This window comes from Schistocerca serialis, chromosome 6 (assembly GCF_023864345.2).
Source record: "Schistocerca serialis cubense isolate TAMUIC-IGC-003099 chromosome 6, iqSchSeri2.2, whole genome shotgun sequence".
NCBI classification, from domain to species: Eukaryota; Metazoa; Arthropoda; class Insecta; order Orthoptera; family Acrididae; genus Schistocerca; species Schistocerca serialis.
The window spans coordinates 133,515,755-133,587,843 of record NC_064643.1 but is presented as its reverse complement, the minus strand read 5'-3'; the positions used below and the strand labels follow the sequence as shown (position 1 = coordinate 133,587,843).

At 41.1% G+C, this 72,089-nt stretch overlaps 2 protein-coding genes across 2 annotated transcripts; one reads left to right on the top strand and one right to left on the bottom strand.

Annotated features, from left to right (window-relative positions):
* Positions 1–47,770: 47,770 nt before the first annotated feature.
* LOC126484542 (uncharacterized) lies at positions 47,771–48,985 on the bottom strand. The gene is made up of 2 exons (XM_050108090.1): positions 48,792–48,985; positions 47,771–48,675 (listed from the first exon to the last, which is right to left on the bottom strand). Exons 1-2 carry the CDS (start codon positions 48,958–48,960, stop codon positions 48,098–48,100), a joined length of 747 nt encoding a protein of 248 aa, XP_049964047.1. The 5' UTR covers positions 48,961–48,985; the 3' UTR covers positions 47,771–48,097.
* A 14,754-nt stretch (positions 48,986–63,739) lies between these two features.
* LOC126484691 (uncharacterized) lies at positions 63,740–64,834 on the top strand. Its single transcript, XM_050108286.1, has one exon. It carries the CDS (start codon positions 63,740–63,742, stop codon positions 64,832–64,834), a length of 1,095 nt encoding a protein of 364 aa, XP_049964243.1.
* The last annotated feature ends 7,255 nt before the right edge of the window (positions 64,835–72,089 follow it).

The window sequence follows — 72,089 nt, the reverse complement described above, 5'->3', positions numbered from 1 at the left end:
TCTTGTGAAATCATAACAGGACTTCGGATGCCGTCTCAGCCGGCAGTTGAGGCCACACTCGCCAGCGGTACGACAGACTTGGGACCGGCAGCTCCACACATGTTCACTGTGCAGTCTTTGTGTTTAGGACGTTTCTGGGTGAATTGTGTTGCCCAATTCATGTGGACTTGGTTATATTGCACTGCAGCGTTTCTGACAATTTTTATCGAAGGCAGTATCGTGAACACCTCTCAAGTGACACTTAATCCACAGTGAACGACAGACCATGACAGTTTCCAGAGGTTACAGGTACGCAAGTGTCAACAGTGAGAAGGTTCAAAGAGTAGCTTTGATCAGTCTAACATACTAGATGAATGGATGCAGAGAAATTGCTCTGGAAAACCTTAACATGAAATAACATTCGTTTAACGTGTAACACTAAATCTGGCGAACGGAAATACCCACACGAGACCATATTTCAATGCTAAAAGATTCTGGCAGATAGGTATGAGGGAGAAACGTAGGTATCAGCAGTGAGAAGCATCAAAGAGTAATTTTGACCAGCCTAATGTTTTTCCTACACTGCTGTTGGCCATTCAGTTCTTCATCCATGATAAATAATCGGATATTTCGCCATTGTTCCAAGGGGCCAGTCTTTTCGAGAAATACGTTTAACAGCATGCAGGAAGCGACGTGTTCTTCAGTCCTTTTTCCATCTGTGACTGCTTTCTGCAACCAGAAACAGAAGCCTTCTGTTCGGCTATGAGGTGGTGTCACCAGTGACGTAACACTTCTTTGTCGGGGCTGTAGTGAGAAAAAACGTTACAAGTATCTCTCTCTTTCTATATATCTCTCTCTCCATCCAAAAGATCTGAGCGTTCCAGAAGCCACTTCTTCATTTCTGAGGTACACTGTCATTCTACAGATTTCCCATCTTAATCTGATGGAGAGAACATAAACTGCGACGTATTGTTTGGATCGAGATGGTGGAAGTAACATATGCTGGTTCTCTAAACGTAAAGAACAAATATGGTTATGAGTATTAAAACCTTAGTTGACTTTGTGAAGTATAATGATGCTCTGGAATCTGTTACGGCATTGATATCGGTATTTGTTAAAAAAAATGCGAATGGTTTCCTCTATTTTCGAGTTCTCACATAAAAATCTTCACAGACGAGGTAAGTTTCTACTTACTCAATGGTTTGCAGCACGTCCCACGCTGAAGTTTGGACTCTCTAAAGATACAGGGCTATTACAAATGATTGAAGCGATTTCATAAATTCACTGTAGCTCCATTCATTGACATATGGTCACGACACACTACAGATACGTAGAAAAACTCATAAAGTTTTGTTCGACTGAAGCCGCACTGAGAAAGTGTATGTCGTGCTTGAAATGCACTCACATCAGTCAGCCATAACAGTGCAACGACACTTCAGGACGAAGTTCAACAAAGATCCACCAACTGCTAACTCCATTCGGCCATGGTATGCGCAGTTTAAAGCTTCTGGATGCCTCTGTAAGGGGAAATCAACGGGTCGGCCTGCAGTGAGCGAAGAAACGGTTGAACGCGTGCGGGAAAGTTTCACGCGTAGCCCGCGGAAGTCGACGAATAAAGCAAGCAGGGAGCTAAACGTACCACAGCCGACGGTTAGGAAAATCTTACGGAAAAGGCTAAAGCAGAAGCCTTACCGTTTACAATTGCTACAAGTCCTGACACCCGATGACAAAGTCAAATGCTTGGAATTTTCGGCGCGGTTGCAACAGATCATGGAAGAGGATGCGTTCAGTGCGAAACTTGTTTTCAGTGATGAAGCAACATTTTTTCTTAATGGTGAAGTGAACAGACACAATGTGCGAATCTGGGCGGTAGAGAATCCTCACGCATTCGTGCAGCAAATTCGCAATTCACCAAAAGTTAACGTGTTTTGTGCAATCTCACGGTTTAAAGTTTACGGCCCCTTTTTCTTCTGCGAAAGAAACGTTACAGGACACGTGTATCTGGACATGTTGGAAAATTGGCTCATGCCACAACTGGAGACCGACAGCGCCGACTTCATCTTTCAACAGGGTGGTGCTCCACTGCACTTCCATCATGATGTTCGGCATTTCTTAAACAGGAGATTGGGAAACCGATGGATCGGTCGTGGTGGAGATCATGATCAGCAATTCATGTCATGGCCTCCACGCTCTCCCGACTTAACCCTGTGCGATTTCTTTCTGTGGGGTTATGTGAAAGATTCAGTGTTTAAACCTCCTCTACCAAGAAACGTGCCAGAACTGCGAGCTCGCATCAACGGTGCTTTCGAACTCATTGATGGGGACATGCTGCGCCGAGTGTGGGAGGAGCTTGATTATCGGCTTGATGTCTGCCGAATCACTAAAGGGGCACATATTGAATATTTGTGAATGCCTAAAAAAACTTTTTGAGTTTTTGTATGTGTGTGCAAAGCATTGTGAAAATATCTCAAATAATAAAGTTATTGTAGAGCTGTGAAATCGCTTCAATCATTTGTAATAACCCTGTATAATTTCCAGTCTTTATCTTCAGAATTATACTGTGCAGGTGATCGGTGGCATACTGCTACGTGGTTGATATCAAGAACAGTCACTTAAATGTTATGATATTTCGGAAAGCAATCTGAAAATACATGAAGTTCTGGAAATTTTCATTCGCTTCTCAATTATGTCAGCATAAAAATGGGGCAAATTTCGTCGTTTTTTGGCTTGTAAAATCCGATATTGAATCCGATTTCGGTTTCGACATCGTAAATTAACTCGCGATTTGCGAAGCATTTCTCGTATGCAGAGCTCAGAAAGTAAATATTCTTGTAATCCCAGAGTCTGGAGATGGTCGCAACTCATTGCAGAAACCGCAACAGCAAGTAGGCCACCGTAGGTACAGTGCTGTTCGCGGACTCCCTTGTGCCGGAGGAACCAGCACAGACATTGTTCACTAGTTCAGAGAGCGACCGCTGTCCGCGGAGGACGCCCCGATCTCGTATCAGATCAGCGCTAAAGTCGGCCGGGGTGGCCAAGCGGTTCTAGGTGCTACAGTTTGGAAAAGCGCGACCGCTACGGTCGCAGGTTCGAATCCTGCCTCGGGCGTGGATGTGTGTGCTGTCCTTAGGTTAGTTAGGTTTAAGTAGTTCTAAGTTCTAGGGGACTGATGACCTCACAGGTTAAGTCCCATAGTGCTCAGAGCCATTTTTTGAGATCAGTGCTAAAGGGGCGGGGGCAGTTGTCTCGTGACCGTTGGCCGTGGTGGTTGACCGACCGACCTCGCGTGGGATATATGGCGCATGTGCTTCTGTTTCTGGGATCTTTATGTCTTCGTAGAATGTGTAGAAGTGCCTGGTGGTCGATAGAGATCGACCTCACACCAAAAAATTCAAGCTTTCTTCGACAGTAGTAGATCAGAGTAATTGATTAAGTATCTTTAGCAATAGTTTCCGTATTCCGTGATCTCCAGACCGTTTTTTCAATGTTGAACTGTCAGTGCAATATGACTGCTCTAAGTTTTCCGCTAAAATTCCCATAATTTGGCCGTCTGTAGAAAGTGGCGGACAGTGCTCCCAAAGCAGCAGCAAGAATTTGGCGAGTACATTAAGTAAGAACTAATCAAGATGCTCCATTCGCAATAAGTTCCATGACGTCAAAGAGACACAAGACAGCTTCTGTGGGGAGGCACAGGTGTCCCCACAGACTGGTTCAAAGAAACAGAAGCAGAAAAAGTCATCTATGGAAAGTTCCGTGACGTATCCCTTCTTCAAGTGTTCGGAGACAAGCCCAGGCTGACCAGCCTCCTGTAGTTCGCACTAGGAGGATGCTGTCCCCTGCCTGCCATAGTGGCTTTAGAGCATCTCCAGATCAGCAGTTGTAGGACATCGAAAATTCGCCGAAAATTCCAGCCATTTCTTTCATGTGTAGGAAGGGCTTCGAACGCTAGGAGAATGTTTTAGACAGGGGCCTTTTGCGTGTCTGTGTTTTTTTCATGATCTGTTGTGCGTTTTGAAATACGTCATGAACTTTTAGATATGTAACTGTTCTGATTTTCCAGTCTGAGAATGTATTCGTCTTCTTCTTAGACTTCACCATTATCTTCGCCTTCCAACCCACATGCAGGGAGCTATGAACACAGTCCTCTGCTGCAGGATTACATATGATATAACCATTAAACTCCTGCTTGTGTGTCGCCAACAACATCTCTTCCATTGAACACATCACAAATACTTATGTCATCCTATCCAAGAGCTCAGTGCTGACTGAAGATTCCGCACAAGTAGAGTGTGGGGAAAGTAAGGGGAGGGGTGGAGGGAGGGGAGGAGGAGGAGGGAGGGGAGGCCAATAGCTCAGTCAGTCCCTAAACGTGAAGGTGAACACGCACAGCTCCGAGTTTGGTTAGTGGATGTAGCCCAAATGAGCTATAAATAAATAAAATACCCCACCTTCCTTTCCAGCATAGAATTAACGTTTCTCACCATTTCCGGGGGTGATCTCATAGGTGTGGTTATAGGAGTGGGGGGAGAGGTGGGAGAGTTAGGTTATGGAGGTACCCCAATTGCTGTATTTCTCGCCAAAATTTTCAGCCATTTCCAGTGGTGGAGGGAGTGTGGCATCATAGGGAGCTGGCAAAGCCAGCTGCTATTTTGAATAAATTATTTGTTCTCATATGAGCTTTGTTACACTGCTGCAGTCAAGTTAGTTATTTGTTTACAAACGGCCACTAAATGGCACTAGACCAGGTTCCTAACCTTCCCAACTGTTGTGCTAGCTCTGAGGCTACACTGTAGATCCAGTGAGGAGGTTGCACTCTACATGTGTTAGTCTCACACGTTGACGAATGAGGATAACACGGTTTTCATAGCCCAATGGGTGCCCTTGTTCCACCGATCGAGGATACCAAGTTCTTTAACAATGATCTTCCAGCGTTAAACCAAGCTCACTTAACACGGTGGATTGAGACAACATCACAAAGGCTTCATGATTATTCTTGTGTGTTAATGATCACTTGTCCTAGATCTCATAGCCGCGCGGGATTAGCCGAGCGGTCTAGGACGCTGCAGTCATGGGCTGTGCGGCTGGCCCCGGCGGAGGTTCGAGTCCTTCCTCAGGCATGGGTGTGTGTGTTTGTCCTTAGGATAATTTAAGTTAAGTAGTGTGTAAGCTTAGGGACTGATGACCTTAGCAGTTAAGTCCCATAAGATTTCACACACATTTGAACATTTTTTGAACCTAGATCTCATAGCAAATGTAAGGTTCCCTTTTGTACAGTTTGTTCTAATTGTTATTCGGAAACTAACAGGTATTGGGTGATTTATCACAAGGTCACTTTTTCTTCTTTAAGTAAGGTGAGATTCACTTCAGCCACTACCACAATTTGGTGAGGGGTGATCAACAGATTGTCCACCCATTCAAACAGAGTGCCAGAGGATGATGGATAGTTCTCAAATGGTGGCATGCCCACAACGCGCGGCGTGCCCACAACGCAGATAAATAGGGCATATAGGCTACAGCACCACATTTTAATAGCGAACACACAAGAGTTCAGTCATGAGATTGGTTGTTATGTTGTCACCGATTTGGTGGGACATCGGTAATGTCACTACCTGAGGCTCGACTACCTAAAGGTGAACCAGCACAGTACGCTAAAAATATCGAGGAAAATTCGCACAGCTAGTTAACGCTAAACAGTAGAATGGTGTGTTCTTCACAAGACATCTGGCAGTGAATGGGAACAATGGTAAATGAGAGATGATTATCTGTAGTGTGTGATGGCAAGTAGTATACCAGGTGTTTCACGAAGATATACAAATATATTCTACAAGTAAAACTAAAGAAAAAAGTTCATATAAACATAGGTTCGCAAATGTTTAGTTACGGAGTTATGGCTAATAAAAGATTTTGTCTGAAATTTTGCAACTTCGCTATTATGAAGCCATCGCAAAACTGTATGAGGTTAAAGAAAAGCACTATATCCATTTATTTTATTGTTATTGATCTGCTGAATCTAATAAAAAATGTCCCAGACGTGTATCAGCAGTAGTTTTCCATAACATCCAGAGAATCAAAGACGTAATTCTGTAAAAAATTTTAATTTAGTAACTACTTGGCCCAATTTGTTTTTTAAATTCCAGACAACTGCACAAAGTTTTCAACAGAAGTTGTAGAGAATTTAATTTGGAAAAATGATGGTAATAACGTTAACTCAAACTGTATGAATGTGTCGGATAATCTGCTTTTATTAATACCATATCACACGTCAATTCACGTTCAGCAGGAAAAAACAAAGCTCAGTGTTAAGGAAGTTGTACAGTGTACATACATTATGTGATCAAAAATATCCGGACACCTGGCTGAAAATGACTTACAAGTTCGTGGCGCCCTCCATCGGTAGTGTTGGAATTCAGTATAGTATTGGCCTACCCTTAGCCTTGATGACAGCCTCCACTCGGGAATACGTTTAATCAGATGCAGGAAGGTTTCTTGGGGAATGGCAGCCCATTCTTAACGGAGTGCTACAGTGAGGAGAGGTATCGACGTCGGTCGGTGATGCCTGGCACGAAGGTGTTCTATAGGATCCAGGTCAGGACTCTGTACAAGCCAGTCCATTACAGAGATGATATTGTCGTGTAACCACTGCGCCACAGGCCGTGCGTTATGAACGGGTGTTCCATCATGTTCAAAAATGGTTCAAATGGCTCTGAGCACTATGGGACTTAACATCAATGGTCATCAGTCCCCTAGAACTTAGAACTACTTAAATCTAACTAACCTAAGGACATCATACAACACCCAGTCATCACGAGGCAGAAGAAAATCCCTGACCCCGCCGGGAATCGAACCCGGGAACCCGGGCGCGGGAAGCGAGAACACTACCGCACGACCACGAGCTGCGGACGCTCCATCATGTTGAAGATGCAATCGCCACCCCGAATTGCTCTTCAACAGTGAGAAGCAAGAAGGTGCTTAAAACATCAATGTAGGCCTGTGCTGTGACAGTTCCACGCAAAACAAGGGGTGCAAGCCCCCTCCATGAAAAACACGACCACACCGTAACACCACCGCCTCCGGATTTTACTGTTGGCAGTACACACGCTGGCAGAGGACGTTCACCGGGCATTCGCCATACCCACACCCTGCCATCGGATCGCCACATTGTGTGCCATGATTCGACACTCCACTCAACGTTTCTCCACTGTTCAATCGTCCAATGTTTACGCTGCTTACACCAAGCAAGACGTTGTTTTGCATTTATCGGCGTGATGTGTGGCTTATGAACAGCCGCTCGACCATGAAATCCAAGTTTTCTGACCTCCCGTGTAACTGTCATAGTACTTGCAGTGGATCCTGATGCTGTTTGGAATTCCTGTGTGATGGTGTGGATAGATGTCTGCCTATTACACATTGCGACCCTCTTCAACTGTCGGCGGTCTCTGTCATTCAACAGACGAGGTCGGTCTGTACGCTTTTGTGCTGCACGTGTCCCTTCACGTTTGCACTTCACTATCACATCGGAAACGTGGACGTAGGAATCGTAGGAATGTTTAGCAGTGACACCCAATCGCCTGATCACGTTTGAAGTCCGTGAGTTCCGCAGAGCGCCCTATTTTGCTCTGTGACGATGTCTAATAACTCCTGAGGCCGCTGAATGGAGTACCCGGCGGTAGGTGGCAGCACAATGCACCTAATATGAATAACGTAATTTTTTGGGAGTGTCCCAATACTTTTGATCACATAGGGTACAATTTCACAATACATTCACAATAAACGTTCAAAAATGTCTCCACCGAGTTTAATGCATTTAGCTGCACGTGTATGAACAGATTTTGTTGTTCGTTTCAGTTTTACAGGGATGTTCTTGATTTCGTCTATTGCATTCATAATGCGAGCAAGTAATGCCTCACGTATATTGACTTCTTCTTAATGACTGTCTTTTATCCATCCCCAAACACAAAAATCGTGGCTTCATATTAGCAAAGTTGCTAACATTGAGGCAAAATCTTTTATTAACTGTTACTCCGGAACTAAACATTTGCCGACCTATGTTTATATGAACTTTTTTCTTTAGCTTTACTTGTAGAGTAACATATTAAAATATTTGCATATCCTCGTGAATTTCCCTGTAATTGTGCTACGACAGCCAAGTGTGGTCGCATAGGCAATGATTAGACTGGATGAACAGAGGTCGGACACATTTCGTCATAGAGGCGAAAGAAGCAAGTCAACACAGCGGAGAAGCCATTGTCACTGTGAATAGGCGTCTGCGTGGATCAGCACTCACGTGGTAGCGTGTTACACAATACCAAGATCCGATCGTTTCTTGACTTTGGAGAGATATCAGCTGAATTGGTGGTATTGTGGAGCGGTACAGAAATTTTGCTAGTAGCGGATGGTTCATGTTGGTTCATGGAGCTTGTTCAAAGTTCGCGTAAACTGACGAATATCTGATGGTTACTGCTTGTGTAGGGGAACATAATTGAGCGTAAGAGTTTATGAACGGGAATAACAAACCGAAAACTGAAATATGAATGTTTGTAGATACGCTAATGTGACAGTCGTTATCATCTTCTCGAGCTCGCCTCGACCTAGACAGTCCGTGCGTTGCACAACACATCAGATTATCCGTCACGCGATAAACCGGAGATGGATGATCACAACAGGAAGTTGTGTGGAAGCTGATCATTTCAGCGCTGACTAAATCAAATGAAGACACGCCCTGGCAGAACACAGCACTGAAGGTTTGGAAAAATGATGGACTCAAGAATATAAGAAATGACATTTTGTATGGAGATAACAGTGTGGCAGGAGGACAGCAGAGGAAGTTTGGCTTCCAGCGTGCTTTTAATTCACTGGAAAGAAGTGTGTATTGCGTTGTAGGTGTAAAACCCTGTTACCACGGAAATCAATATGGCAAATAATCTGGCCGAAGCCTGTAACGGCAGTGCCTCGTCATGTAATAAGTGACGCGCATGAACGAGATTCTGCGTCAGCCGGCCTTTGTGACCGAGCGGTTCTAGGCGCTTCAGTCCGGAACCGTGGTGCTGCTACGGTAGCAGGTTCGAATCTTGCATCGGGTATGGATGTGTGTGATGCCCTTAGGTTAGTTAGGTTTAAGAAGTTCTCAGTCTAGGGGACTGATGACCTCAGATGTTAAATCCCATAGTGCTTCGAGCTATTTGAACCACTTTTTAGATTCTGCGGTCCCTATCCACTGTTCTAGCAAAACCACTCCGTAGGAAACGTGCTTGGATGTATTAATGGAGAAAAGACACCCTGTTGAGTTTGATTCTGGTCTGGCGCTGTGAGGTGACATGAGAAGTGTAACATAAGTGATAGATGGCAGCAATGAAACTGTCCAAGGTCAAGGGATTCTTGGAAATATACTTGAAACTGTGACAGCAGTATGTTTCGACCATGAAATAGATCGTGGGCCATTGCAGGAGGCTCTGTAGTTGCTTCTCTGCACTTGTAACTGCTCCCGCCAAGGCATGAGGGAAAACACAGAGCATACCAAGGAGCCCGTGTATAGTCTCGGTGGTGTTATCGTTATAAAACAAATCCAAGGAGACAAAGGTGGTATTTCAGAAAATTAACAGTGAACAGGAGCGAAACCGCGCTTAATTGGGTCGAGAAACATTATACTGATATGTGTTATATCATGTGTAGTTTGGTAGCCTCGTGTAACTCACATAAAGTGACCTGATCACTTCCGTCTTGCCGACGGCCTGAATGGAAGTCAAGTACAAGAAGTGCTAAAGGCGTGTGTCGAAGGGAATGGGAGGAAGGGCGATAGACCCTTGCACGAGGTGCAGAATGTAATGCACACTGACAATAAAGGACGATGTTTGACGTAGAATTGTAAAAGGTGTAGTGTGTTACTGGGGTAAAAATGTTTGTGTTTACGATATGTACCGGTAATTTGTATCCCTATTTTCGTGGTAAAGTTCAGTGTACCTGTTTTCTGACTTTCAGGTTTTGCTTATTGAATGTAGCAAGGAAGTGCACCGCTGAGGATAGTAATGTGGACCCCTTTGGGGCATCCCAGGAAAGAGTGCAAAGATTATTAGAGAAAAACGCAGAACTGAAGGACGAAAATGAGGCAGCTACACTAGTTGCTATTAAGACCCATCTCGATGACGTCAGAGAGGCGGAACCTAGCGCAACCTTGAATCATATGATGAGGGTAAAAACTCGTATATTGTGTACCGTATATAATCAGCAGTCTGCGAGGTGGTAATAGTCGCTATAGCCAACGATAGACATGAATGTTGCCCGGGGCGGAGGCACGCGGAGCATTATTGCGTGTGTCCATACGAGAAATAGGCAGCAACAAAACAGAGAGCTTACAGGAAGAAAACATCTGGAAGGGTGATGGTTACAGGGGAGAACGGTGGAAGCGGACATTGACTCTCCCAGGTGCGGTGGCTTTTATGTCACAGAATTAAGTGGAAGCAATGTTCGTGTTGTTGCGCGGAAGAACACGAAACAGTCGAATTACCCGACAAAGAATAGGACGAATAAGCAGTGAATAAGATTATGTAATACGCTAGTGGAGGGAGGGTGACCGATAAACGGTATGGAGCGGGTTTTCCACACGCGCTTGTTAGCGGGGAGGGGAAAGGCACTGAAGCGAGGAAACACGCTGAGGTGATAACGTAGATGTTTGCGTTGTATGTGTATGGAGCCGCGGCATCCAATTGAGGCAAGAGAGCACTCAATATCCACGTGAGCCGTGTGTGTATCTTTATATAAACGAAATGTTGCGTGACAGATCGCGCCACAAAGACGAAAACGAAGTAATGCCACGAACAGCTAAGGCTATCTGTCGTCGCTATTCACATCGTGCTAGTGCACGCCCAAGGAGGAGGATTACGGCGAAAGTGAAAATAACATGTGATCAGTTTTCTTGGGATAACATAACTGAATGATCCGCACGTACTTGACATGACGTGCATTCAGTGACAGTGACCGATACGAACGGCCAAGCTTAGGTTAGTTCATGGTTAGCCCTAGCGTGGAGGGGAAGGCAACGGTTTTGCCCCTAATGTCATGCAACGCTGCCATACACTTACTGAGTGATAGTCGATACTGGCTGGAATAGAGAGATAGAACCGAGACTTTTGGAGCGACGTTGTCCATTCTCGCCTCTGCGATAGAAGAGGATAAATAGAGTAGAAGCAAAGACACAGCGGTAGGATAAGAAATAAAAGGGGCTGGGTTAAAAATCAGCTACGACGGCGTGCGTTTGCAAATATTATTTTAGTGTTATAAAAATCCAAACATGATGCTAGTACCAGTATCTGTGCGAATGAAGCCATATTTCTAAACTTCGACTTGAGACGGAGCTTACGTATTTAATACTTGAATCTTATCCAAGCTCATCAGTTTTCACATGACATGAGATGCATTGTGTTTATTTAGTCCTCAAAGGTTTCCAGTGACATGTGAATTATTGAAAAGTTATAACTGTTTATAAATGTGTAAATGTTTAGGCTAAGTGTTTTGCCAGATTATGTATCAATTTATTTTCCTTATTCATTTGGTTGACTTCCCGCTGTTTTACTCAAGACGCGGTCATTGTCGAGGTGAATCGAGTATCAGACACAATAAGATCCCTTCTCACGATATTTTCATTAGATATGTGGGTGATCGTAGACATGACTGAAGCTGCTAAGTCTCAGAAACAAAATGTTCAAATGTGTGTGAAATCTTATGGGACTTAACTGCTAAGATCATCAGTCCCTAAGCTTACACACTACTTAACCTAAATTATCCTACGGACAAACACACACACCCATGCCCGAGGGAGGACTCGAACCTCCGCCGGGACCAGCCGCACAGTCCATGACTACAGCGCCTCAGACCGCTCGGTTAATCCCACGCGGCGTCTCAGAAACCTTCGTCTCTATTACCAGTATGTCAGAATACAAAGCGAATATCACGTAAATGTTCGAACTGACTGCACATGGCGAACACATAATTGTTCTGTTCGTTTTACCTCTGCTGGCAGCAGCTTATTCTAACGACCTACCTCTACGGACGCCTGTGCTGGAAACTAATCTGTGACACTTGCGGAACGTTGGCATGTCTACCCATCTTCAGGAATGGATATGAGTACGATAGTGGAAATTAGTGTTAAGGAAGAGTTCCTACGACAGTAATAGTACAATGTACGTAGCACACCGTATCGAATTTATTATGAAGGTAGTTTCTTTTACAACCACTCCGTCTACAGGCCACAAGTGGCCCATCGGGACCATCCGACCGCCGTGTCATCCTCCGAGGAGGATGCTGATAGGAGGGGCATGGGGTCAGGACACCACTCTCCTGGTCGTTATGATGGCATTCTTGACCGAAGCCGCTACTATTCGGCCGAGTAGCTCCTCAATTGGCATCACGAGGCTGAGAGCACCCTGAAAAATGGCAACAGCGGACGGCGGCCTTGATGGTCACCCATCCAAGTGCCGACCACGCCCGACAGCGCTTAACTTCGGTGATCTCACGGGAACCGGTGTAGCATCTGCGGCAAGTCCGTTGCCAGTTTCTTTTATAACACGTAACAAAATGCCACATTTGCATTTTCTGTGTGGAATTTGGTACACAATTACCATGTTGTGGTATTGCATTGTTAGTACTTTGTCCAATCACTGTTCTTCCCAAACGCCTCAACAATTATCTTCAGCGTTGATTTTGTTATTGTTTGTAGTTCTTGCAGTGAAACTGTCGCCCACTCTTCTCGTATCGCGCTTTTCAGCTCACGTACAGCCTCAAATTGCTTCCCATTACTATAAACACGCCTTGTAAGTTTTCCCCAACGGTTTGCCACGGGGTTCATATCCGGCCTACGTGCAGGCCAGGGCCAAACACCCGTGTCTTTTACGATATTGCAGTGCCTGTGTTATTCTGAAGTACGATGCAAAGTTTCGAAGGAACAGCTACTGCGGCGAATGAAATACATTAGATGTATTCGCAACTGCGAATATGGACAACGATCAGCTGTAGAGTGGAATGACGACAATGAAAATTTGTGCTGGGCCGGGACTCGAACCCGTATTTCCCGCTTAGCGTGAGCGGTCGCCTTACTTTTTATTTTTTATTTTTTTCTTCATGTTATTGTTCGTTGTATTTGGTCGTAGTGGACGTCACGTGATTTCCATTGAAGTTCGTTGCTGATCCCTTCACTCAGTTTTTTTGGTACAGAGAGCCAGCCTCTGACCGAAACGCTGAGCTACCGTGCCGGCTACGCTTTGGCTATCCGTGTTGACCCAGGGCCCGACCCAAACTTACGTATGTCGTCAACCATCCGTCTACAAGCTGTACTCGTACATTCATTATGTATATCCCCGCACAGACGAGACTTTTAGTTGAAAATAGCTTGCCCGGTGTAGGCGGATAAATACGGAATTTCAGTGCCTGGGTTATTCCGAATTACGAAGTAAGTTCCTTCGTATGGGAATATACATAATGATGTGCGAGTATCAGTTGACACCATATGGAAGTTTGGGTGTGGTCGTGAATTGTGCTTTGATAGCCAAATAGTTAAGCGATTGCTCGCAAAAAGTGGGAAATCCAGGTCGAGCATAAATTTTCATTGACGTCATTCCATTCTATAGCAGATGCTTGTTCGTATTCACAACTGCGAATACATTTAATATATCGATATTTTTACCTTCAAGCCACTTTTTGCTTGTATCAGAAACATGCACAATTGGATTATTTTTTGAAACATTAGACTTTCGTTCCCTAGATCCTGCGAGCTAACATACCCAAAGATGTTCGGGCTCAAATGCGGTTACTCTTCGTCGAAATGTCTTGGCTCAAACTCGTCTTGGGGTTGAACCGCACGTGTCTCATTACACACCCTAAATTAGATACTTGTGACCCTTTGGTTAAATTGTCTGACTGATGGCAAGTTTGTGAAATACAAAGTAAATATCACATACAATAATAGTAATAATAATATCGGGTATTATACGTGAACACAAAATAAGCAGTCTTGCATATGCGCATGACTTAGTTGTGATGGCATACTCGATTGAAAGTCTGCAAAGTAATATTTCAGAGCTAGATCAGAAATTTAAGGGCTATGGTATGAAGATTAGCATCTCCAAAACGAAAGTAATGTCAGTGGGAAAGAGATATAAACGGATTGAGTGACAAATAGGAGGAACAAAGTTAGAACAGGTGGACAGTTTCAAGTACTTAGGATGCATATTCTCACAGGATGGCAACATAGTGAAAGAACTGGAAGCGAGGTGTAGCAAAGCTAATGCAGTGAGCGCTCAGCTACGATCTACTCTCTTCTGCAAGAAGGAAGTCAGTACCAAGGCTAAGTTATCTGTGCACCGTTCAATCTTTCGACCAACTTTGTTGTATGGGAGTGAAAGCTGGGTGGATTCAGGTTACCTTATCAACAAGGTTGAGGTTACGGATATGAAAGTAGCTAGGATGATTGCAGGTACTAGTAGATGGAAACAATGGCAGAAGGGTGTCAACAATGAGGAAATCAAAGAAAAACTGGGAATGAACTCTATAGATGTAGCAGTCAGGGCGAACAGGCTTAGATGGTGGGGTCATGTTACACGCGTGGGAGAAGCAAGGTTACCCAAGAGACTCATGGGTTCAGCAGTAGAGGGTAGGAGGAGTCGGGGCAGACCAAGGAGAAGGTACCTGGATTCGGTTAAGAATGATTTTGAAGTAATAGGTTTAACATCAGAAGAGGCACCAATGTTAGCACTGAATAGGGGATCACGGAGGAATTTTATAAAGGGGGCTATGCTCCAGACTGAACGCTGAAAGGCATAATCAGTCTTCAATGATGATGATGATGAATAATATCGGGGACTAAATTAACGACCCATAAATAATGTAGGCCACACAGTTGCGATTTTGATAGAATAATGTTTATTCAGTAAGCAAACTAATAGCGAAAGTGGCCGCATTTAGAGTTACTGTTACACTCCAGCGCATATCCATTTGACACAGTTAGATAGATCGTTCACAGTCTCATCGCAGATACTCCACCTCGTTAACCGTGCGAAAAGTTAAAGAGTTCACACCAGGCGCGCGGCTGCTCACCAGTCAGAGACTAAGTCCCGCGATACCACACAACGCCAAATTTTCTAAGTCGTTTCAGTTCCTAGCTGCCTAAAGACCTACTGTGGGCTTTCGTCTCTCAGTCCGAACTGTACCCTTTGGTGTCGTCATCCGAACTGTACTCTCTGGTGTCTAGACCAGAACTGTCCCTCTGCCCGTCTCCGACCGCGTTTCCCGCGCCCTGAACATCTTCGCTCAATTGACTAGCGCAGTTTCCTTTCCTGAAGCCGTCCATCTGATTGGCTACAGCTTATTCTGCATTACTTTACATTTTAACATATTTAAATAATCAAAGCTTGACCACTTTCACATTCTAAATAAAGTAACAATAACATCAATTACATAATAAACGTTAAATTCTTTTACATAAAACCAATACAATTTCCTTCTTAACTTTGAATGTCACGGCCAGTAGCCTTGCACCTATGTGCTTTCTGATAAGTAAATAAAGAACAAAAGTAACTATTAGACACTGAACTTTACAACAAATATTCTATTACCTAATTAATAAGGTGTCATGCTGTCATCGTTCACTGTGTTTTGCGCGGAGGAAATGATGATCTGATGCTTAACTGAAAGTACTGATAATTTAAATTTACTATATCACTTAAACAAATGAAGTTACAGAGTTGATATTTACAACGTTTGTCATTTCAATGATGCACTTCTATATGAAATGTTGATCGTTAAGATCGACCAAAGCGTTCAGTTTTTAGCATTCAGGTCTTTGCTACAAAACTTGTTAATTTCACTTTATCAGTAAATCCTGAACTATTACAGATATGATCAATATTCAAGTTTTATTGAGATCACCACAAAAATTTATGGAGGATGGCAGATTAAAATTACTGTGGCTTTATTCCCAGCATTACTACAGAATTAAATAGTTTTCATAAATGTTTGCCTTTATGGCCGATCTTAGGTCCGCCATATTTAACACTACTATGTCTCCTTGGCCACTAAAGCTTTCTACTGGGTTTCCCTATGGCGTAGGTTCTCGTCTGTCTCACTCGCACACTACAGCGCTTAGGCCTCAATAGAAAATAGACGCCTGTGAATTTCCCCGTCTCGTGGTAAATCTGCGTCTTAGTGGCAAGCGGTCCTGGACGACAGAGTTCGTTTCAAAATTCCTGTAGGCTGACTCTTTGGGCCATGTACTTTAATGAGAGCTCAATGCTGGTTAACTCACAATCCTCATATATTCTAATCAGTTCTGTCTCTAGCATCTCAGCGTACGTGCCAGTGTTCATTGTAGTGATCAGCCAAGTGATGCATGATTTACCTTTAGTGCAGGATACTGCCCAAATCACAACACTTCTACCGCCAAAATTTCTGCTCATTCTTGCCTGTTATTCTCATATTGTGCCAACTGAGCCGAAACAAGGCCCCGGGAGTAGACAACATTCCATTAGAACTACTGACGGCCTTGGGAGAGCCAGTCCTGACAAAACTCTACCATCTGGTGAGCAAGATGTATGAGACAGGTGAAATACCCTCAGACTTCAAGAAGAATATAATAATTCCAATCCCAAAGAAAGCAGGTGTTGACAGATGTGAAAATTACCGAACTATCAGTTTAATAAGTCACAGCTGCAAAATACTAACGCGAATTCTTTACAGACGAATGGAAAAACTGGTAGAAGCGGACCTCGGCGAAGATCAGTTTGGATTCCGTAGAAATGTTGGAACACGTGAGGCAATACTAACCTTACGACTTATCTTAGAAGAAAGATTAAGAAAAAGCAAACCTACGTTTCTAGCATTTGTAGACTTAGAGAAAGCTTTTGACAATGTTGACTGGAATACTCTCCTTCACATTCTAAAGATGGCAGGGGTAAAATACAGGGAGCGAAAGGCTATTTACAATTTGTACAGAAACCAGATGGCAGTTATAAGAGTCGAGGGGCATGAAAGGGAAGCAGCGGTTGGGAAGGGAGTGAGACAGGGTTGTAGTCTGTCCCCGATGTTATTCAATCTGTATATTGAGCAAGCAGTAAAGGAAACAAAAGAAAAATTCGGAGTAGGTATTAAAATTCATGGAGAAGAAGTAAAAACTTTGAGGTTCGCCGATGACATTGTAATTCTGTCAGAGACAGCAAAGGACTTGGAAGAGCAGTTGAACGGAATGGACAGTGTCTTGAAAGGAGGATATAAGATGAACATCAACAAAAGCAAAACGAGGATAATGGAATGTAGTCAAATTAAATCGGGCGATGCTGAGGGAATTAGATTAGGAAATGAGACACTTAAAGTAGTAAAGGAGTTTTGCTATTTGGGGAGCAAAATAACTGATGATGGTCGAAGTAGAGAGGATATAAAATGTAGACTGGCAAGGAAAGCGTTTCTGAAGAAGAGAAATTTGTTAACATCGAGTATAGATGTGTCAGGAAGTCGTTTCTGAAAGTATTTGTATGGAGTGTAGCCATGTATGGAAGTGAAACATGGACGATAAATAGTTTGGACAAGAAGAGAATAGAAGCTTTCGAAATGTGGTGCTACAGAAGAATGCTGAAGATAAGGTGGGTAGATCACGTAACTAATGAGGAGGTATTGAATAGGATTGGGGAGAAGAGAAGTTTGTGGCACAACTTGACTAGAAGAAGGGATCGGTTGGTAGGACATGTTCTGAGGCATCAAGGGATCACAAATTTAGCATTGGAGGGCAGCGTGGAGGGTAAAAATCGTAGAGGGAGACCAAGAGATGAATACACTAAGCAGATTCAGAAGGATGTAGGTTGCAGTAGGTACTGGGAGATGAAGAAGATTGCACAGGATAGAGTAGCATGGAGAGCTGCATCAAACCAGTCTCAGGACTGAAGACCACAACAACAACAACAACAATACTGAAATCCATCTGGCCCATCTAAATTAAACTTCCTCTCATCACTGAAGATCACTTTATCTCATTCTAAAGTCCATGACACATGTATTTCAGGAAACTTCATCTAGCGAATTTATTGTTAGGCCATTAGAGCAGGCTTCTGTAGTCGCTTCTTGAAGCACGATGATTATCATTTGACAAAATTTGTCGTACATATCTGGCAGTTTCTGGCGTCTCTAGGTCAGCAACACGTTGAGAAGAATGGTTTGTGGCCCATGTTTTGCGCGGACGGACCCGTTTCGATGCCTCAAATAATTTTCTACTTTTGCACAAATTTTCCGTTCTGTCCATATAGTACCCCCAATCTCACTAAATTATCAATCACTGTACTTGAACAGTTCAACTTCTTGGTTGTTTGACAGTTAGAGAGTCCTATTTCCTTGTATGCCCCAATTTTTACTTTTTAATCTCATGTTAACTGTTTTCCGCGTGGCACTGTCACCATCGTGGTTTATGAAGTTTCACCCTCTGCCATCTGAATCGTTGATGGCTTAATAAATGAAAAGCACCAGTTGGCTTTTGTTCTACATTATTACTTTTATTGCTAACCGGTTTTCGGCTCACAAGGCCATCTTCAGACATTTACTGAGTATTATCACCAAAGAAGTTAAATGTTAGCAGACAACATTGGAACAGAAGTAACACATCTAGACTGAAGTAGAAACATACAGTAAGTAACATCTTTGCGATGAAGTAGTAAAAACTGAACAGTACATAAATAACAATGGAGTTGACAGGAAAGCTTTAGCACAAAATAGGAATAGCATGCCTACATAACAGTTTCTATTAATAAACAAAACTAATAAAATAAGATAAAATTAGTACTAGACAAGGCTGCATCAAGAGGTATGAAACATGGAGAGTGATACACAACCAATTAAAAAAGAAGAGACAGTTGTCAATGTAAATACAGAATACATAAGGAACTTAAGCAATATCAATAAGATAAACAGAAATTAATAAATGCAAGAAAATGGAGGTGTTTGAGGGAACCTACAGTTTGAGAGTGTGGTGGTATTGCATTTTAACATTAACATTATAATCAAAGCAGTGGCTGTGTACCAGTTTTCATTAAATAAATGAGCAAAGTAAAATATGAACAATATTTGATGAGACAACTACAAAGGGAGTTAAACACGGACAGTAATACAAGTTAAAAGGAAACCCTTAACTATTGAAACTACAGCCTATGTGGAATACAGAGACAACTGCAACAAATAAAACAACTTAATGAATACAGGAAAATGGGAATATGTACGAAGAGAGAGTGTGGGAAGTAATGAACAACAAAGATGATTATATGAAGTTTAGGAGAGGGGAAGTGTTGAGTTGTGTCTGGTCATTTAGGATGAGATCTGGACTGTGAGCAAGATGTTTGTTAATTTCCAGGGCTTCCAGCAGATTGAGTTTATGGCCTTTGTTTGCTAAGTGAAGTACATGGGACACTGGCTGGTAGCTGTGACCCTCACTCAGTACATGCTCAGCAAATGCAGAGTCTGAATTCTGCAACCCCCAGCTGCGTCCATGTTCAGCCAGCCTAGTTGATATGTCTCTGCCTGACTGACCAATGTAAAATTTGTCACAATCAGAACAGGTGATTTTGTATACCCCACTGTTGGCTAATAACTGGATCTTGTCTTTGCTATTAAAAACACACTGGGCTGTCGTGTTCCTGACATAGTAGGAAACCCTATACTTGCAGGATTTCAGTGCTTTGGCTACAATCTGTAATACCTGACCTAGAAATGGTAGTGTACACCATTTCTTGCAGACAGTGGATGGGGAAGCAGGTGGGGCATAGAGGATGGGTATAATTTTCCGTTTTTGTTTCCTGTGCAAGATGTGGTCAATAAGAACTGGATTGTAGCCATTGGCTGTGCCAATAAATTTTATTGTATCTAACTCTGCTTTAAAATCAGCTCTGGACATGGGGATAGATATGAGACGGTGTACCATTAAGTGGAAAGCTGCATGTTTGTGAGCTATGGGGTGTTGTGAGCAAGAAGGTATTACTGTGTCTGTAGTTGTTGTTTTTCCGTAAATTTTGAAACAATGTGTGTGTGTACTAATGTCAATGGTGAGATCTATGAAGTTTATGGATTTGTTGCCAATTTCCATAGTGAACTGGATTTTTTTATGTTGACTGTTTAGGTTTTTCAACAATGTGTTGAGTTGTCTTGTAGTACCAGTCCACATACACTGGACATCATCTGCATATCTAAACCAGTATTCGATGTTTGCACTCAAAGGTTCTGTTTTCAGAAAATTTTGTTCAAAATGGTCCACAAATATTTCAGCCAACAGTGGACTAAGAGGGGAACCCATAGCTAAGCCATCTAATTGTTTATAAAGAGTCCCTTGGAACTGGAAATAGTTCTGTGCGAGGCATGTCTGTGTGGCCAGTCTCAAGTCATTCAATTCCACAGGACTGACATTAGACTTGTGCGTCAGCTCTGTCAGAATATCAATGGATTCTACTACTGGTATGTTAGAAAACAAACTGCTGACATCAAAGGATACTAATTTATCACTGTGTGAGACAGATTGTTTACTAGGTCCACAGAGTTTGGAATACCATGCTTTGATTTGAATTTAGTCTTGCTCTTAATTAGAACATCAAGTTTACTGGCTAGTTTGTAAGATGGAGCAGTGAATGATGATACAACTGGAAGAATAGGAACATCTTGTTTATGCAGTTTAGGAAGCCCATACAATCTAGGAGGCACTGGGTTCATATTAGTTAACAGTTTTGCTTCAAATTCGGAGAGTATGCTTTTGCATGAAGTGATTGCATATTTAACACCCTCTTTGAACAATTTAGTAGGGTCTTTAGGAAGGACTTGGAAGCCTGTGGTATTCAGAAAATCATTAACTTTATCCACATAAGCACATTTGTTCAAAGGCACAATACTGTTGCCTTTATCAGATTTTGTGGCAACGATACCTTGGTGTTGTAATTTCAGTTTTAAGGACTTGAGGGTGTGAAAGTCAATAGACCGTGGGATGTTACACACGAATTTGGTTTCATTCTTTAGTGCATTGGCAACTATGTATTTTGCAGTGGTGTCTTTCGTTAAGGCATATTCAATATCAACTTTCATAACATCCAGTTGTTTTTCTGATGGAGGGTGGGGAGGAGCATATTTAAAACCTTTCTCAAGCACTTTTTGTTCCTTTGGAGAACCAAGATCGATAAGTTAATTACACGTTGCGAAAAATTTTGTTTACAGTTTGAAGTTAGAGGTTCAAATGGTTCAAATGGCTCTGAGCACTATGGGACTCAACTTCTGAGGTCATTAGTCCCCTAGAACTTAGAACTAGTTAAACCTAACTAACCTAAGGACACCACACATCCATGCCCAAGGCAGGATTCGAACCTGCGACCGTAGTGGTCTCGCGGTTCCAGACTGCAGCGCCTAGAACCGCACGGCCACTTCGACCGGCGTTAGAGGTTCACTCACCTTCCTAATCATAGATAATTTCTTGTTCTGCCGCAAAAATACGTCGTGAATAAGATCACTTACACTTTGACGAAATTCTCGATCGAAAACATCGAACTAACACGGGTGTAACTTAGATGTGATTGCCATATGTACCACTTTTAGATGTGTACACACGTTGTCACGAACACGATACCATTTCTTCATTTCTTCCTTTATCCGCGTGTATCTTGCGGCGTCAACGGCTTAGTTTGCAGCGGCGGATGTTCCTCTTGACTTTATGGAGACGTATTTTGGCGTAATTTTGCGTTGCAAACACTGTTTGTTAAACCAAATATGTTGTGTTGATTTAGCCTTTTGTCTCAGTAATCTACTATAAAAGACGGATAATTGTGCTGTTGTAGCACATTTTATCAAATTAACAGAATCTTCCGTCGGTTATTGGTAGAACAACATTATAATAAATGAAAAGCACCAGTTTGCTTTTGTTCTACAATATTACTTTTATTGCTAACCGGTTTTCGGCTTACAAGGCTTGATGCCTTGTTATACACTGTACTACTAAAAGCAATTGCAGTATCATTTGACTACATTTGTCAGTATACTGGATCTCATACTATTGCATATACGCTGTGCGCAACTATTCCAACCGACAATGTTCATTTTCCTACAAATATCCACGCCCTTATACTGACTTCCACTCCTGTATCTGAGTCTTCCATTGGAACTACTGACGGCCTTGAGAGAGCCAGTCCTGACAAAACTCTACCATCTGGTGAGCAAAATGTATGAGACAGGCGAAATACCCTCAGACTTCAAGAAGAATATAATAATTCCAATCCCAAAGAAAGCAGGTGTTGACAGATGTGAAAATTACCGAACTATCTGTTTAATAAGTCACAGCTGCAAAATACTAACGCGAATTCTTTACAGGCGAATGGAAAAACTGGTAGAAGCCGACCTCGGCGAAGATCAGTTTGGATTCCGCAGAAATGTTGGAACACGTGAGGCAATACTGACCCTGCGACTTATCTTAGAAAATAGATTAAGGAAAGGCAAACCTACATTTCTAGCATTTGTAGACTTAGAGAAAGCTTTTGACAATGTTGACTGGAGTACTCTCTTTCAAATTCTGAAGGTGGCAGGGGTAAAAAAAAGGGAGCGAAAGGCTATTTACAATTTGTACAGAAACCAGATGGCAGTTATAAGAGTCGAGGGGCATGAAAGGGAAGCAGTGTTTGGGAAGGGTGTGAGACAGGGTTGTAGCCTGTCCCCGATGTTATTCAATCTGTATATTGAGCAAGGAGTAAAGGAAACAAAAGAAAAATTCGGAGTAAGTATTAAAGTCCATGGAGAAGAAATGAACCGTTGAGGTTCGCCGATGACATTGTAATTCTGTCAGGGACAGCAAAGGACTTGGAAGAACAGTTGAACGGAATGGACAGTGTCTTGAAAGGAGGACATACGATGAACATCAACAGAAACAAAATGAGGATAATGGAATGTAGTCGAATTAAGTTGGGTGATGCTGAGGGAATTAGATTAGGAAATGAGACACTTAAAGTAGTAAAGGAGTTTTGCTATCTGGGGAGCAAAATAACTGATGATGGTCGAAGTAGAGAGGATATAAAATGTAGACTGGCAAGGAAAGCGTTTCTGAAGAAGAGAAATTTGTTAACATCGAGTATAGATGTGTCAGGAAGTCGTTTCTGAAAGTATTTGTATGAAGTGTAGCCATGTATGGAAGTGAAACATGGACGATAAATAGTTTGGACAAGAAGAGAATAGAAGCTTTCGAAATGTGGTGCTACAGAAGAATGCTGAAGATTAGATGGGTAGATCACATAACTAATGAGGAGGTATTGAATAGAATTGGGGAGAAGAGGAGTTTGTGGCGCAACTTGACTAGAAGAAGGGATCGGTTGGTAGGACATGTTCTGAGGCATCAAGCGATCACAAATTTAGCGTTGAAGGGCAGCGTGGAGGGTAAAAATCGTAGAGGGAGACCAAGAGATGAATACACTAAGCAGATTCAGAAGGATGCAGGTTGCAGTAAGTACTGGGAGATGAAGAAGCTTGCACACGATAGAGTAACATGGAGAGCTGCATCAAACCAGTCTCAGGACTGAAGACAACAACAACAACATCTGAGTCTTGGAAGTATTGCGCGATGTATGTGCATATACTTGGTCGAATTGTATGATCCTTAACACTCGCGACAATGCTGTGATATTTTTTTTACTGTTTTTGGTCTGTGGGGAGGCATAAAGAGAACAGCCAAGCAGATGTCTGAGGTCTGCCTTATCTTCAGCATTCATCTACAAGCACTACACTTCAAAAGCTTCTAATCGCTTCTTGCCTCAATTACTTATCGTCCGTATTTCACTTCCATACAAGGTTACAGTCCAGACAAACGCCTTCACATAAAAAGCCTAACACTTATATTTACATTCACTGTTAATAAATTCCTCGTTTTCCGAGCTGCTTTCCTTGCTATGGCCAGCCTATATTGTAAACTCACCTTACTTCGGCAATCATCAGTTATTTTGTTACCCAAAAGCAAAACGTTCATTACCGTTTCGCAGCTTTCTTTTCTTAAACCGCATGATCTAGGAAGGTGTGATAAGACGGTATCGCACGCGTTAATTGCGGACGTTAAGGTTTTTAATCATCTTTTCGTGACAGGTTTTAAATATATTTTCTTGAACATTCTTCCCCTTCTTGAGAGATCACTGACATCCATAAGGAAATCACAGTTCCTATTTACTAAAGATATTACTAAGAAACTGATAACCTCACTTTATTGTGCTGACGAAATCAGGACACCTGATTTACGGAGACCATTCGTGTAAAACAATAAAATTGACCTTCTGAGTGAGAATATTTTAATCGGGCTAGCAATATCAGTTCTGACCTTACATGTAAACAGGAGAGCCGAAATGAAAATCGGTTTCCGAAATCCTTGTTTCGATTTTCGCAAGTTATGCAGCAAATAAACGTTGTGGAATTGTAATTGTTTCCCCTTCAACTTCATGTACTGTGTCTGGCGGGGATTTGTGGTTTCTACATCACAGGCATGGAAGTCCGTAAGCATTCTGTTGACAAAGCTCTGAATTCCATTCTGTACAATATTCACACTGGCTTTTGTTTCGACCGATTCAGTTTAGTGTAAAATCAAATCTCGCACAGAAGTATCCCATCAGTCCCTAAAATCTGTTTTAAATAAACGATCTCACTTCATAAACGAACGGAATCTCAGTCGCCGAGAGGGTATAGGTAGTTCCTCTGAGAATGCATAAAATGCAGAGTATTTTCTATTTTAACATTCGTTGAAACTTCCCAATAACTATGAAATAATCCATAAAACTATCTCGTGTTTGAATTAAAGAAAATAAAATCGAGTGCGAGTCACGCCACATTCGTCTGAAAGCACTGAATGGCATCAAAAAATTGCGTTAATTAGCAACAAATTCAAACCCAATTTTCATTTTGTTAATAGTGTCAAAGACAAAAAAATTCTACGTGGCCCTCTCATCAGCATATACGTAACGGTAAAATGTGTTTTCTTCAGATATGGTGTTCAGATATTTATGGTGACACCCAAAATGCTTCCAGTGGAATGGTAGACTTCTGCAGCATCCACTATTACCACAAAAATTGTTGCTGATGGTGCCTTGTTTGCGTTTTTCGCAGTGAAACCTCTGGATGCAATACTCCAGTACATGAAACACCTACACATGTACACAGGAATATTTGACTTTACTTTTGCGAAACGGATTGCTGAACCTAGCTGTCATGTCGTGGACTCCCCATCAACTACAGACTTGTCTAGGCACTGAAAACTGCGAAATCAAAACAGTAAAATAATTTAAAATAGGCCGATAATCAGTAAGATAGCTAACAAAGGGAGTCATGAAGAAAGATGAGGAAGCAAAGCACTGATGAACAGGAAATCTGTTCCTTATCACGAATTTAGATAGAGAGCCCCCACAAGCGAAATATTCACTTGGCGTCTCTGTTCCCCGTTTTTCCATGAAAGCTACGTAACATACACAGTAGGAACTGCTAGATGCACATAAAAAACGGTGGATCTATGTGTTCATTACATGGATTAAACAGTGCAGAAAGTTAGAAAAGTGAACACCAACGTTACAGTTATTAACACAAAAAAGTAAAAGTTGGAAGGATTACTGCAATTACGGAAATTCCGATATACACTGAAGAGCCAAAGAAACTGGTGCACCTGCCGAATATCGTGTAGGGCCTCCACGAGCACGCAGAAGCGCCGCAACACAACGTAGAATGGACTCGGCTAATGTCTAAAATAGTGCTGGAGGGAATTGACACCATGAACCCTGCAAGGCATCCCAGATACGCTCAGTAATGTTCATGTCTGGGGAGTCTGGTAGCCAGCGGAAGTGTTTAAACTCAGAAGAGTGTTCCTGGAGCCTCTCTGTAGCAATTCTGGACGTGTGGGTTGTCGCACTGTCCTGCTGAAATTGCATGATGGACATGAATGGACGGAGGTGATCAGACAGGATGCTTACGTACGTGTCACCTGTCAGAGTCGTATCTAGACGTATCAGGGGGTCCCATGTCACCACTCCAACTGCACAACGCCCTACACCATTACAGAGCCTTCGCCAGCTTAACATTCCGCTGCTGACATGCAGGGTCCATGGATTCATGAAGTTCTCTCCATATCCGTACACGTCCGTCCGCTCGATACAATCTGAAACGACACTCGTCCGATCAGGCAACATGTTTCCAGCCATCAACAGTCCAATGTCGGTGTTGACGGGCCCAGGCACGGGTGTTGTGCAGTCATCAAAGGTGCACAAGCGGGCCTTCAGCTCCGAAACCCCATATCGATGATGATGTTGACACTTGTTTATGGCCCAGCATTGAAATCTGCAGCAGTTTGCGAAACGGTTGCACTTCTATCACGTTGATCAATTCTCTTCAGTCGTCGTTGGTCTCATTCTTACAGGATCTTTTTCCGGCCGCAGCAATGTCGGAGATTTGATGTTTTATCGGATTCCTGATATTCACGGTACACTCGTTAAATGGTCGTTTGAGAAAACCACCACTTCATCGCTGCCTCGGAGATGCTGTGTCCCGTCGCCCGTGCGCCAACTATAACAACACTTTCAAACTCACTTGAATCTTGATAACTTGCCATTGTAGCACCAGTATCCGATCTAACAATTGCTTCAGACACTTGTCTTATATAGGCGTTGTCGACCGCAGCGCCGCATTCTACTTGTTTACGTGTCTCTGTATTTGAATATGTATGCCTATACCAGTTTCTTTGGCGATTCAGTATAGAACAAGAACTGATCTAATTTCAATCGCTTCCACAAAACATGTGCTTCGTCAAGACCACGAAACAAAGTATAAACTCTACACAAAATTTATCTACTTAAGAGAATTAGAGTTAAATGTTATACAGTCTCGGTATTATCAAGGCGACAGGGGTGATATTTCTTTGTCATAGGGAACACGAGAATATTTTATCGTTTTTAACAGTAAGATGTCCCACAGATTGAAAGAAAAAAATTATCACGATGCACCCCCCAAATTTTAACAAAAGGTGAAGCGAATAGTAATTTGCTTGTGCAGTGAAATATTATTAAGCATAAAGCGTACCACGTGTAATTTTGAGACATTTCACAAGATGGTTCAAATGGCTCTGAGCACTATGGGACTTAACTGCTGAGGTCATCAGTCCCCCAAGAACTTAGAACTACTTAAACCTAACTAACCTAAGGACATCACACACATCCATGCCCGAGGCAGGATTCGAACCTGCGACAGTAGCGGTCGCGCGGTTCCAGACTGTAGCGCCTAGAACCGCTCGGCCACCCCGGCCGACGACATTTCACAAATGATAGTCACTTTCACATATGAATATCTTGTAGTTAGTTAACCCACATAAATCGGCGTTGAAGGATGTGAATAAGTTTGCATACCTGTCTGGCCCCGGTGAATATCTTGTCTAAGATAGCCCTTATACTGAGTGGGTTGGTCGAAGGTTTACCAGTACCACAATCGAAAGTGATGTTACTCCGTACTGGTCAGAGAGAGAGAGAGAGAGAGAGAGAGAGAGAGAGAGAGAGAAACCTTCCAAAGCAGGTGATAAATGGGAAGAAATGAATTTTTTCAGACATTATGAAATTGTGCCCCAAGAAGTGAAGACCTAGGTAAAACTACGAGTCTCCTATCGTAAACGTTGATTCCTAATAATGAGGAATCTTTTTTAGCAGAAAGTCTTGTTGAGAATTGCGGTCAATTTTCATTTGTAAAGTTCGTCCCTGAGGAAGATGCAAGGCCTTAACGTTTCAGTGGCCTTCAGTACGCGGAAAAGGTTCCAAAACACGTTAGGGCAAACTGCGCTCAGCACCCCCTTTAGCAAACGACATACACGGGAAACCCTTGACAGCGAAAACAGATGGAAAAGGCATGATTCTTTCAAACCATGATCCGGATGGCACCAAACTAACAGTGTAGTACATTTCTAAGACGGTCAGTGCCGCCGAATGTGGTTAGTCACAAGTATAAAAAGAAGTACTGCCAAATGTATATGCAGTCCAGAAATTCTATATGTATTTATACAGCTACAACACTGGCCCGGTTATCACTTTAGGAACTAGCTCTGTAAACGTTTCTGACTCAGTAACGCGAATACCGGTTACTTAGTGGAGTACTGATGGGGTAGCAGTGTCAGAGAAACTGAAACATCACATCCTGTCACTGCCGCACAAAAGCGATTCAGGGATGCCGCAGGTGAAACAGCTGCTAGGCGACATGTTCAAGTGGTAATTGTGTCAACTATAAGCATAACAGGCTTTAAGTAGCAGTTACTGCATACTGGGGATTCCAAAAATAGCTTTTTCTTAAACAGATGAAAATGTCTTTCAAAGATGACTCTAAGCACTATGGGACTAAACATCTGAGGTCATCAGTCCCCTAGACTTAGAACCACTTAAACCTAACTAACCTAAGGACATCACACACATCCATGCCCGAGGCAGGATTCGAACCTGCGACCGTAGCAGCAACGCGGTTCCGGACTGAAGCGCCTAGAACCACTCCGCCAGCGACATTTTAATTGAGCCTGGTGTACAGAAGCGGGAAGGACTGTATACAAATACTATACATGGTCACACTGTCACCTGGCACCACTTGGAAAATACGGTCAATTCTAAGAGCCCGGTTCCACCCGTCGGCTTTGACCCGTGACGTCCTGTGTGACGTCATGAGATTACGATTCGAGGGATGTAAGCGGACTGCCTGGCGGCCTGTTATTAAATGTTGTCTGTGGGTATCTAAGCAACTGGCGTAAACAATGGTTGTGTTTGAACATGAACTGTTCACACAGTTTGGGAAATCTAGGGTTCTGTTCGATCTTTTGATGGGCCTGCGATCTAGGGACTTTTGTTGGTACTGTCACGACGACCTGTCTTAAAGTTGTTAATGCATTGTGAATTTTAATAGTAAAAATAACTGTGAAACCCGGACTGAAGCGTCGTCAACACTGTAGGTCACTAATAAATATATAAAAGATTGCAATCATGGTTCTTTATAATTCTCGAGCTTTCGGTCTTCCTGCGATCTAGTGAGGTGTGATAGTACGACCTGCAAGACGCGTCACTTTGCTGTAATTTATTCTCGCGATAAAAATTACATCTACTTTACTACGATACAATTAGTCTTTTCAGCATTTAATTCTTGATTCACTGTCTTGATTGTTTCATCTGAATGTTGTCGTGTTGTTTTCAAACTGACTAAAATCTGCTTAAGTTTTTACCTGTTATTCAATTATATGAACGGAGATTGGATTGCACATTTCAAATCACCAACCTATTTGGTGCCGCGCGGGATTAGCCGAGCGGTCTGGGACGCTGCATGCATGGACTGTGCGGCTGATCCCGGCGGAGGTTCGAGTCCTCCCTCGGGCATGGGTGTGTGTGTTTGTCCTTAGAATAATTTAGGTTAAGTAGTGTGTAAGCTTAGGGACTGATGACCTTAGCAGTTAAGTCCCATAAGATTTCACACACATTTGAACCTATTTGGTAAATCATCACCGCCTCTGATAATCAAATAATATATTATATTGGGTTCAGAGAAGCAATATTTTTTGGAGGACAAAATTTTCGTCTTTGTTAGCTTTACTTAAAAATCGGCATGGATGTTTGTATATCCATATGTACTGTATGAGAACTCGGTATTTTAAATTTGTTCGAAGGTATTAGGAGTCTGTGCAATGGTAGGATTTGACGCAGTTTCCTCCATTATTTCACGAAACTGAGAAATTTGTGCTAATCCATAGTATACTAATGTGGCTAAATCGTAGTTTCTTTCGCATCCTTCGCGCTCGCGCCATGGGAGTCAAATGTCACGTGATTGTTCGAACAAATGTCACGTGATTGTTCGAATAAGCTCGATACTGTATCGAACGCTGGGGCGATCGGGAAATCTCGAGCACGTTTGAACGCGGGTGTCGTTTTCCTAGCTCTAGCGGAAACTCTGCTGTTTTTTCCAAACACGACGCGATTTGTGATGGTTTGGCTAGGCAGAAACCCAAGCGCACGGCGTCAATGGTTGCGAGTGAATCAAGTAAAATGGCGCTATAAACTTACGCCGTATCTTCTTTTGAAGCCAGAATAGGCGGGGCCTGCCGCCATCTTAAATAACCCAAAACATGGGCAGACTACTGTTTGCGATTGCTCCTTGTTTGTATTTTTTTGTCCTGTGTACGCAGAAACTGCTTTAAATACAAAAAAATACAGTGCTGACATGAATAACATAGTTTCAGGAAGGCAATTTCGGACATTTTTTGTGTTCCTGAATACGTATTTGCTGTAGCAGGACGACCTATTTGGCCCGTTAATTTACGTTTGAGATATTTAGAATAACGAAGAAGAGACTGTAGTGATGTAAAAAGCATGCCTTCATAATCCATTTAATTCCACGTTTACTGTGTTTGTACCGATAGCAAATGAAGCTAGAACTGCGAAATCAATGCTTGCTTGCTTATTAGTACTGCTTCCTGTTTACATTTTCAACTTTCAACTCGGATGCATATTTTTAATGTTCACATTACCAAAGAACTACGTACGTGTTCTTTGCTAGTCCATGAACGTGTGTAATGAGGAAAGAAGCAAGGTATGCTATCGCGTCTTCTGCATGTCAACAATGTGAACGTTTATTGAAATGTCAAAAAAACGGAATTGCGTAGAGGTATATCTCCATGCAGAATAGAGTTCTTGTTTTATTAGATTGTCACTTCATTATTTTCACTGTAATTTACACATCTTCTATCTATAAAACCTCACTTAAAAATAATGCGTTATTCAGTATGTGACCAACAATGGTAGTTTAAAGGTAAAGAAAGATCCATTGTTTTTAAATTTATCCCAGCATTAAAGGAATGGTCTCAAGCACTAAGACCTCATAAAATGGATATTTTCCTTGAACATATACGTATGTCATTTTTTCCAATATTGGTAGCGTAATCTCTGTAACGTAGAGGTCTACATTTCCAACAGTAGCCTATTTGTTTTCATTCCCGGAATATACCTCGCCAGTACCATGTAAATTTTTCAGGAGTAACGAAACATATCAAAATTGGAATGTACATGTTCATGATCATTTGTTTCATTTTACACTTGAATTTCATTTTCAGGTTTTCAGCGTAAGTAAATCTATACCACACTTTGTGATACAACAGTAGTTAGTTTCATATTTCATGCACCATTTGCACGATATCTCTTAATGATGTGAAATGAGTCATTTTATATTACCGTCAACTTTTTTTGTAAATATGCCTCTTTATTGAGTATTTAATACTTTTTAATTAAAGAGTTGTTACTAATCCCTATCGATCACTGGTTACACATTACAATAATAGACAGTTATCTGACGAACAGAAGGATTTGCCAAAAAGAAACGTTTTCAGTTTAGTTTCAGATTTTACTTCTTGTCTGTCAAACATTTTATATCACAGGGAAAGTGATCAAAACTTCTGGTTGCTGCACTGTGAAGCCCTGTTTGTGTAACCGACAACCTTAATATGGCGCACTGAATGTCATTTTTTTCTGCTGTTATTGTAATTATATACATCACTGTCCCTGATGATGTGCAGTGGATTATTTACAACAAACTCGATGAAGAAATTAATATTCTGTGGAGCAAATAGACTGCCACACACACGCTGAGCAGCAGACACGCAAACGAAAAGAGTGTTTACGTAAGTTTTTGCCCAAAGTCTTACTCTGCTTACACACACAACCATACACACAAAATTCATACACACATGACGGCTGTCTCTGGCTGATCTAGCCAGAATGTTTTTAAAGAGGGAGAAAGTGTAAACAATGAACTATTAGCGGTGAGAGGAATGCAGGACATGAGATGCTGCACAAGCAATCATCTCGGTCACGTAGACGTGTGTTGTACGGGGACTAGACCGTTGATACAGTGTGGCTCGGATGTCGGAGCGTTTGCGTTTTGGAAGGCAAAGAAAAACACAGGAAAGAATAAAAGTAAACAGAGCAACCATGATTCACATAAATAAAATATTGCTCGAACGGATCCACTTACGAGTGAAATGTGATTCCTTTAACCCTTTGGTGGGCGCGCTTGCGGCAGATAGCCGCAACATTTAGATATCTGTTAGTATCACAGATAGCGTAACAATTACGTCCACGTCCAGACACGGATTTGTTGTTCTCAACGGATGTCGCCACTTGCTACATTTGCGCGATTAATGCTTTCAGCAGTTTGGTCCGTATTGTTGTTTGAAACGTGAGTGTTGCGTTTGCGGTATGTTTGCCACTACGCGCCTTATGTTGTTGTTGTTGTGGTCTTCAGTCCTGAGACTGGTTTGATGCAGCTCTCCATGCTACACTATCCTGTGCAAGCTTCTTCATCTCCCAGTATTTACTGCAACCTACATCCTTCTGAATCTACTTAGTGTATTCATCTCTTGGTCTCCCTCTACGATTTTTACCCTCCACGCTGCCCTCCAATGCTAAATTTGTGATTCCTTGATGCCTCAAAACATGTCCTACCAACCGATCCCTTCTTCTAGTCAAGTTGTGCCACAAACTTCTCTTCTCCCCAATCCTATTCAATACCTCCTCATTAGTTACGTGATCTACCTACCTTATCTTCAGCATTCTTCTGTAGCACCACATTTCGAAAGCTTCTATTCTCTTCTTGTCCAAACTAGTTATCGTCCATGTTTCACTTCCATAAATGGCTACACTCCATACAAATACTTTCAGAAACGACTTCCTGACATTTAAATCTATGCTCGATGTTAACAAATTTCTCTTCTTCAGAAACGATTTCCTTGCCATTGCCAGTCTACATTTTATATCCTCTCTACTTCGACCATCATCAGTTATTTTACTCCCTAAATAGCAAAACTACTTTACTACTTTAAGTGTCTCATTTCCTAATCTAATTCCCTCAGCATCACCCGATTTAATTTGACTACATTCCATTATCCTCGTTTTGCTTTTGTTGATGTTCATCTTATATCCTCCTTTCAAGACACTGTCCAATCCGTTCAACAGCTCTTCCAAGTCCTTTGCTGTCCCTGACAGAATTACAATGTCATCGGCGAACCTCAAAGTTTTTACTTCTTCTCCATGAATTTTAATACCTACTCCGAATTTTTCTTTTGTTTCCTTTACTGCTTGCTCAATATACAGATTGAATAACATCGGGGAGAGGCTACAACCCTGTCTCACTCCTTTCCCAACCACTGCTTCCCTTTCATGCCCCTCGTCTCTTATAACTGCCATCTGGTTTCTGTATAAATTGTAAATAGCCTTTCGCTCCCTGTATTTTACTCCTGCCACCTTCAGAATTTGAAAGAGAGTATTCCAGTTAACATTGTCAAAAACTTTCTCTAAGTCTACAAATGCTAGAAACGTAGGTTTGCCTTTTCTTAATCTTTCTGCTAAGATAAGTCGTAAGGTTAGTATTGCCTCACGTGTTCCAACATTTCTACGGAATCCAAACTGATCTTCCCCGAGGTCCGCTTCTACCAGTTTTTCCATTCGTCTGTAAAGAATTCGCGTTAGTATTTTGCAGCTGTGACTTATTAAACTGATAGTTCGTTAATTTTCACATCTGTCAACACCTGCTTTCTTTGGGATTGCAACTATTATATTCTTCTTGAAGTCTGAGGGTATTTCGCCTGTCTCATATATCTTGCTCACCAGATGGTAGAGTTTTGTCACGACTGGCTCTCCCAAGGCCATCAGTAGTTCTAATGGAATGTTGTCTACTCCCGGGGCCTTGTTTCGACTCAGGTCTTTCAGTGCTCTGTCAAACTCTTCACGCAGTATCTTATCTCCCATTTCGTCTTCATCTACATCCTCTTCCATTTCCATAATATTGTCCTCAAGTACATTGCCCTTGTATAAACCCCCTATATACTCCTTCCACCTTTCTGCCTTCCCTTCTTTGCTTAGAACTGGGTTGCCATCTGAGCTCTTGATATTCATGCAAGTGGTTCTCTTCTCTCCAAAGGTCTCTTTAATTTTCCTGTAGGCAGTATCTATCTTACCCCTAGTGAGACAATCCTCTACATCCTTACATTGTCCTCTAGCCATCCCTGCTTAGCCATTTTGCACTTCCTGTCGATCTCATTTTTGAGACGTTTGTACACTCCTGGAAATTGAAATAAGAACACCGTGAATTCATTGTCCCAGGAAGGGGATACTTTATTGACACATTCCTGGGGTCAGATACATCACATGATCACACTGACAGAACCACAGGCACATAGACACAGGCAACAGAGCATGCACAATGTCGGCACTAGTACAGTGTATATCCACCTTTCGCAGCAATGCAGGCTGCTATTCTCCCATGGAGACGATCGTAGAGATGCTGGATGTAGTCCTGTGGAACGGCTTGCCATGCCATTTCCACCTGGCGCCTCAGTTGGACCAGCGTTCGTGCTGGACGTGCAGACCGCGTGAGACGACGCTTCATCCAGTCCCAAACATGCTCAATGAGGGACAGATCCGGAGATCTTGCTGGCCAGGGTAGTTGACTTACACCTTCTAGAGCACGTTGGGTGGCACGGGATACATGCGGACGTGCATTGTCCTGTTGGAACAGCAAGTTCCCTTGCCGGTCTAGGTATGGTAGAACGATGTGTTCGCTGACGGTTTGGATGTACCGTGCACTATTCAGTGTCCCCTCGACGATCACCAGTGGTGTACGGCCAGTGTAGGAGATCGCTCCCCACACCATGATGCCGGGTGTTGGCCCTGTGTGCCTCGGTCGTATGCAGTCCTGATTGTGGCGCTCACCTGCACGGCGCCAAACACGCATACGACCATCATTGGCACCAAGGCAGAAGCGACTCTCATCGCTGAAGACGACACGTCTCCATTCGTCCCTCCATTCACGCCTGTCGCGACACCACTGGAGGCGGGCTGCACGATGTTGGGGCGTGAGCGGAAGACGGCCTAACGGTGTGCGGGACCGTAGCCCAGCTTCATGGAGACGGTTGCGAATGGTCCTCGCCGATACCCCAGGAGCAACAGTGTCCCTAATTTGCTGGGAAGTGGCGGTGCGGTCCCCTACGGCACTGCGTAGGATCCTACGGTCTTGGCGTGCATCCGTGCGTCGCTGCGGTCCGGTCCCAGGTCGACGGGCACGTGCACCTTCCGCCGACCACTGGCGACAACATCGATGTACTGTGGAGACCCCACGCCCCACGTGTTGAGCAATTCGGCGGTACGTCCACCCGGCCTCCCGCATGCCCACTATACGCCCTCGCTCAAAGTCCGTCAACTGCACATACGGTTCACGTCCACGCTGTCGCGGCATGCTACCAGTGTTAAAGACTGCGATGGAGCTCCGTATGCCACGGCAAACTGGCTGACACTGACGGCGGTGGTGCACAGATGCTGCGCAGCTAGCGCCATTCGACGGCCAACACCGCGGTTCCTGGTGTGTCCGCTGTGCCGTGCGTGTGATCATTGCTTGTACAGCCCTCTCGCAGTGTCCGGAGCAAGTATGGTGGGTCTGACACACCGGTGTCAATGTGTTCTTTTTTCCATTTCCAGGAGTGTATTCCTTTTTGCCTGCTTCATTTACTGCATTTTTATATTTTCTCATTTCATCAATTAAATTCAATATTTCTTCTGTTACCCAAGGATTTCTATTAGCCCTCGTCTTTTTACCTACTTGATCGTCTGTTGCCTTCACTACTTCATCCCTCAGAGCTACCCATTCTTCTTCTACTGTATTTCTTTCCCCCATTCCTGTCAATTGTTCCCTTATGCTCTCCCTGAAACTCTCTACAACCTCTGGTTCTTTCAGCTTATCCAGGTCCCATCTCCTGAAATTCCCACCTTTTTGCAGTTTCTTCAGTTTCAATCTGTCGTTCATAACCAATAGATTGTGGTCAGAATCCACATCTGTCCCTGGAAATGTCTTACAATTTATAACCTGGTTCCTAAATCTCTGTCTTACCATTATATATTCTATCTGATACCTTTTAGTATCGCCTTATGATGTAAGTATTTTCTGTACTTGTGTTTTTCTTTCGCCTCAAGGAAATCTTTCTGTTATATTAGTATATAATGAATATTCGAATCGAATCAAAGTTCCCATATGCAATTTTCATTACTTGTTACAGTATTGGATATTGATTTGATACAATATGCTACTTTTACAAAAACATGGGTTTCATTAGATCTCATAAAAGCGTGGAAATGGAGGAAAAGAAGACATTTGACAGGCAACTTCTAATTGTGCGACCTGAAGACTATGAGAAAGTCCTGCGAGAATTGTCAGAAGAAGAATTGCAAGAATTGTCAGATTCATGTGAATCTGAGTCGGAAGAGGAAGTTATTGAAGAAGAAAACCACAGCAGTGACTCCAAACAATCAACAGAGGAAACAGATGTCATCTGGTTGAAGAGAGGAGACAATAAACAGAGGATTACCGATTATACGTAAGAAAAGATGAAACTATTTGGATAAGTGAACCGCTACCTTCTTCTTCTAAAACCAAGGCCAAGAACATCCTAAAAGTTTTGCTAAGTCAAAAAGCAAGTGCTGAAATTACGGAAAAAGAAATTGATGCATTTTACCTATCTATTACTAATGGGATGATTATTTTTCCTTAAGGGTTAAACTTTAGATTACGATCGGATATATTAGTACATCCGTAAACGACGCAAGGTAACGTGGAAATAACTGTCTCCACACATTCAGAGCATCAGATGCTATTTAGCATACGTCCACAAAAGTCGGTAGATATCCTCAACAGTCGAAACAGGGCATGTGCACGTCAGAATGACATCACGAGGAAGTGTCACCACGGTGAACCATGACGGTATAAATGCGGTAAAGCCGAAGTTTTGGGCTATGTAACATAGCGGACGTCGGCTTCAATTTTATGACGTAATGAAAACTCACTTCTTTTTTTTTGCCTCCATGGGCGACATGTTATTAAATGTTATCTGTGGTTGTGTTAGTAACTGGAGTAAACTTCTCTGTTTATTGTAAATATGTCGCGGTTTGTCAGGGTGTTGTTAGTTAGTAACAGCTTCGATTGCTGCGAGTGACTTTTTTGTTTACGAATATAGTGGGTGCATAAGTTCGCAGCGTTTTTCCTTAAGCTTTGACGGACATTTTGGTCTACAATAATACAGTCTCCTTCACTGTTTGCTACATTCTGCTAACACTGGGGTAATTTTTTGATTCCGCGACTGTAGAAAACGGGTCTTGAGCTAAGAACTCGTCGAGCCATGTTCGGAGTGCATAATCATCCAGAATGAAAATTTCTTGAAGATTGTTCGATAGAGAGCGGAAAAGCTGAAAATCTGAGGACGTAACATCTGGTGAATACGGTGCGTGCGGATTCACTTCCCAGCCCAAATTTTTGTCAGCATAGCAGAATGTGGGAGGCCTTATCGTGGAGTAGCATCACTTCCGAAGCCTATCTGCTCGTTGTTGCGTCTGCAGGGCGTCTCAATTGTTGACAATAAATGTAAGCACTGACAGTTCGCAGTAATTCGTAGTACACCACACCATCACTGTTCCACCTGATGCAAACCATTATCTTTCGTGGATGCGCACAGGTCGCTGTACAGGGAGTTGCTACTTTGTTTGTGCTCAACCATTCCTTTGTTTTCTTTTCTTTTCTTTTTTTTTTTTTTTTTTTTTTTTTTTTGAGCTTTTCCTCATTACAGAAGCTTATCTCCAACATAATAATTTACTTGGAAATTACAATACAAACAATAAACGTTCTTAAACTATGCTCTCAGAATATTTCTCCAGGTGTTTCGATCTTGCGTGTCCTCTTCCTCTGCGCCCATTCTCCTCATTGTGAGCTGTACATTTTGGAGCCAGGTGGTCACAGGTCGTCGTCTTCTTCTTCTCCCCTCCGGTTGCCACTCCAGTATCAATTTTGGTATTCCGGTTTCCTCCATTCGTCGTACAAGCCCGTACCACTGTAATTTCTTCCTATCCATTACGTCATATATTCTTTCTTTTATTTCCATTCTCCTTATTACTTCGGTGTTCCTTATCTTTTATTTCCTGGAGATTCTTGCCGATCTTCTCCAAAAGTCCATCTCTAGAGCTAGTAATTTTTTAATGTGCTTCATGTTAATTGTCCAGGTCTCCGTTCCATACAGAACCACAGTCTCTAATATGGATTTGTATATTAATTTTTTAGTTCTGCTCATTACATTCCTGCTCCATAAGACTGAGTTAAGCATCCCAATGACCCTCCGTCCGCTACTAATTCTTTTATTGATTTCTGACTCTGATTTTCCCTCGATTTCTAAAATGGATCCCAAATAACAGAAAGTGTTTATCTTTTTGATTTTCTTTCCTTCAATGTATAGCTCATCTGAATCATTAGTCAAGTATTCTGTTTTTTGGTAATTAATCTTCAAACCCCAAGTTTTGTATGCTGCTGCTAGTTGATTGCACATATAGTTAGCATCCTCCCCATCTTGTGCTATGACTACTTGATCATCACCAAATAATAAATGATATAGGTAAACTCCATCTCTTATTTCTAATCCCATACTATTACATTTACGAGGCCATGTTCTAAGGCTAATATCTATATAGATTTTAAATAATGATGGTGACATGGGACAGCCCTATAAAAGGGCTTTGCTTGTTCTAAATTTCTGTGAAAGTTTATTACCAACTTTCACTTGGCAAATGTTATCTTTATACATCTGTTGTATTATTTTAATCAAGGAAGGGTTTATGTTTGCCATATGTAGTGCTCTCCAAAGTAATTTTCTTGGAACAGAATCATAGGCTTTTTCTAGATCTATGAAAATTAATCCTATATTTTTGATTTTTCCCTATGTTTCTCCAAAATCTGTCGTAATGTGAAAATATGGTCTACACATTATCTCCCAGCCGTGAATCCACATTGTTCTTCTTGGGTTCTAAAATTTTTTTCCAGTTTGTTTTTAATTACTTTCGCAAAAATTCTCATTAATGTGTTTGTAACACAAATTCCTCGATAGTTTGAACAAATTTTTCGATCCCCTTTCTTAAATATTGTATTAATGTAACCTAGCTTCATCTCGTTGGGTATTGAATCTCCATGTATCATTTTGTTGAAGAGCTGTGTTATCAGTTTCACAATTTTGTCACCACCACATTTCAGACACTCCAGATTGATATTGCCTGGTCCCGGTGATTTTCCATTCTTTCCTGTTCTCAACGCCTGAAGTACTTCACTTTCTAAAATCTGGATCTCATCATCTTCATGTCCTTTATCTTGCCCTGTTCCTTCTTCTAGATATTCTTCTCTGTCCTCATTTGTTTTCTTTATGTTAGTATAAGGAATACATTTCTCGTCACTAGTAACGATACAGGATACGAATTATCGGTAGTATTCACGAGCCAGTTGATCACGAGCAAGCAGAGATTTACATATGAATACCCGCTGATTTTTGGGAATTAGGCTTAGTGCATGCGGTACCCATACAACCGATTTTTGGAGCTTTCCCATTGCATCAAACGCCGCACGATGATGGAATGATCACAGTTCATCAATTTTGCCTGTTCTCTAGTACACTGACGTGGATCATTGAGTAGTAATTGTCATCAAACCCCGAAAGTCTTCCTGAACATTGAAAGTCACTAATGTTGAAACATTTCTCCTTAAAACGAGAAAACCATTTTATTAATGTGCACTGTCCAATGGCATTATCCCCATACACGGCGCAAATGTTTCTGGCTGCTTCCGTTGCTGTCACCTGTGTACTGAACTCAAACAGAGGACTATGTCGGAAATGTTCCGATTTCTCCACTTTGCACTCCATTTTCCAGCGTCCACAGCTCCACTCACTATCTCCAAATGACAAAATAACAATATGTAAATTCAAAATGCAAGAGTGAACTACAAATAAAAATAACAATCGATAAATAACCACAAAGCAACAGGAATACCAACATGCAAAATAAAAATGCTACGAACTTAGTCACCATCCCGATGAAATAGTTTGGTCAGAGACTTTCGCTGAAGAGGCCAAATGGAAACGAACTCTTTATACCTTTTGCCGTAAAACAGATTATATGGCATTTCATTTATTCACGCCGTTCTGCAGCGTCTTTTTTTGTCTGGCGGGTTCAGAGTAAGTACACATGTCTCTGTGCTGTAGATAAAATATAAGATATTTTTCGAAGTGTGTGAGTGTAATTTAATTATAGTATCAGACCTGATAATGACCCGTGATAACAACTTTGTATGAAGATTTGAATCTCTCTTTTCAGAGGTCGTAAGAAAGGCCTGGTGACGAATTGTTCGAGAGTAGAACGACCGAACGCATTACGTGTTCTCTCGTTATCTATTCAATATCGCTAAGCATAGCCAACATGAAACGGAGCGGTCGATCATTTCTTTTCATTTTTTACATAAGAATTGGTCGGTAAATTGCCTTCGGACAATGACGTCGGGAGTCACCTCAGTTGCTTGATATTAATAGGCAGTAACCTGATACTTACGTCAATACGTTATTTACGTATTTTCACAGTAATCATTAATTTCTATATTTTTTGCTAAGGTTTATCATATTTGAAGGTTTCTCTCGCCAGTCGAGGAACTGAATAATAATATTTTATTTGCCGTGACGTCCTGGGAAAAGTTTTCGTAATAGTAATATCCCAGATCTTTCACTTGTACAATAAATTGAGGAGGGAAATATTTCAATGTCATCCAGAATGCAGTACGATAAATGAAAAATTGTATTACATATGTCCATATAATCAAACAATGGAAACTCCAGGTAGGAATATTAACAATGTAGGAACAGACAGATTGCTATTTACCGTAAAGAAGACACATCAAGTTGCAGACAGGCACAACTAAAAAACACCCACTTAAAGCTTCTGGCCACAGCCTTCGTCAGTAAAACACACACACACACACACACACTCAGGTATGCACACCTCACGCACACACGACCGCCAACTCTAGCTTGTGCCTGCCTACAAATTGACGTGTCTCCTTTACGGCAAATAGCAATTGTTCGAAGGTAACTGACCGACCAACCTAACATGATTCTTATGTAAAAATGAAAAGAAATGATCGACCCCTCCATTTCAGTGTGGCTATGCTTAGCGATATTGAATAGACAACGAGAGAACACGTAATCCTTTCGGTCGTTCTACTCTCGAACAATTCGACACCAGTACTTTCTTACGGTCTCTGACAAGAGAGATAGAAGTTGTCCAAACTATAATATTTCTTTGTCAAAAAAATGCAATCAAAAAAATAGTTCAAATGGCTCTGAGCACTATGGGACTTAATATCTGAGTTCATCAGTCCCGTAGAACTTAGAACTACTTAAACCTAATTAACCTAAGGACATCACACACATCTATGCCCGAGGTAGGATTCGAGACTGCGACCGTAGCGGTCGCGCGGTTCTAGACTGAAGCGCCTAGAACCACTCGGCCACCACGGCCGGCTAAAACGCAAACAACATTATTATATAAATTACGAAGGCGCAACGCATCAAAATCAGATAAGGGCACCACTGATCTTCGCTTACATTTCCTGCACTTCTAGACTTTCAGTCAGTGCCATAAGCAGCTCATGGTTCAATCTGCCGTTATAATTATTGCAGTTGCTTTTTAATGAAGAAAGTATTTCTAAAATTCATTATTGTAACTGTGGAAGTCGGAGCAACGTGGCCACTATTAAGCTGTTTGTGAACAAAAAGGATACAGGTTATAGATTTCCAGCATACTGGAATGTTGAGGGATCAGCAACTTGTAATACTGTTCCAGTGTAATAAATAGCTAAAGTTGTAAAATAGCTCTTTTTATTGCTTGGTGATGACTATAGTCCGATTAAATTTACTCGATAGCTGACGTCTGTCACTTGTCGCTACAGTGTTGCCATATCCGCCCCGGCTACCGTTTGCTCATAGGCCACACACACACACACACACACACACACACACTGTAGGTCACTTCACAAACATGTGTTAACGCGGAGCCATGTTGGAAGCTGGTATCATGGAAACAGAAGACGTTTCTTGACAGCTGATTTTACGTGACCAATGACTGAACTGTGGCAGACGACGTAACAGAAACCTACTGATGTACAATGTATCCGAGAAAAGGGAGGCCAGCAATCTACGGCAGAACACAAAATCACGTTTGCTTTGGTCACCGAGCGAGGCGGCGCAGTGGTTAGACACTGGACTCGCATTCGGGAGGACGACGGTTCAATCCCGCGTCCTGCCATCCTGATTTAGGTTTTCCGTGATTTCCCTAAATCGCTCCAGGTAAATGCCGGGATGGTTCCTTTCAAAGGGCACGGCCGACTTCCTACCCCATCCTTCCCTAATCCGATGAGACCGATGACCTCGCTGTCTGGTCTCCTTCCCCAAAAACCAACCAACCAACCTTGCTTTGGTCACGGTGTTTAAGGCTAACGTATACGAGCGAACTCAAGGCGGAAAAATTTGTTTCATCGGTAAAAGCAAACTGTCATTTCTTGCTGTCATTGATTACCTGAAACCATCCTCAAGAGTGGATATACGGACTGCCGCATTACCAGACGATGAGCAGTCCTGGTTGGCATTTGTAGCAGATTATAGGTGACAAGCAGATTGCAATGATAGGAAGAAAAATAAGAACAAATAAAAAATTCAATACGACGATTAAAATAACAGAGCAAAATATTAAAAATAAAAATTCATTTAAATCAGCTAATTGAATATAAATAATCCGTTTAGTGCATTGCTCAATAAGTTGGGAAAAATGTGTAACGATAATTTCGAATGTCTCGCAATTGAAACAAGCAGAGCAAATAAATACGACTCTTGAGCGAGCCACGCGGCAGAAGTCAGAAGAATTAACAGCCAATGTTAATAAACTGTCTCAACAGCAAGAGGTGCACACAACTCTGGAGCGCGTTTCCACCGAACAATCTGAACACTTGAGATATGAGTTTGATCATACTGCGGAACAAAGCTTAACGGCAAGTTTAGATAAACTGTCTCAACAGCAAACAGTTCAGATTAAAGCAACTCTCGAACGTGTTTCCAGGGAACAAATGAGGACTGACTTTAACAATTAAATTTCAATTTTGAACTGTTTGCGAAGAAACAAACCGATAAACGAAAAATTTGATGCGATCCGCACCGAAATGAGGGCATTAATAGATGCTTATCAGGAAACACCCGAAACAGTAAAAAAGTCGCACGATGTTGGCGAGTACGACACACTGCAGGGAAATGTCACTAAATTTACACAGCATTTCAATGAATGAATCGTTAACCAGGACCCAAAATGAGGGACTCACAGTACAGATTATAAAATTGGTGGATGATTTTAGTCGCTGGTTAGGGTTGAAGGATACCCTAATCAATACAAAACTCGATACTGATTTACGTACTGCTGCGCCATCTGTAGCTGCAGTCATCACGCGTGGCGGGCTCTGGGGGCGAAAATGCCCGAGGCGAATTGTTACAAATTAAAAAGATATTAAAGAGCGAATTACTGAACTGGCGCGATAGTGTAAACGCATAAAATCGCTGACTTGCGTCATGAAGGCGCTACCATAGGTAGTTCAGGATATGATGCGTATCCGATGCCAAAACCTGATCGTGACGTCTACGGGAACGCATATCAGTGTGACCAGGTTCACAGAGGTACGCCGAGGCCGGCTAATCCATATGCCGATTATTTCACCCAACCGGTGCGGGCAACTCCAACTCTGACAACAATTTTTTGGAGGAAACCCTCTTAAAAAGACGACAGTTTCAGGTTTTCATAGAAGTGAGAAAATCTCCTCGTGCAACTGTGTTTATATAAACTTTCAGAGGATTACGGCCGCGGTCTTGGAATGAGAAACACAAAATTCAGTTTGTCATATCTCGACTTCAGGGCGACGCTGCCTTATGGGCAACCGCGACAGCAGAAACTTGTACAAGATACGATGAATTTGAGTGTGGTGTCACCGCCAGACACCACACTTGCTAGGTGGTAGTCTTTAAATCGGCCGCGGTCCGTTAGTATACGTCGGACCCGCGTGTCGCCACTGTCAGTGATTGCAGACCGAGCGCCGCCACACGGCAGGTCTAGAGACACTTCCTAGCACTCGCCCCAGTTGTACAGCCGACTTTGCTAGCGATGGTTCACTGACAAATTACGCTCTCATTTGCCGAGACGATAGTTAGCATAGCCTTCAGCTACGTCATTTGCCACGACCTAGCAAGGCGCCATTATCAATTGCTATTTATCTTGTGATGCATGTACCGTCAGACCGATGTTCACCAATTATGGATTAAAGTTAAGTATTCCAGAAGCTACGTACTATTTTTGCTACTATAAAGACCTTGTCCTGTTCCAGACCTCACAATTAAGCTCCTGCGTGAGCTTAAACGCGTGCCTAACGGTTACCTGTCATAGTGGATTGGCTCTCTTGCCAGTCCACAATATTGAGAACGCTGTCCTCGGAAAGTAGTGGTTGACATGCACTCAGGAGAGATTGCGGAAAGAAGTATTTTTCCAGAGAAACCTTTTGACAACACTCAGAACTACACTTGCCATGCCACTACGTGAATAACACTTTCATGTGCCGGACAGTGATTTGGAAAATTTCTTGTTCGCGTTGGATTCGATTGATCTACGCAGGAAGACCGTGAGAGTTGCAATTATGGATACAAAAGATACAAGGATGTTTTGAAACATCGAGGTTTCGTCCATAAATATTGAGGTTAGTACCGATGTTCTGAACGACGATACATCGCCAATGCATCGGCGACGAAAATCCAAAAAGATCGACATGGTTCAAGACTGGACCATTCATTCGGTTCGTGGATGTCGTGGAGGTCTCATAATTAGTGCAGAGCTACATTTATTGTTATGCTAGTGGCTTTTGTTCTTTTGAACTTGTAGGTAAGTAAAATTTGAAGTTTACAAGATTATCATTTACTTCAAATAGTCCCCATTGAATAATGCAGTGCTAGCACTGGGTGTAATATAAGTGAGACTTATTGTCCAAGTGCCCATTGTAAAAGGTGTCAAGTCAAGAAACAATAAAACCAGGATTGACGATAATAATGAGGCAATGAGTAATATTTTTAAACACATGTAAAGAATGCTGAAAACTATTGCGTTACCTACGATATTTGCACTGAAACAATGCAAAATGAATCATTTGTGGTCATTACTACTCACTTTCTAGACAAGACAAATCCTCAGCGGAACATTAGAGGTTTTTGAGCTGAAAGAACACCACACGCATAGCTGTACATCATTGGAAAACTGACAGATATTTTCTCCGAATGGATTACTTCAAATGAAAAAGTTTCAACTACCATCACAGATAATGACAGCACTGTTATGGTCAGTTGGAAAATGTTTGGCGAAAAAAAGATTATGCCTTGATTTGCGCGTAAGATTAACTTAGTCCTAACTAAATTAATTGATGATGCAAAACAATGCACTGAATCAATAAGAAAGGTCCGAGATACGGTCAAGTACATTAAAGGATGCGCCAATGCAAGTGACGAGTGACGGATAAGAGAGGTAGAGATGTGACTGAAAGAAGGCCAAATTAATACGTATGTGTGTGTGTGTGTGTGTGTGTGTGTCAGACGTAAGGAGAGGCTCCCCAATATTTCCGAGCAGCAACTTAGACTAAGAAATGGCGAAATCGCTAGGATCATTTGAAAAATTAACAAAAGAAATTTCAGGGGAAACTTACGTCACAGTAGGCAAAGTGATCCAGTTAGCCAGTTGTGTTTGACACGCAGTCGGGAAATTTAATTTCTATAAATGAAATTTAGAAACGAAATAAGTAAACAACTGGCAAGGAGGTTCGACAACTTAGAACATTCTGCCATTCTGGCAGTTTCAATAATTCTTGACCCAAGAATCAGATCACTTCAAATGTGTTGTCGCTAAAGGAAAGGTAACTAGTAACTTAAATAAAAGTGTACGTGAATTTAATATACTTACAGTTAAGAACGATACATCCGATGACTCAGATGATATGATATGTGTAAATGATATGATATGTGTAAATACCACAAGCAGTTGCCACACAGAAACATGACAAATAAGTGATCGACATCTGCTGGAAACATTAGTGAAAACGAGATTCAGGTGCGCATATCCCCTCCTGTTGCACCAATAAAAGGAGAACATACTGAAATCTGCGAGGGTGTGAAGCCACTTTATCCCAAAACTTGCAAAAATGGTGAACTTGTATCTTCCTACTGTCTCATCTGTGCCAAGTGAGTGCTTGTTCTCGGGGGCTGGGCCAGCCATCGCCAGGAAAGAAATAGACATCAAGGAACTTGAAACTTCCTGGCAGATTAAAACTGTGTGCCCGACCGAGACTCGAACTCGGGACCTTTGCCTTTCGCGGGCAAGTGCTCTACCATCTGAGCTACCGAAGCACGACTCACGCCCAGTACTCACAGCTTTACTTCTGCCAGTACCTCGTCTCCTACCTTCCAAACTTTACAGAAGCTCTCCTGCGAACCTTGCAGAACTAGCACTCCTGAAAGAAAGGATATTGCGGAGACATGGCTTAGCCACAGCCTGGGGGATGTTTCCAGAATGAGATTTTCACTCTGCAGCGGAGTGTGCGCTGATATGAAACTTCCTGGCAGATTAAACAAGGAACTTGATTATCTGAGCTTCTTAACCTAAATTCTGTATTAATTTTTTTTAAAAAATAGAATGTTTTAATCATAAAAATGAATTTTTTTACAAGATCTATTTTGTTGTGTTTTGTAATCTGATTTATATGAAGGTAGCTGATGATCTCATTGGTCAGTATCATTGCACCTAACGTAACATTAGGAAAGGTAGGTATATTTGTGAAGAAATAAGTCACTATTTCCAGGTCCTTGGTTTTTTTAAAAATATCTCGGCCCAAATGACTAATGTTCTTTTATCATGTTACTTAAAAGTAATAATTTTGGGGTGCTTTTTCTAATCGATGTCTCTATATCGATGTTTTTAAGAGCGATGTTGCAACACTGTAGCCTGCGTCACGTAGGACGGCGCTTCCGCGCACAGAGGCGGAGCGATTGGGAAGTGTGGAGGGGAAGAGGTCTGCGCATGCCTACCGCCCAACGAGCTAAAATTTCATAGAGCGGCTGTAGGTCCGCCATGTTTGAAGCAAATTGAAGTTCTGTCCGCCATGTTTTCTTTAGTCAAGGCATTCGTCTGCTGTGTCCCGCCCCCTTGTAACTGCGTTTGACTTACTTGAAATAGCCCCTACTAGCTTTATTTTTTCTAAAACAAGCAATAGACAGCAGTGATTTCAGTGTACACTGACAGCAAAAAGGGATGTTTTTGTCGAAATATGCCTAAACTTTTCGATGTAGATAACACTACAAGACAACTCAAATAAGTCTGTCCAACGTTACTTGTTGCCCATAAATTAATGCAATTAGAGCAGGTACCACCAGAATATTACGGTGAAACTCCTAAACACGCTGTGGTTAACTACTAGAAACACTAACGGGCGCAGAAATGCGATATTTTTGTCACTATTTCAGAGTAAACAGTCAAAGCCTCAAAAACCAGTACACTGTGAGCGAGAATATTATTTGAAATATGTGTTACAAGTAGTTAACACAAGCATAGTAATTCAATAATAATAATAATCTACAAGAAAAGTAAAATAATTTATTTATATTTAATTTTTAGAATGTTTTAACTGACATTCGTATTTTTTCGATCTTTTCACTGACCTTTAAATAAAATAAGCTTCGTGTATAGTTGTCTCACAACTTTACCTCTCTGCTCAGATGATTTTGATTTGCATAAGTGATTTATTCGACATACAAAAAAATGATTGAGCAGCAGTTTTATCAGTTTAACATAATGGGTTTCTACACCAAATTCAGTTTCTGTAAAAAGATGTTCATTGTTTATAAATAAGGAACCTCTCACCAATTGCAACACTTCTGTCTGGAGCCTCAACAAAAAGTTTTTCTGACATTTCAGGATTATGTCCTCATTATTTCTTAAAACCTTCTCAGCAACATTACAAAGTTTAACAACATCATTAGTTGGATTGATTAAACTGGTTTTCACATCTTTCACTGCAATCAATCCAGTTCTTTTAGCCTCAATACAAGCAAAAATACCTTCTAAGCAGTCAGTACAGTTAATTTTGTTTGTCACCTGTCTCATTATACACAGCCTCTTATTTTTTCCCCATCCCAAACAAGGTCCTTCTTAATAGCCATCTCATCAAACATCAATGTTGCAAAAATTTGGGTTGTGCTATTCTCAACTTCAGAGGCAATTTTAGTGAAACCCTCCTCAGTAAAACCTGGATGGCCACCCACTGACATTGCCCAACGGCGAAGCGTTCTTGGGTGGGGTAATTTCACAAATTTTCGTAAGGAGCTGTATGCCTTGGCAGAATAAAAGTGTAGGGTCAGGGCAAATTTCCTTATATGCTGAGAATAATGGCATACTTTAGCAATGCACTGAAGTTCCAATAGCTCCTTCAACAAACCAACTACATGTTCACTGTTTAACATATCAGAAACTGAACTACATAGCCTTCTTCTCAAACCAGCAACTAAAGTCTGTAACTGCACTATTCTTCTTTTGTGTCGTACACTAAGTTGCTTCATTTGCTTTATCCGCTTCTTTAGTCGCACATTCTCTACTTGTACTCTGTTATATTGTGTTTTCAACTTCTTAGGGCTTGGTAGACAGTAATTGTGGTCAGCAGAAACAGATGTGGGTCCGACAGGCACTGAAAGAATGTAGTTACATCATAAGTTTAAAAAAGAGTTACACCATAAGATTATAATAGAAAGTATGTAATTCAAAGTAATAAGAACACCGAGTAAAATTAAATTATTGACTTACTTTGTGCTAATGATGTCACTGTAACAGCACTATCTTGCAGATTGTCGAAAGATCGCCTTCTGGGTTGTGGTCGTAATACTTTATCTTGCTTTTGTAAATGTGATGGAAAGTTAAAGATAGTAGGTACTGCTTTTGACAAAAGGCGCCTCTGGACATTTGTGTGGTACATATATTTCTCTTCAAAATGAGCTGAACAAAGGTAACTGGCTGTAGTAGGAAACCAGTTTTCTCGCTTCATATTTGTAACCCATCTTTTTGTAATTTCCTTATCTTTTAAAGGAAATCTGTAATCAACGATAAATAAATTACTTTCCTGCATTTGTCTTAAGCATAATTACAGTTCCAATGCAAATGACTCTTTAATAAACATTAAAAAACCTGTGTCGTATTTCGGTACTAATATACTTACTTATAATATGAAATATTTGTTGTTTTATCGCTGCGATTTTTGTGTAGTTGAACGCTGAACACACTGCAGGAATGTTGACTTTATATTTTGTAACAAAAAAGTCAACTAGAAAAGTTAAATATTGCAGTAATATCACAACAGCTGACACACTTCCAACACAAACAACAGTAACGCTTTCCTAATGTTTTGACTAAGGAGAACATGGCGGCCGAGCTAGCGTTGGTTGCCGCTAGGAGCGCTGTAACTAGTATCTCAGCCACGCTATGAAATTTTAACTCGTTGCTACCGCCAGAGAACCGGCGAAGTCCGTGTTGCTGCAGACAATCATCCTATTCATTTGCCTTCAGCACATCGTATTTACTATACATTCGGATCTATAAGGGAATAAAACAATTCAAAACCGGTTTCGATCAGTCATCTACATGAGAGAAATCTTACTTAACTTCTTGAGGTTGTGTCCACTGCTCGTCAGTGAATATTGCTACGTCAGAAAGCGAGAACAGCTAACGCAGCTTTGTGAAGACAAGTACAGTTTTTCTTAAAACGACAATTGTCTAATGACAAGATTATCAAAATGGTTGCAATAATTGCCATTTGCTGCAATTTGTACTACAAGTAAAAATAAACTTCCAACTCAAACCAAAATCTTTATATTTGTTTGACAACTGCTTCTATTCCGTATAATTTTTTTAAATGTGTAAAATACACGTATGTGGATGTGTTTCACAGCAATCCAATGTAAATCACAACACGTAAAAAAGAATTACTGGTAGCAAAGACTACTGCGAAAGACTATCATAAAAATTGTCAGTATGTTATATTTTTCGGTGTCAACAGGCATTATGAGTTTAAAGTAATTTGTGCGATATTACAGTGTCAGAGCGCATTTATGATCCACTGAATAAGCAAACAATTAACCATATTCCGTGAATAACTCGATAGAGTGCTGACTGATACCGTCGTAAAACCACCGATATCGGGACAGGTAACCCTCCCTTTCATGTTAAGGGATCTTCCAACTCGTGCCTTGAAAATGACAGGGGTTTACTTGTAGAAATATTGCAGTTTTATCCGGCCGCATTTTCGCGAGTAATTAGAGCATACAAAACGCTGGGAAATGCTTAACTTCTCCTTGGGCAATGTGTTGAACATTATTGTCTGAATACTTCATAGGTTACATATTTCTAATCAATAATCGCTCGGACGATCCGTGTGCTATTTATGCAACTGATATGTTGACAAAAACATTTTTAAACCACGAGTCTTTAAAACCAAGTCTTTACTTTGTTTCAACGTCGAAATCGTAGTATTGTTCGCTATCCAAGTCCATGTCCGAACGGAATCATCTGATTGTAAGCTTAGGATGATAGGTTCAAGGCTTTTATTCATCTTCACCTACTTGTCAAAGTCTTATTTCTGTAACTTTTCAGCGTGCCGCACACAGTATGCCCACACTGAAGGTGAATGCTGTCTATTCCTTCGTGCACAAGCGGTTCAATGTCTGTTATCTTGAATGTTTCCCTCTCTCCCCCCAAAACCCAACACAGCTTGTTTAATTCTACCAGATTATACTTACTGTGATATGTGAGTAAATGCAATATTGTGTTACCATATTCACAGGCAAGAAAGTCAGATTTGTACATTCTGTCATGTGACTTTTATAAATTAACAAGCTGCAGGTGTTCAGCACGAGTCTGGCTTACATTGTCCGAGATATTTTTATTTTTCAACCAGAGCGCAATATCCCCTTTCTTGGTGCTCGTACTTCATCTTTTCTCTGTAACAGCTGAATGGTAACTGGCATGGTAATTACAATGACCGACTTTGATGCAAGGATGGCAAGAATTGTTCAGTGAACCACTTCTTGTAAATGACAACCTTAATTTCTGAGTAGTAATCACGACTGTTTTTGTTGCACCTAAATACAAGTTTACTCTCTGGAATCAAATCAGAAGAATCCAAGAACCTTTTCCTACGAGAACTTTATAAGCACCAGTACCATCACTCATTTTCAGCAGGTATTCGTGGAACGATTCTGATTCACTCACTTTTGTCAAGATAATACACTGTAGAACTACATCCACCTCTTCCATCGTGCATCTTTACATGAAACGAGGTTTGTGCTGCTTCTTCTTTCAATTAAAAACTCTCTTCTTAACGTATTTTAAACCAATGTATTTTGAAATTCTTTGCTTGACGAAGATAATTTGCTCAGGCATTATTGTAACGAGTTCTTGAGATGTTGGGCATACACTTCTTACATACTGTACATTTCAAACACAGAGAGCTTTAAAATAACGTTACTTTAAGGTTATTGCCGCCACCTGGCATATACATTTGGAAATCACAGTAAAACGTTTACGGATACACATTCACAGCTATACTGTTGCAAGAAACTAACACAGCTCGGTCGCTCTGTGAATGAAATTACATTGTCGGGAAATTCGGCAACAGCGCAGCATGCGGGAGAGAGATTCTCACAGTCTAGTTTGTAGCTCGCGGCGAGTAGCTAGGAAAGAGAATGAATCTCATTGGCTGCTAGCAGTTAATGGTGGGGAACGTGCACAGCTGCTGAAAATAGGGCCTTCTTCCTACATGACATGAACTATAGTTGGAGTGGCAACAGCAGGAAGTAGCATCCGACAGCCAGCGGCCACAACTGCAGTCAAGTGTATTTGGCAGGACAGCGTGGCAATGCCGCAACGCTGTATCATGCAAACGCACAACAAAATGCGAGCGTGGTTTAAAAAGTTCTCAGAATCACCACGAGAGGTCAGCACTAGCACAACGAGTTGTTCACGTGATATACATTGGACTGTTGCCTGTAAACACATGCCACGCCAGTGCTCTTGGAAGAGAGCAGTGACGGTGACGTGGTTTTGTAATTGTTCCCGCGTAATGATTAGCGAAGACGGAAAAAATCGATATTCGAGCAGTGATTAAGTAAATGTAAAGAAAGGTATGAAAGCAAAGGATTTTCATGCCGGTTTCCAGAATACACTGGGAGACTCTGCTCCTTCATATTCAACTGTTGCCAAGTGGACAAATGAATTTAAATGTGGTCGTTAGAGCCTAGATGATGATCGGTGCACTGGTCGGCTAAGATGTGTGACTACTCCAGAAATTGTTGCAAAAGTGCACAAAATGGTAATGGAGGATCGCCGATTAAAAGTGTGTGAAAGTGCTTACACTTGCCAGATGTCATCTAAAAGGGTATATCAATTTTAACTGAAAAATTAGAAATGAAAAAATTATCTGCAAGATGGGTGCTGCAGCTCTTGACATTGGATCGAAAACGCATAAGAATGGACATATCAGAACAATGTTTGGCCGATTTTAGGGGAAAGAAACAAGATTGTTTGCAGTCGTTTGTGACCACAGACGAAACTTGGGTCCACTACTATACCCCAGAGACAAAACAATAATCAAAGCAGTGTAAATATACTGATTCTCTGCCACTAAGAAAAGCAGAAATAATTCCTTAGGCAGATAAATCCGGTTTCGCAGTACAGAGCGAATCAGGATCAGGTTGTGGAAAGGGGCCAAGATAAGTTACTGTTAGTTACACAAGAATACACAACTTTATTCCACCAAAACGCAATGCACGGTTTTCTCTTTAAAGCATCAAGGATCAATTCATGGCTGAGGGCCCAAGTAACTTTTCAAAGTTTAAATAATTCCTTTTAAAACACAAGGATTTAGAGAAACGGCTGAAGACCTTACTTAAGTAAAATTAAAGCATCTTCTTGGCTAAAGGCCCAAATAATATTTCAGATCAGCAAAGTAAATTCTTTAAAAGGCAAGCATTTACTAATTTCGGCGAAAAACCATATTACGGAAAATTTAAATTAATTTCTTGGCTGAAAGCTCAATATTTCAACTTAATACAAGGGGACCTTTAAAGTCAAGCATTTATGCAGTACAGCAGAAAACCATCTAACTTGAAATATCTTGACGGCTGAAGGGCCAAACAATTATTCAAAATAATTAAAGACAAACCTTAAGATAAGCAGTTACACAATACGGCTGCGAGCCACAGATTTTAAAACAAAGGCGGCCGAAGGCCTAAATACAGAGCAAACAAGAATTTTAAATAAAACGCAGCTGAAGGCCTAATCTTAAAATACTTCACATAAGGTTCGGCTGAAGGCCATATACTGAACACAGAACAGACAAAATTAATACATGGCTGAAGGCCTGGCACAGTACTTGCGACAAAAGAAAATCACAAACAGCAAAACAGTGGTGCTCAGAAGTGTTCTAAGCGTCGGCCTGGGAAGTAACCTCTATTGACAGTTTAGGTGAGACAGGCAGCCAAGCATAACACTAAATAATCGGGTGGCATCACGACCTAGGGACAGCTGGAGAACCAACCAACAACCTAACCAATTCCCTTCCACCCAATCAATGGCACAACAGCCGAAAATATCAGCAAGGACGAAGATTGCAGCAGCGCTATGTCTTGATAATTGGCATCTAAACACAGTCAAGGCACACTCTCTCGCAACCGATCGACTGGCTACTCCAGTACGCAGACAGCATTCATCTGCTCAGTGGAAATCGCAAAGCTACACACAGTTCCACATAAACACCAAGAACTCCGACAATCCTTAAACCAATCACCGTGGAACAACAAGGACAAATCACAAGTCGACACACACAGAGTTTCCATAAGCGGTTGGCAACCAAATACACTTTGACCGACCGAACGACCAACCAACGGTCGTTCCCACTCCAGTCACCTTCCATCGGACAGTACGTGTGTGTGTCGCCAGCTGTCGGAGTTTCAGTTTTCACAGTAACAACTTTGCATTATCTCTCGGTGATTTCAGCTATGACTAGAAATCACAAGTAACAATTAAAAGTAATATTTAACGCCATGTGCTATCTGTTAACAGAAGTCTGTTCTCATTTCTAAGATTCTTGTATAACAGTATCGAATATTATAATGTTACTTCGGCTGTTCTCAAGAACTGTACAAGTCACATGTAACAACTAAAACCAGATTTCCATATGCAACTTCAGTGACGACATTCAAGTGGCATTGCCAAAGTTGCAGATGGAAACATCCATATTCCTGTGGCGCTACTCAACTGACTACACTTTTAGCCTTGCTTAAAAGTTAAAGTAGCTTTAACTTTTTGACACCATGTTCCTTCCCCCCCACCATCAATGAGCTCCATTAGACAGGTATCTAATGGCTTAATTTCAAAGCATCATCACATTATTTTACTTTCTGTGTTAGTAATCTGTCATGTACGGTCTCACTGCATCTAAAAATGTCCAGAAAGTGGTTGTTAGCAACAATTGTACAGTTTATCGAACAAATTATCTTTTATGTAATGTTTATAGTGAACAGTTTTACTCATAATAGCTTGGTCAGACTTTAAAACTCTATCTTCAAAGTGATTTCACTTTTAGTCATTGTTAAAAACAATGATTTGGCAATGGGATCCAGCATTTCAGGGACTATGGCTGACATGTCTATCAGTGACATAGAATATAAATTTTTGTAGTATGTCTAAGCCATTTTGGGTAAAACTTTTTATTATAAACGTTATGTAGACAATACTTTGTTGCTTATTGACGGTTATGCGGGAGGTGGAGATTCAGAGACGTTCAAGGTACCGCTCTATGGAGCAGCATGTTTCTGCTCTCTGCTCCGGCTCCGTCAGAGCTCTACGAGCAGAAGCACAGAGCTCTTGGCTGTTCAGTTGACAGTGACAGCTGAGTGGCACTGCACAAAGCCGGCTTATTCGCCTCCTGTAGAGCACAGTGGTGTTGTAAATACAAGACACAATCTGAAATTGCTTAGTTACAAGTAAATCAATACGCTGGTGAGCAATTGGGGATATGTGTATTAAAAGAACTGTAAAAAGGAACCACAATCCTAACTGAAAATGTTGAACATTTAATGAAGAAGCTTATTCCATTATTCTTAACGCCAAACAGATTTTCGAATTCAATAAAATATGGCCAGTAGCTAAAGAAGGACAAAATAAATGTAAATACATACTAATTAAGAAAGTTAATGGATTATGGCAAACTGCAAGGCACAACAAGGAAACTGAAGAACAACGAATATGTACGAAATTAATCCATCTCAATTTTCTGTTGCTGATCTTCTACATTTATTTACTTTCCTTTGTGTAAGAGCTTAAATACTGGAAATGATTGATTCAGCACTGGTGTCAAAACACATTTTGGATGATAACCCGATATGGAGCATCTCAGTCATTTTTACACAGTTGCATGAAGGAAAAGAACTGTTGTATGTTGATCTGAACATACTAAGCATCCATGCTGCATTGTCTGTAAAGTCTCAGGTAACACTTCTGTGACAAATGTTTGTAAGAGTCACTTAGTCTTTCTGCTCTGATATCTATCTTTACAATTCTGAATTGCACTGAAGACCTATGATTTCCATCTGGAGAGGATGGGTTACTGAATCGATGTCCAGAGAGTACAGAGTTGCGAAAATTCCTAAAACTGTTTTCAGTTAATCTTGTTTCAAATTCCGTACGCAGTTTTCTTAAAAGATCTGTGTACCCTCCGAAATCTGCAGTAATGGCAACGTGTAGTGTCTAGGAAGCCTGAATACTCGGTTCGCTAGACAAACAGTCAAACAAGTTGTGTTAATGAGTTTTATTACAAAAAGAAAACTACAATACTTAACTTTGACAATTACAGAGATGAGTCGCAAGCAAAGGGCGACATACGAAATACTAAGTCATCTTCAGTACAGACAATCCAAAGTCTGCGCATTTAGACAGTACAAGCGAAATGATCTAGCGTTGACGCTACTCTCGAAATCGCTAATCTTGAAGCTGTTATTGAGCTGGACCCTCGCCAGTCGGTCGCGGCGCTTATGTTCTCTTCACATAGGGGACACTGCTGTCGCATTGTCGTCCTGGAGAGAGGTCCAGTCAGTGTGCGATTGGCCGACTTCTTCTCGCGGCCATCTCTTCGCTGTCGTTCCCGACTGGTGTGCCGGCGCTTGACTTGACACCGTAACACAACGATTGTTAACGCTGACAGTTCCAGAAAGTAAGACACGTTTCTAGCGTCCAACTGTCTTTCCCAGAGCGACAGTTTCATCTTTAATGCCTCTATTTTGTCGCAGAAATGGAAGATGAGAATATCCTTCCCTTGAAGTGACACACAAAAGTCGCGAAGATGCCCTCTCACTTCAGTTAAAAAGGCTAAATCACAAATGCATTTATCATCTGACAGTTCAGGGACACTTTCTCCCTTCATTTCCATGGATAACGATATTTCTTGGCCTAGTTTCATGAAGTGCTCCAGAACTTAAGCACTGCTGAGCCAGTGAACCTCACACCGATAAGGTAGATCTCCATATTCACGACCGGCATCGTCCACAAACACTGCAAGCGATGATTTCATCCTTTTACTTGAATAAAATTAGTAATTTTCACAATCAGACTCATTGGACTATTTATTTTTACGCTTTTGGAACACAAAGTTGTTGACGAATCAGGCAATGTACAAGGATAACCAGGAGATCATGATTCTTCATTGTTCTCTGGGCGTATCCTACTTAGCCACTGATTTCGCCAGTCATAGCTGGAGCATGGTCTGTTGCTACTGAACTTAGTAATTCACATGGCAGACCTAACTTCTCCATAACCGCTTCAAGTGCATCGAATGTGTCATGACCTGTTGTTGTGTTCTTCAATGGGGTGAGATATAACATCTCCTCATGAACTTCCTGCATTTTGTTAACTGTCCTAATGAAGAATACCAGCTATGCTGTGTCTGGTAAGTCAAGAGAGTCATCCAAAGACAAGAAAAATGTAACACTGTCTTTAACATTCATTGTCAGTTGACCCTCCAAAGCTTTTGCTAACACTTCTATTCAGCACATTACAGTGGCTCAAGGAAGTGACACAAACTGTAGCTGCGGTCGTGGGCACAGCTCTTCCATTGCAATTACAAGGTGTTCTTTAGTAAATTCATCTTCAGCAAATGGCTTCAGGCGCACAGCTATCTCATGAGAAATTCTATAGCTAATTCTCGCAGAAGAGTCCCTTCTTGGATGGTCAACGTCCTGCAAGCAATATGAAATATTTTTATCACGTAATATCAGTAGCATGAGCTTTCAAAACTGACATGGTAATTGTTGAAACGAAGAACTTTTGTCTTGTTCCTTTCATTGCCATCATATTACAAAGAAAGTTTATTACTAACTTACTTCGTTTGAAAAGCTGTCTTTCAGTTCAAGCCTTACTGCTTTTCGTGCATCGTCGACATATTTGTCATACTCTGCCGCATGATCTACTACATAATGGAATCTTAAATTGAATTTCTTTACAAGGGTTAATACTTTTTGTGACACAGAATTTTACAGGACCGTAGTGTTCAGTAAAGCGGTATAGATCCTCCCAGGCTGCATTAAAGCAAGGCGGTTCTGAGGGCCTGCTGTTAGGGCTACTTGCCATGTCTAAATGCGCTGACGACTGCGACAGACGCCTGGCCCCGTCCACGCTCTTTCTCTTGCTGTCTCCTGTCGCTCTCTTTACTTCTCGCGTCTCCGCGCTCCCAACAGGCTTTGTTGGATGGCCACGAATAGAAGAAATAGTAAAACAAGCAGTGCCCACAGAAAAATTGAGTTTACCTTGGAGTGGAAACTGGAAGCAATTTGCAATTCCTCAATTATAACATTACAAGGAAGGGCAAGAAACATGTACTTACCATTTACAGGAAGCTAAAAGCAACTGATGCTGTAATCCCAATGACTCTTGTCATCCACAGGCTCATTAAAAAGGTACGTTCCATAGTTTAGAGCACAGAGCAGTCACTGTACAAGTGAGAAGGAAGGATAAAGAGACAGAACTAAATGTCATTAAGAAGATAGAGACCAAGAACGTTTGCAAAGTAGATATTGTTAATAAATTACTGTGCAAAAGTAATAAGAATAGAAAGAATAAACTAAATGAAGAAAAAATATAAGTGGTTACTCTGCTGAACTATAAAACAGCCTTGTAAGAGATCAGGAACATTTTTAAACGACACAGTGTGAACATAGCTTCTAGACAAATAATCTGGTGATGTATAACCTGGAACATGATTTTAATAACAAGATAAACAAGTTAGAAAAATCAGGAGCTTATAAAATCCAATGTGTGTCTTGTGAAGCAAAGTACAGCAGGAAGAACATTTTCGTTCAAATACTAGGATTATGTAGGGGCCAGTTGTACAATCTCAGGATAAATACATGGATAAATCGAGGAACAGGCTAACCACTGATTCACTTGGAGGTCATGTTGTATGACGCAATTTTATTCTCTGTTTAGTTGTTCCACGAAGTGTCCCCAGCCAGTTAAGTTGCCAACAGTTGAAGAGCATGCTGGGTATTTCCGAGAACGTCTTTTCATCATATTTATTTAATCGTCATCTGTAGAAACATTGTGTTTAACAAGAGTAGTAAGCGTTTCAGATCGCAAAATTATTCGCTTGAGAATACATTGAGACTGGTCGATGCAGTGAATGGGCACAAGATTGTAGTAGACAACACGAAAACTGATGCTGTCTCATGCAATGAAAAGATTAGTGCAAAACATTTAACTACACTTGTAACGTACTTGGATGTATAACAATCTATCCTAAAATTAGTTAAAAGATCAGGTATTTGTTGTTTGACCAGTAACAGATCTTTCTAAATTTCTGAACAAAGCAACCTCAATACCTACAATTATAATATCATTGTAGATGAACCAATAATTGCAGATAACAGCACATTAGTGGCAGTATCCGCAGAATCTTGCTAACTGAGCGAATAGTCGTCCTCTATCAGTTGTTATATGGAGTGGGCAGCCGAACCTCGATATCCAAGTTGACATGAATGCCGTTGCCAGAGTTTCCGCCGAGATGTTATCGGTAGGTATTGCTTCCGTTCAGCGATTACCATCTGATGGTGGAAGAGGTCCTACGACGTCTAAATGAATGTGCGAGAAGCGTGCCTTGACAACCGGGAATTGTCCGATTGGAGGGCGCACGTGTCTGCTCACTTTGCATAGCTGACAGCGTGGGTAAGATATAGTCCAGTTACGGCAATCGCGGTCTATTCCTGGCCATACAAATCTTTTGGACACCAGTCTGGTAGTTGCTCGAACACCGCGGTGGAGCCATGGAGACAATCAAACAGTCTTCTGCGATGTGTGATTGGAACGTAAGGGCGTGATCGACCATGTTGTACGTAACAAGTCGTACGTCTTCCCCGGGCACGTCAACTAGCTGTAACTTCAACTCCGTGTTGTTGTCACGCAACATGGTATTTAGCTCATCATCTTCCTGCTGGGCTTGCGCTAGTTCTGCAATAGTTACAGGCTGTGTTATACTGGATACTCATGACAAACAATCAGCTACCACGTTAGTTAAACCTGAGATGTGGCGTAAGTCTGTGGTGAATGAACTCCAATTGAGAAAACTGCCTTGGAGAGCATTTGTCACTGTTCTTGTTGAATGCGTAAGTCAAGGGCTTATGATTACGAAATCACGAGCTTCGACTTGTGGTCTGAAGTGTTTGATCGCTAAATATATAGCCAAAAGTTCTCTATCGTAAGCACTCCAGCGTTGTTGTGCTGGTGACAACACGTGTGAATAGTATGCCAGAGGTTGCCATGCGCCGTCCACCAGTTGTTGCAGGGCTGCACCAACACCAAACTGGCTAGCGTCCACCACCAGTGCCAAAGGTGCTTCTAGTCTAGGATGTGCCAGCAGTGCGGCCTGAGCCAGGCTCTGACGTGTCACTTCGAATGCTGCATCAGATTCCTCATTCCATTGTATGGTTGCATTGCTGCGAACCTTTGGGCCGGCTAATAACGCGTTTAACGGTGCCTGCTGTTCAGCTGTCCGTGGTAGATGCCTTCTGTAAAAATTTAACATGCCTAGGTATCTTCTTAATTCTTTGACCGTAGTAGGCTTGGGCATGTGTACAATAGCCTCAACTTTTCCGGGTAAGGGTGCTGAACCTGTAGTGGATATGCGCTGACCTAGAAATTCCACTTCAGCTTGGCCAAACAGGCATTTCGCTGTATTTAACACTATTCCAAACTTCTCTAAGCGTTGGAGTACTTATTTCAAATGCTGCTTGTGCTGTTCATTGTTTGCAGAATATATGAGAACGTCATCCAGGTAGGCAAAACATTTAACAAAATCGTCGAAATGGAAATGGAAATGAGCGTTTGGCGTCATTGGCCGGGAGGCCCCTCGCGGGGCAGGTCCGGCCGCCATATCGCAGGTCTTATTACATGCGGCGCCACATTGGGCGACCTGCACGCCGGATGGGGATGAAATGATGATGAACACAACACAACACCCAGTCCCTGAGCGGAGAAAATCTCCGACCCAGCCGGGAATCGAACCCGGGCCCAGAGGACGGCAATCCGTCACGCTGACCACTCAGCTACTGGGGCGGACGTCGTCGAAATGAATGGAATTGATTTGAAATTTCGTTAAAGAAGAATAATAAATTTTATCTTTTGCTTTTAAGTTAATTTTCTTTCGTGCGAACTTTGTTCTAGAACTACTCTCTTATTTTCGTGTGGTAATAAAAATTTTTACTTTCTTAAGAATTACGTACATTTAAAGAAAAAATAATATTTACGTGAACTCATATGAACTGGTTAAGAATATTAGGTTGAGAATTGAGTCCTTTAAATCATTCGGCCTTGGCATACACTTTCCAGATGCAGTGGGTTTTTTTTTAAAATATTTTTACTGAATTTTATCCCGGCACTAGCCATAGAACACAAGATTACCTCTATTAGCAGAAAATGTTTTAATTATTGCCAAGCCGACATTTATCACTGATCAAACCTACTTCATTACACATTTAAGATATTTTGAAAGAACCAAACTGTTTAAATTTCAATGTTAACTAACATTAGCTATCCGCCTACGAATGCACAAACGTATAATTAATTCAAATTTTATCAGCCACAGGATCACTGAAAAAGAAGAACAATTTCTTAATTCACTATTGATTTTTATCCTTCTGTTCCCGATTTACGGGTTTGATAATTTTTTAAATGTGCCGCCTATTGTTGGTCGCGGCACAGCCCAGCAACACCGCTAAAAAATGCTGAAAAATTCTTAAAGAAATTTTGTAGATGACGTGGGCAAGCTAATTTACATAAATAATTCACACTTTTGATAAACTCTAATATATTTAGATCAAACAACAATACAACTCACATTAATTCGTAACGCATCGTCTAATGGCGGCTAAGACCAGACAGAGACAAAAGAAGTCTACCCATTCGTAAAAAACTCTTTCACAGTGTCCTACCGCAATGACTTCTGAACAGAGAAGACCAAAGAATACATAATGCATTGTGCTTAAATAGTATTGCTGACTATTAACATTTCTTTGCAAATTGACGATATTATTCTCTTCTGACAACATTTTATATATCTCTGCTATCGCAAATACTGACACATTTTACAATCACATAATAAATACAGAAAAATTCCTATCCTAAATACAGAGAAATATTACAACAAAAAATATAAGGAGAATAACAAATGTCTTTTACACCACATTCAGTAATATTTTTGTTCAATAATTACGATATATACAACTTGCCCAGAGCGGCGTATATGGTACAAATAAACTCTTGTTCTTTAATAATGTGAGTTTGCCAGGGAACGTTACAAACAGAAGGGCAATCCTCGTAATACAGAATCCAGAAAACGTTGCCATGTCTGTGCGGCATTTCGCAGATCAAACGTCATGAAATTTCTTTCAAACAATCAAAGGGTGTTACTATGGCTGTCTTTGGTACGTCTTCTGGCGCTACAGGAATTTGTGTATAGGCGTTTGCGCAATCTTGCACACTAAAGACTGTGGCGCCGTGCAGCGCGTGATAGTAGTCCCTTAACAAAGGTACAGGATAACGATCCGGAATAGTTCTGGCGTTCAGTGCTCTGTAGTCGCCACACGGACCCCAGGCTCCATCTTTTTTTGGTACGAGGTGTAAGGCCGTCGCCCATGGACTGGATGACGGGCGTGTAATTCCTTCTTTAAGCATTAGCTCGAATTCCGCTTTAGCTATTGCGAGGCGTTCCGGTGCTAGTCTCCTAGGTCGCCATAACACAGGCGGGTTCTTATGTAGTGCACTGTATGATGCAACACTTTCTCTGGTGCTCCTGGCGGTTTCGTTAATTCAGTAAAATCCGCTAGGATTGCACGGTACTCTGCGTTTACCATTTGAATTAACTTAATATTGGTACAATCTGTGTCATGATAATAACAAGCCGTTGATAGGTTGGTGAGACTGTCTATCAGGCGAGCATTGGCCAAGTCTGGCAAAAGTCTGAAGTGTGATAAGAAATCAGCTCCTAGTATTGCTTCTGTGACGTCTGCTACCGTGAAATTCCATTTAAAATCTCTACGGAGTCCCAAGTTCAGATTCTCTTGTTGTAATCCGTATGTTGAAATCTGCGAATTGTTGGCGGCGGATAAGTTAAATGCAGTGCGCGGCCGGCAACAATGCAAGGACTGTCTTGGTAGTACCACAGTCTAACATAACACTCGCGACACTTCGCCTCGATTTTGTTGCCTACAGCGCCAGCAGCGCCCCAAGCGGCTGGTAGGTTACACTGTGAGTTCGGCGCGATCGTGAAAGAGAATAGCGGTTGTTTATTTTGATTTATACAATGGCTTTTACTGGCGGAAGCGTTTGTAGCGCAATAAATTGCACCAACAACAGGAAGAAGACACCACAGCTGTCTTTTTTTAGGTTTCCTAAGGATCCTAAGAGGTATATACCATCATGTTACTAAACTGTATCGTCAGGATTCACTTGCAAACTACATGTGTATAAATGATGAATGTTTCGTTTTAGGAGCAGAAAATGGCTTGTTAATAGCAGGCGAGAAGACCTCATGAAGAAAGACCAAGTGTACCTGTATAATAATATTAGGTTTTGTTAGCTACATTTCGAACAAAACTAGTTCATGAACGCAGACAACAACAAACTCGTGTGGAATGCAGTACCCACACTGTTTGACATTCCAAATAAGCCACCTCAGCTGACGATGAAGAGGAAACTGCCACAAAGATTCGACAGTCAATCTAAAGCAGTAAAACAGTCCTATGACACAGAAGCAGCCGGTTCAACTCTCCACGTATCAGTGCCAGATTCGTGTGAATCGTCAGCACAGACTTGCTTTGACGATGAAGTGCTTAGATTAAGTGCAGCTGTTCGTGTCTTACAAAAGCGTGTGAAGTGTCAGAATGTGCAAATCGCTAGACTTCGAGCGAAACTATTACGGGACAAGGAAAGTGCCTACAGACAGCGATAGAAACTGTATCAGAAGGAGCAAGTGAACAAGGACAAACGAATGTTAGACTATAGGATCCCGATATTTAAAAAAAGATGCCCTTGACTTGTTGTTAAGCCAGATTAGCATGCCATTGAAAGAGAAACGTGCTGCAAGATGGAAAGACGAAAATAAACTGTTTGCTCTAAATTAAATTATATTACAGCTCTCAGGCATACAGGTTTTTGTCAGAATGTTTTATGCTTCCATCAGTGCCTACATTACAAAGGTATGTGGAATAAGTGACAATATATTCCATCTTTTAAAGCAAAAGGTGCAACATATTTCTGATAATGATAAACTTGTGAATATGTCATTGGATGAAATGTCTCTAATGGCAAATTTGACATATGACAGCACTTCTGATACTGTTATTGGTTTTGAGGACTTCCGGTTTGCACGCACAGCTAAAATTGCCAACAGTGTGTTGGTGATAATGATTAATGGCATTTTTTTATGTTTCAAACAACCATTGCTGTACTATTTTTGTAAAGGAACAGTGGGAGCTATGCATTTGACTGCTATATTTTATGAAGTAGTCAAAAGACTTAAGGAAATTGGCTTGGTTGTAAAGACCTGTGTGACTGATCAGGGTTCAAATTTTGTGGACTGGAGAAAGAGACTGGGAATTACACAAGACAATCCAATTTTGGTATATGAGGAGCAGAAGATCTATTTCTTCTATGACACCCCACATTTGTTTAAGAGCATCAGAAACAACCTATTTAGGTATGACATAATTCATACATCAAATGATGGTTTGGTTGGTACTGCTTCTTGGAAGGACATTTCTCAGCTCTATTCAAATGACTTGCACAGGAAATACAAGTTAGCTCCCAAGCTGACTAAAAAAGTTGTCGAACTGCCAGCTTTTTCAAAAATGAAAGTGGGTACTGCAGTTCGTGTGTTAAGCCACACAGTGGCAGCTGGTATTGACACACTTGTATTTTGTGGTAGTATGCCATTATCTGCAACTGGCACTTCAGACTTTTGTCAGAAGGTTAATGACATTTTTGATATCTTTAATACATACAGTGTGAAAGGGCCTGTGCATCTAAGGAACTGTATTAGGAGTGATTCAGAGCATCTGGATGTTCTACATGTGACGAAGCCATGGATTCACTCTTGGAAATTTGTAGGCTCTGATGGAAAAGATTACTCCCTGGGGATAAAATGTGTAAAGGGGCTTCTAAGCAATATATGTGCTTTCGAAATGCTTGCTGCCGAGGTACTGACTGGAACAAAATTGTACTTATTCTCATGTAAAATTAACCAAGACACATTGTAAAACTTTATTTCAACTATAAGGCAGAGAGGTGGTTTTTGCAGCAACCCATCTCCAAGATAGTTTTGTGCTGCATTTAACAACTGTACACTAAGCAAACTGATAAATTCTTCTAATGTGGCAAGCAGTAATTGGGAAGGAATTGACTGGGGTCAGGCAATACTGGACATGAAATCTGCTCAAACATTAAAGGTCTCACAGTTGTTATGCAGTAGTGATACAAGTTCTGCAACAAAGCTACCAAATGTGGAAGTCCCAGCAGACCTTGGAGAACAAAACAGTATGAGATATGTGTTTGGTTACATACTGAAGAAACTTTTTTCTTGTGTCAAGTGCAGGAATCTACTTGTAGACAACAGCCAGGACTTAGATGCAAATGACAAATTTTATTGCCATTTCAAAAGTTATGAAGACAATTTTGGAAGCTTGGTTATTTGCAGTGAAAATATTTGTTTATTTTTGAGGGATTGTGAAAATCAGATGGCTTCAGTTTTTGATGAACATTCTCACAAGAAAAACTGTGGTGAATTATACGTAAACTTGTTGATGGCTGTCCCAAGTTTTCCTCCTGGATCTTGTGAAGAAACTAAGCTGCTGTTAATCAAGATATTTGTTAAAGTGAGACTCGTTTACTGGCTCAAATATTGGAATCAAGACTTAGTTTCTAACAACAAGGAAGCAAATAAGAAACTGAAGAAGTTGGCTCATTTGGGCTGCTGATTTCTTTGGTATGTATTTCGTTCACTTGTGTTGTTAGTCACTTAATTTTACTTGCTTCTTTCGTGTGACGGCATTATTTTGTCAGCACCTTGTGCACTGACAGATTGATTGAAAATTATTCAAATATTTGGTTTTTCGTGAAATGTAGTGTAATCAGCACATTATAATGTTTTTAGCATATTTCTCCCACTATTTTGCAGTTGCTTGTCCCACTTAGAATAATGTAAAGATGAAGGTCGTACTTGTGGCAACAGGCGAAAATGACAAACGCAGTAGGCCTACAGAATGATAAATGAGCTGTCGATCATTTTTGCATGTAGAGGTACATTCTGTGCTTCTTACATGTGAATCTGTGTGTTTATATTCTTTTGATATCAACGTGGTAAGCTGCAATTCTGTCTAATGTCACTTGTTTCTTCACGAATGTGTTGTAGCTTGCCACTCTATTCATGATTTTTGTCCGTACTTGAGCTTATTTTAGAATCATTTTTAGAAACATGTATGCCTTCTGATACCACACAAACCCTTGGAGGCAAGAAAATAACTCAAATAATTCGGAAATTACGTAGGAAATGGATGCAAACAAACATTATGCTTACGACGCGTCAGACGTTCACATTACCTGCCACTTGGAGCGCTAGTGTCGCTCCATCTGTCAAAAGGCAACAACTTTTACAGCAGTGAGTGTCGCGACTGTTATATTAGACTGTGGTAGTACACTGAGGTCTGAACCGGGGTCACCAATGTTGCGTAAGTAGGTGTGGACCCACGCAAACACAGTTAGAAATTGGAAACTAACGGAGTCTGAACTCAAGTTTCTTTTTTATTTCTTTCACATATAAAAGGTTGTTAAGTGAGAGAATACATAAAAGAGAATCAACAACAAAGAGTAAAACGGTAGGTATGAGAATCACAGTCGACGGCTCTCTTCTCTGTGACTCCCGTGCGAACTGTAGAGAATAATCTCTGTGATTGGCGCGAGTTTTACGCGTCGGCTGCGATAGACGTATGCGGTAGTTGCCACATAATTTTCAGGGACCAGATGAAGACACTTTTAGATCTTGCTGCCGAAGAGCTGCTTCATTGCGACTGTTTAATAGCTAAGAGAATTTATAGAAAGGGAGTGGAGTATGCAAAAAAGAAATACACCGACAGTTTCGTTAAAGAGGTTGATAATCCCTGTAAGGCATGGAATCTGACAAATGAGCGCATGAGGAAGCCTATCTTTGCCTTAGTTTCCAGTAAACCCGATGTCTTCAATCAGTACTTTGTTAGCATAGTGAAAAATACTGTAAGTGAAATATCAGACTTTGGCTTAGAATCTACAGCTCGTATAAAAAATGTAAGTCTTTTAAGGATTAAAAACTGGAATGAAATGCACCCTAAGAATACTGTAAGAATAATGAATTCGTATTTAGCCACAGTGTAAATGAATTAGGTCCTGCGACTTTGCCATGCCTGCTACAGAAATGATACGTACGCCGAAATACGTTACAATAAATGATGCTACTTTATTTTTGTGAGTGGCGCTAAAATATAGAGCTCACGATTCTAGTGATGTGAGTAGTTTAGTCGATGTCAGTGAGCTTCCCGATGCTAGTATTACTAAATACATATGAAACACACACTAGAGAAAGAGAGATAAAAAACATAGAGTAGTTAACATACAAAAGGTAGCAAAAATAAAGAATAAATTATCCACACTTCGTGCGAATAAACCCAGAACCTCTGGCGGCGTGCACTGAACTACTGACACACGCGCGAAAATTTGACACTCGCACACTAACACACACACACACACACACACACACACACACACACATGGTAGGGGGCTGCAGGTCGCTACACATATAGGCATTCAGAGAGATCAGATATCAATGACATGTCGAGCAGTCCTGAAGAAAATTATTCTGTAGCTCGCTCAACCAATAGACATGTTAATCAGCAAATATTTCTCCTACATTATCTTCCCGAGGGCTTCAAGATGAGGCAAGAAATGCATAATCATGACACCTGCAACAAGAGGAACATTGAAATACCAAGCTGTCGACTATCTGGAACACGAGACAGTTTTCCAATGGTTGCTCTAAAGTTGTTCAACACATTGACACAGTGCCTCAAGAAGTGCATTTTCTTCCACTAGAACCATTCAAAAGAAAAATTGCACAGAACTTGAATCAGCACCCTTAAATCTCTATAGAAGAATTTTTCAGCAACCACTAAAGTTATTGGAGCAAATGTTTTTTCATCTGTTATATACATACTTATTGTGACCAATCTTCTTCATATGTTATGTGAAAAATTGTAACTCCTCACATTTTTTTGTTTAAGAAATAAGCATGTAAATATTATGCTCAGAAAAGATAGCAGAGGCTAGACTGGTAATGACCTGTACATAGAATGTAAGTTACAAGTTGTATGCAATAAAATACACACGTTGATAAAGTTACAATCAGAAGGACACCACACTCAATTGATTCAGAAGCAACATCTTTAAGCAAGATAATATTCTATCAAATGTTGCTCTATAGTAGAAGTAATTGAAAGAAAACACATAATATATGAAAAACTGTGAAATGCAGTCCACTTTTTGAAATATTTGAAATAGTTGGTCTCTTCAGACTCTCTAACAAACTATGAAAACACAGGCATCATGGAGATTGCTTTGACTGTTCTGTTTACTGTTTACTGGCTAGCTTGTTGCTGTATTTATGTTTCTGAATAGTTCATTCATTACAGCAGCAGTGGGCATTCTATAGAAAGTTTCTTTGCTGAATCAGTGAACTCTATTTGTGCATCCACTTTTGCAGTTCTTGGGCATATACAAATCCTTTTTCTGTGTTGTTATGATTATTACTAATTGCATTGAGGGGGTATATGAAGAATAAGACGCCAACATTTACAATAAACCCAATAATCTTTTTGACATTACTCAAGTAGAAATGTACCTAAGACACATATCCAAACTGAAAGCTATTGGTATTGTATCTCATCCAAAATGTTTGAGGAACAGTTTGGACTTGCGCAATCAGCTCTAGCAGTTATATGTAATCTGGGAGTGAAGGAGAAGTAACTGAAGATGTGACACCTTCACTGCGTTCTTGCTTCTGTTCTACAATCACCTCAACCTAAAATTATCAATTTTGTTTTCAGAATAAAAATACCTATTCTCAAATGTGAAAGAATTAGCAGAGTTACAGAGGTCCTGCTTCAAAAGTAGTATGACAAGAACCAGAGAAGGAAGGAATAATTGTTTCAGTATAAGAAGAAGCATAAAGCTCGAAATTGGGTTTAGAAAAGAAAATTTAAAATAAGTAATTTCAAAATAAATATATATTCATCTGTGTACATGTCTTCATTTTATTTTCATATAATTACAAAAAGGAACTGCATTATTTATCCAAACTGTCTCTTGTACATGTTGACTATTGTTACACACGTCTTTTTGATAATTCTGCTGGCTAGAGGCAATGTATCTGAGTTTCAGCATAGCTGGCTCACTGGAGGAGCAGAATCGTTTCTGAAAGGAAGAAATAATTGCATGGAAAATTTGTCTGACAATTCAAGGGAATCTTAAAAACATATCTTTCCACCACTCCTTCCACTGTTAGGACTATGTAGATTCAATAACTAAGGATTCATGTTTGCTGAATGACAAGTAGCTATGCTCTTATACTCACATACAACAATTATGCTATGATAAATATCAGGGAGCTTATGTGGATAATACTGATAACTGAGAAACACAACAGCTATATTTATAGTCTTTTTCTTAAAAAAAGAGAGAAAGTATTGACTTTATTGTTAATGTTACTACGTTACACTAGCTTGAGTTAGTACAAATAGTTTATATGTTTATGGGAGTAATGCTAAGTGGAAGACAATTTTGCTGCTCTGAAGCATGAACAGTGTTTTCTGTTATAGATGCAGTGTATCTGAGTGAATTCTGGACATAAGTGTGATAGTACACTTATAATGTTGCTATCTAATACTGGAAAAGGTGTTGATAGAAATAGCGCCTAAGACTAGTGTATGTTTTCGATTTACTTAGGTTTATTTGGGCACTTTCTGCTAAAGGAAATGGAGCAGTTCTTTCTAATGCTGCAGTAACTGGAACATATGCCAGATAAACGGCACTATTTTGGCATGAATTATCGTTTTTATAAGCCAAATTTATATAAAAGAACACAAAAGTAAGACATTACAAAACACTAATAGCAAATAAATATTACTACAAATGCTAGAAAACATGGAAATATTCTCACCTGTCAGCTATAAGCCCCAGTTTTTCACATACAAGATCCAAAGGATGAGTTACACCTTCTTTCAGTGGACGAAATCTACTAAATATAAAAACGGATTCATTATGTTCTTCAAAGTAATTGGGATGACATATGGGTTTCTTCTCCTCCCTTGTTCTGACAAATAACTCTGCCAAAATCTCATCATCACTGTCTAATTCTATCATTATTACTGCTATCAACAAAATTTATTTTCCAGGTAAACTCGCTAACTCAGCCTGAAATCGCTAGTTAAGTTACCTGGAATTTATACTCTAGTTAGACATTATTTTGTGTTGGTACAATGTGTTTCCTGCGCTATTCTGAGAATAGAGCTTCACCAGCTGCTAACTGGTGCTTGTACAAGCAACCCTAACTATGACAAATCAGCTGCTTTGTACCATGAGTGTGAAACACACCATACACTTAAAGGAATAGAAGAAAGTTTAGAAATCTTGCACATAAAAAAAGGGAGAAAACTCGACTTGCTAGAAGAACTGCAGATCGCCATTCATGAAAAGAAACATGACAATATTCTAAATGCAGAAATGAAAGACGTTGGAACAATATTTCTTAATGGCATTTTAAGTTTTCGGTACATCTTTGATGAAATAGCTACAGGCTGACGATCATAGACTTTGGAACATAGGCAACCAGTAGAATAATATTATAGTAGTTGAGCTACTAACTGTGCTCACACAATGATACCACAGACATGTCAGTTCACAGCAACACTCAGACCAGTGCAGACGTTTCAACTTGATACTCCTGGAGACCATAGCAGATTGGTAGGACATTGTCTGATGTGTTAGGTGCTGTCAGGTTGAATGACTACTGACAGAAATCGACGATTTTAATGTAAGAATAACAAGACCCACATTCCAATGTGTTTTTACTCTGTTTCATTTTATGAATGCTGCAAATAAGTTCGTGGACTTTTCAGTGTTTTAACGTAATGAGTTAAGTTTTACAACCTGATGAGAGCATTGCAACACATTGTTAAGCCGTGTGCACCATTTGTAGTTTGTACACATGAAATTTTAAATCAAGACGAAGAATTCTGCAAACACTCTCCTGGGACATTCCAAACACTGCTGCTTGCTTATGAATTGAATGCCTTGGGCTCCGTAAGAGAGACTCGCGTGCAATATCAATGTTTGCTGGGGAGTGTACACTTCTTCGTTCTTCTCGAGTGCAGATCCGGTCTCATCAAAGTTATTAATCAAACATTTTATCGCGTGTTTCGACTGACAGGCATCATAACGTCCAAAATTATAAAAATGTCGAAACTCCCTCTGTGCTCCTACCAAACTATCACTGTATTTAGAAAACATCTTTATGACTAACACAAGCTGTTGTCCATTCCACTGATCCATGGTTACTGAAATGGTAGACTGTTTAGTCGCTAGCTGTCACGAACCCACAGAGCTGCCACCTGCCCATGGCTGCTACTACTCATCTCAATCATTCCTGTTTTCTGTGTCACCCTGTTGTGCTCAGTACTGTGTGTCGTCTGTTGTATTTTGATCTAACAACCTTGTCTCTCACCCTCTCGATGTGTAACCTATCTGTGGTCGAATAAATTAACCAAGAAGCTGATTTTCTCTGAGAAAGATTTCATACTTTGTGTTTTATCTGGCAGCACCACAGAAAGGTAGTGTTATGCTGTGATATTGGACCCTGTTGTTGTTGTTGTTGTTGTTGTTGTTGTCCTCAGTAATGAGACTGGTTTGATGCAGCTCTCCATGCTACTCTATCCTGTGCAAGCCTCTTCATCTCCCAGTACTTTCTGCAACCTACATCCTTCTGAATCTGCTTAGTGTATTGACCTCTTGGTCTCACTCTACGATTTTTACCCTCCACACTGCCCTCCAATGCTAAATTTGTGATCCCTTGATGCCTCAGAACAAGTCCTACCAACTGGTTCCTTCTTCTTGTCAAGTTGTGCTACAAACTCCTCTTCTCCCCAATTCTATTCAATACCTCGTCATTAGTTACGTGATCTACCCATCTAATCTTCAGCATTCTTCTGTAGCACAACATTTCGAAAGTTTTTATTCTCTTCTTGTCCAAACTATTTATCGTCCATGTTTCACTTCCATACATGGCTACACTCCATACAAATACTTTCAGAAGCGACTTCCTGACACTTAAATCTATACTCGATGTTAACAAATTTCTCTTCTTCAAAAACGCTTTCCTTGCCAGTCTACATTTTATATCCTCTCTACTTCGACCATCATCAGTTATTTTGCTCC

What these genes read in the sequence shown, in the direction of transcription:
- LOC126484542 (XM_050108090.1), bottom strand. Translation starts at nt 48,960, where the DNA reads ATGTACCACACAAATGTCCAGAGGCGCCTTTTGTCAAAAGCAGTACCT. An exon ending in AGTGACATCATTAGCACAAA is followed by an intron (nt 48,676 to 48,791) that starts GTAAGTCAATAA and finishes ACATTCTTTCAG; the next exon opens with TGCCTGTCGGACCCACATCT.
- LOC126484691 (XM_050108286.1), top strand. Translation starts at nt 63,740, where the DNA reads ATGTTTTATGCTTCCATCAGTGCCTACATTACAAAGGTATGTGGAATA.